The sequence below is a fragment of the Mustela erminea genome, chromosome 19 (genome assembly GCF_009829155.1).
Source record: "Mustela erminea isolate mMusErm1 chromosome 19, mMusErm1.Pri, whole genome shotgun sequence".
Taxonomy (NCBI): domain Eukaryota; kingdom Metazoa; phylum Chordata; class Mammalia; order Carnivora; family Mustelidae; genus Mustela; species Mustela erminea.
The window spans coordinates 47,280,027-47,340,974 of record NC_045632.1 but is presented as its reverse complement, the minus strand read 5'-3'; the positions used below and the strand labels follow the sequence as shown (position 1 = coordinate 47,340,974).

Genomic DNA, 60,948 nt, shown 5'->3' with positions numbered 1-60,948 from the left:
TATTAACATATAATGTATTATTAGCCCAGGGGTACAGGTCTGTGAATCGCCAGGTTTACACACTTCACAGCACTCCTTGATTTGTTCTTGATGTTCTCCTCCACCTCTAAGGAAATTAACAGTCTCCTCCAACAACCCCTCTACTATTACTGACCTTCCCTCTGATCTCAACAAGGCAATACTGGGATGGCCAGGACACTGGTGGGCTCTGAATCCTGGCTGCCTGTGTTTGATCCCCTGCTCTGCTACTTGTGTCCTTGGGTAGCCAAATTAATCTTTGCCTCAACTCTAACATGAAGCTAATGACAACTACTTCATACAATTGTTTAAGTATGTGCAGTGATTAGGAAAGTGCCTGGCATAGAATGTGTCAGAAGCAGATCACTGCTGTGACATCATTTATTGAAGGGTAGCTATGGCTAACGTGGCAATATGTGAAACTAAGTCCCAGAGCCTGTTACTCTCACCAGTTTTATTCTGAGTGACTTTTACATGACCTGCCCTCAAAATAATCCCCCCGGGGCACCTGGGTGGCTCAGTCAGTTGAGCATCTGCCTTCGGTTCAGGTCATGATCTCCGGGTCCTCAGCAGTCCACAGGGACTGCTGGAAATACAGCTAAAGACTTTCCCACACATTATACACATAAAAACATTTCTCAGGTTTATTATTCCTGAAGATTTTTGTTACAGTGGCTCTTTTGCAAGGGAAGAAAACCTACCCTAACCTTGCTTGAACAAAAAGACAACAAAACAAAAACAGAGTTAAACTGTACTGGTTACTGGAACTCAAAAGCCAAGCTGTATTTCTGGCTTCAGATATAGTTTAATGTAGTTGTTCAACCAGAAGCTTCGAGAGTGACTGCTCTTCAACTCTGATTTCTCTTTTGCTGCGTTGACGTTCTCCTCAGCCTCCACTAGAATCTAAGAGCTCCTCTCAGCTTTAAGACTAAGGGGGTAAAAGAAGAGTATTTCTTCCTAGTAACTCCTGCCAAGTCCTGCAACTGTGACTGGACCACGCTGGGTAAACTACTGACATCTGAACCACCAGCCACAGCCGAGGGGAAGGAACGTGCAGCTGGGCCGGGCCTGTGTCACACATCCTACTCTTGAGTGGAAGACAAAAAAGCCAAAGGCAAATTCAGTAATCTACTACCAGTAAAACGGAGTGAAAAACTCTGGGAGGCCAAAATGACAAATGTCCAGGACAGGTTTGTCTCCAGGGTGGACACGCTCATGATGACCTAGCTTGGAAGAAGTCCTAAAGGTTTTTCTGTACTTGACACACTCATAGGTTTTCTCTGCAGTATGGCTTCTTTGATGCTGAAGAAGATTTCTTTTGCCAGTGAAGACTTTTCCACACGCGTCACACAAATAGGAGGCCTGCTGAATATGGATCCTCAGATGCCTTTTTAATTGTTCCTGAGCACTAAAGGCTTTTCCACAATCTACACAGTCAAAGGGTTTCTCTTCACTGTGGACTCTCTGGTGCCGAGTTAATTTTGTATGAAAACTGAAGGCCTGCCCACAAATTTTACAAGAATAAGGCTTTTCTCCCGTGTGAATACGCTGATGTTGGCTAAGATGGGACGTCCTTCCAAAGCTCTTGCCGCACTCATTACATTCATAGGGTTTTTCTCCGGTGTGGATTTTCTGATGTCGAAGTAGTGGTGAATTACCAACAAAAGCTTTTCCACACTCATTACACTCATAAGGTCTCTCCCCAGTGTGGATTCTTTGATGTATAACAAACTCGGAACTGCTGGTAAAACTGTTTCCACACTCTCCACAGAGATAGGGCCGGTCCCCACTGTGGATTCTCTGATGCCTGATCAGATTGGCGTTATCATTAAAGGCTCGCCCACACTCTTCACATTGATAGGGTTTCTCTCCAGTGTGGATTCTCTGGTGCCGAATTAATGAAGAATTGCCATTAAAGGCTTTTCCACACTCATTACACTCAAAGGGTTTCTCCCCAGTGTGGATTCTCTGGTGTCGCACATAATACGAAAAATAACTGAAGCATTTCCCACACTCCTCACAGCTGAAGGGTTTCCTTGCACAGTGCATTCTTGGAACCTTTCCTTTAATATTTTTCACTGTGGGGATTTCCTGGTGCTTTTCCAGTTCACAGGCTTCTAGAAAGTTGGCTCCCTGAACAGCACTCTTCTGCAACCCATGTGACAATATCATATCTCTTTCTTCAGAAATTCCCTGTGTTGATGTGGACTCATTGCCAACGCTGGTCTCAGTATCTAATATAACATAAAACACAAATGCCACCTGAGAATTATGCTAGAAACAAAACAGTATTGCAAATTATAAAGCCTTTAGAAATTATTATTCCAACCCCCACACTGGACTGCTAGCAAGACCAGGCTACTAAAATCAAAGTGCCAAATATCACAGAGAGAACAGTCGAGGAGACATAGGGTATTGGTATACACAGCACACACCAGGTTGCTTCCTAAAGTTTTCCAGACTCCAGACTTTTTGAATAACTTCTCTCTGGTACATTCTATTATCTTCCCACCTTACCATATTCATAGACCTACAAAATAGCAAAAGCACAGGCCCTAAGAGCAAGTGGTGACACTGGGGCTGGCGAGACTCAGAGTCAGAATGTACAAAAGAACAGAGTCAGAATACAAAGGTGATGAAGGAAAAAGGTTCTTTTAAAAAATTCATACACTCAAATGGTCCCAAAGCCTGGAGACACTAAGCATTAAAGGCACTAGGCTGTGACAAGGCAGAGAGAGAAGAAAATCCCATTCAGAGGTTCTCAGCTGCAGGACATCCCCCCAAAGTTGTTCACTGCAGGTTCATAGAGGACAACGAACTCCCTAAAATTGCTGGAAATTCCTGTCTTGTTATCAGACTCTCACAAAAGTCTGAATCTCAAACATGCAGAAACTTTATTTGGAAAGGAAGAATACAGCAAGATACAGCAAGACTGCAGAGCAGTTCTTCTCATTTTAGAAAAAGAAGACAGCCACCTGTAAAATGGCATTCGTATTCCAAGACTGGATGCCATTTTACCTCAGTTAAAGTCAATCTAATTTTTTTTTTTTTAAGATTAGTTATTTGTCAGAGATCGAACGAGAGTGCACAAGCAGGGAGAACAGCAGGCAGGGGGAGAAGCAGGCTCCCTGCTGAGCAACTAGCCCAATGCCAGGGTCAGTCTCAGGACCCTGGGATCATGACCCAAGCCAAAGGCAGATGCTCAACCAACCGAGCCTCCCAGGTGTCCCCAAGTCAATCTGTTTTATATAAAATGCTGGACTAATTTTGTTTTAACATTAATTTGGGTTACCTGGGACTCTTCTGCTCATTAATCAAGTTCATCCTTCAAGTGTGAGTTAAACTAGTAAGAGCCCTTGGAGACAGGCAGTGGGAGAGGAGACATTGGAGACTGAAGTGAACAGGGCAATGAGCAGTATGGAAGAGAGTGATCACAACTGAGACCTGGCGGTCTGCTCTTTACACCCTGCCTCATTCTTGCTACTAGGATACTCACTTTTAAAACCAGGACTTGGGCAATCAATGACCAAAATACTGTTTCTTTTCCTGCTGCCCCATAATCTGCCATCATCTAGATCAGGATCCCCACAGCAGTTCTTCCAAGCCACCACCTTCCTAGCCATTACCACCACCTTCCTGCTGAAAGAACAAAGCTGCCCAGATGCAGTGCCCTCAAGGTCTTTCCCTTCCATTTCTACCCCACTCATTCCAAGCCATCTGCTGCCCTCTTACCTCTCATGCTTCCCAATCGCCTCCTGCCATCTCCTCCCTTCCCCAGCTTCACTGTGCTACCGGCTCTCTCATCCCTCCTCTTCATTACCAACCGTTTCCTTCTGCAGACCCTCAAATCCACTTGGGCTTAATGATCACCCCTTCACAGCCAACCTTTTCTTACAGCAGTGTTTTTCAAACTGCCTTCAGATCAGGTCATGATCTCAGGATCCGGATCGAGCCACACATCGGGTTCTCTGCTCAGTGGGAAGCCTGCTTCCACCTCTCTCTCTGCCGCCTCTCTGCCTACTTGTGATCTGTCTGTCAAATAAATAAATAAAATAAAATAAAGGATAAAGCCCTCAGATCCACCACACACCCTGCATTCTAGATTTTTAATACAAGGCTGAGTGGCTAAGACACAGCAACTACCTTCATCCACACCACTGGCTGAGTAAAGGGGGTCAGGGTATACTGTAGACTAGGCCAACCTCAGATTCTAGAAAGCTTACTTGGGCTTTTGAGTCCTAAGCTTCATGCTCTTCTACTGCTTACTAGAAAAGACAAATACTTATAAGTGCTCCAGAAATACCCATTTTAAAATATGCTCTCCAGGTGACTGTCCCTGAACATTAAACTGCAAAATTCTTCCGAACAATCTACTGGATCCTCTACTCCTTTTCTTAGGCCACTCCTTTTTTCCACATGGGATCCATTGTTGTAAGTCAAATTTGGAACATAAAACCTGCCACTGAAGCAGCTTACTTGAGCTGGTAACTTCTCAACTTCTCCTTCTGCTGTGCTCCCACAGCCCACTACCTATATACAAACAACAGCTTTTAACACACTTTTTTAAAAGTTCTTTACATCTATCCCCATAGCATGTATCCTCCAGAGCTTTTTAAACAAAGCTTGGCACATGGTAAGTACTGGAAACCACCTGTGAACAAATCCATCTTGTCCAAAGAAGGGGGAACCACTTAGATAGGAAAAGCTGAAACTCAGAAAGGAGTAATGGATTCAAAAACTACATGAATCCTAAGGGGAACCTGTTATCTTGTTAAGAGTTAAAATTAATGGGAAAAGTTTCGTATTTTACTTATAAGAGAAATCGACCATTTATTTAAATTCTACCCAGCATGGTTTGTTTGAAAATACAGTGCTCTATAAAGTTCCATAGTTGCCAGTTCTAAACCTTCCTCCTTACCTTTACAGATGTCTTTGGTCCCCTCTGCAGATGGGTTCTCCTGTGCCTCCAAGCCCCAAGGCAAATTCTCTCCCTCCAGAAGTGAGATCAGGGCAGGTTTGGGCACTGGGTATCCTGAAAAGGGGGAGAAAACGGCACCTTTCAGCTTCGTGTCCAATGCGTCAAAAGAAGGAAAACCCCAAGGGCCTCGGTAAGATAAGATCCACAGAACAAGGCTCAGGACTGGAGAAAGCCAAGATTTGATCAAGAAACCAAGCACGTGTGATCCTTTCCTACTTCAAGAATAGATAAGTCAGTGAGATCCTACACACACAGGGAGGGGGTCACACCCTTCCCTAGACAAGCTAAGAAATTAGCTCTGGCTATGAAAACTATGTCCTCCTTACTGTGCAGAGCCCCTTAGAAGATGGGATGTACTCTTACCAAGGGACAACAATTCCATAAATTGCGACCAAACTGACCCAAGATCTCTCCCTACCCAGCAACCTTTGAAGTGGGTCATTTGGTTTCAGCCCTGGAGCCAGAGTGGAGGATACCAGAGACAACCACTCCCTCTCCACAACGCACACCCAGCCTATTAGGAGAGAACAAGGAAGGAAACAGGAAGGGACAGCTCTGAGTTCCAGAAGAAAAGCAGGCTTACCCAGGGATGTCAAGTTCCCATAATTCTCCAGCATCACGCTTCTGTATAGGGCCTTCTGTGTGGGAGAAAGACCAGCCCATTCTGTCCGGGTGAAGTATACAGCCACATCCTTAAAGGTCACCAACTCCTAAAACAAGAAGTTCCTGCTGCCCCAGAGCCAATTTTCTGACTCAGGGACAAGAGTACAGGGCATAGGCGACACTATGAATGAGGGGTCCTAATAGGGACAGCTAATGAGAAAAAGGGAAGAAACTGGATGTTGGACCATTAAATCACTATTTCTACAACCCAAAATCCAAAACTTCTTTCATTAACAGAAGGGCTTCCATTAGGACATGAAATATAATATTTCATAACATGATAACATTCAAAAACCTTGGATAATCTCCCATTAATTAAACTTTCCAAAGCAAATTCTTTGATTTTATAAATACTTCTAATGTTTTGTTGTTACACCTATGAATGGCCATTAGCTTCAATCGATCTAGACTCCCACTCACAGGTAGCATGTCAGGACCTACCTGTTCCCCCTTCATTGCCTCAGTGCCCAGGTAATCAATCCATCTGTACCCGACAAATGTTCATTCTTTTTTTTAATTTTTTTTTTTTAAGATTTTATTTATTTATTTGAGAGAGAGACAGTGAGAGAGAGCACGAGAGGGGAGAAGCTCAGAGGGAGAAGCACGCTCCCATGGAGCTGGAAGCCCAATGCGGGACTCAATCCTGGGACTCTGGGATCATGACCTGACACAAAGGCAGTTGCTTAACCAACTGAGTCACCTAGGCGCCCACAAGTGCTCATTCTGCCCCAGATCTCAAGTCCACCTTAACAAGAAGAGCATCATGGTCTGCTCTGATGAGCCTGTCTCATCCAATCCCGATCTGTGTTTGAAGAGCTACACTGCCTGTACTCAAGAACATCTAGCAGAGATCTTAGTGCCGCCTGGAGCAGTCTATTCTGATGGACTTCCTGATGGGTCTTCCTGGGAGAATCTGCTTTTGGAATCAAATTGCTGCTGGACAGCACTTTTAGCTGCTTTTCTTTATACCTCCAAGACAATCTACAGTTGCTTCTACCAACCAAGTCTCAAGATTTTCCAACAGCCCCTCCTTTCCCTTCTCTGATGGCCCCAGCTCTACCTCCCCAGAAAGTGCCAGCATCTGGTTTAGACCCTCTACCTATTCCTTAGACTTTACTATCAACCTGGTTACCTGAACATGCAATGAATATCCTCCAACTTCCTAATGCCTCAACTGATTCTGCAGATCCCCTTCTTCTACTAGTTCCTGCACTCCCTGGTGACCTAATATGCCTGACCCATCAACTACACCAAATTTATCTTCCAACCAAAACTGGCTTTTCTAACTCATATAAACTAATCGGCACAAAGAGCGACAATATTGTTTCCCTCAGTTAACAGTACCAATTTCGGCCTGGACACCTACACTACAACCTGAAATTTACCCGAGACTAACTCACTCCAGTCACTCCCCATTTCTCATATGCAGCAGGTAATCAGATCCTGCCAGTTTCATTGCCCAAATATTTCCAGAATCTGACTCTTCTTCACCATCATACAATCAGTACCCTAGCTCAACAGCTGGGGACACTTAAACAGCTCCAATTCCAGGCTGTCCTGCATTGAATCCATCCTCAGCCAGCATATACAATGATCTATTTTAAAAATGACAACATGACCCACTAAACTCAATGACTTAATGAGTCAGCACTAACTACAACAGTGGTTCTTAAAGTGTGGTTCCCCAGAGCATAAGCAGCAGCAGGAGGAAGACCAGGAGAAGGAAGAGGACTGGGGAGGTGGGGGAGAGAAGGAGGGGAAAGAAGGGGAAAGGAGGAGGAGGAGGAGCAGGAGCAGAATCTGAAAACCTTTTGGAAAGCAAACTGGTAGGTCCCACCTGAAAGCAATTTCTGCTTTAAGGAGTCCTCCAGATGATTCTGGAGCACATTAAAGTTTGAGAACCCTGGACTAGAGGAAAAAACCAAAGCTCAGGACACTGAGCTTCATCAGGTGATAAGTAGTGAGAGGAAGGCATGAGACTGTACACAGAGCAACTAGCTGGAATGATCTGCCAACAAAAATCCCAGAAAAGGAATGATAAACCATGAATGATGGCAATATAAAATATGGGACAAGTGAAAGAGATAGCAGGCAGAAGGAGTTGGGACTTGGTGCCTCTCTAGAAGTGGTATCAAAGGAGAATGAGTCAACTATCGCTTAACAATCGGGAAACTGAGTGGTCAGGACTGTGTGATATGGTGGTACCAGTGACTCACTAGCACTTACAGAAGATCAGAAGAGGGTGGAAGCTATCGGGAAGATACTGCATCGATTAAAGTGAGGGAGAGGGACCTACAAGATGTCAGAAATCCAGGATTGGGACTTGGGATATGACTCATGGATGTTAAGTTACTGGATAAGTAAGTCCCAAGAAGAGGAAATGATAATCAACACCTAGCAACCCTCCAGTTAAAAAGTGAACTACAACTCAAGAAATCAATTTCCCAGTTCCACAAATGTAAAGTACTTAATGCTCACTTTACAAATGAAAGTCCATCAGAATACAGAGTTCAACCATTTGGCTCAAGACACAGAGTCCTGATGGGTGTCCCATCCTAGCGCAGAAGATTTCCCCCATCACAGCCTGCTGGTGCCTCACCTTAGCCAGCAATATTGACATTAAGGATGATATATTTTCCCTGGTTATGAAGCCAAACTTCTTTAAGAGGACAAAGGCTAGGAGCCCCTTTTTCTTGTCTTCTTCCTGCTTGCCCTCTGCCCCCACCTCCCAAGAACTTTGAAACTTCACTGATCTCAATCACTTCCACCAAACACTGGATACTTATACGACCAACCTGAGTCCCTCATTCTCAGAGATCTCTCCATGGGGGTCCCTACTGAACCTGGGCGCTCTCCAGTTCAGCAGAGAGCTAGAGAACAGGAGACCACTGATTCCCCGGACACTTCCTCAGCCAGTGTTTGCCGAGCTTCTGGCTGCTTAGCCCCTCACCATCAACATCCAGTCCTACAGGAGAGAAAGAAAAGATGCCTTCTTGCTGCTTTGGTTCTAAGAGTCTTGCCAGAATTATCCCTCTCTTGACCCATTTCTTTCAGATTAGATCTCTGAAGGCTAACTTGAAGGAGTCACAGCTCACCTGGTGCCAGGCATTCAGGGGCATGGCTGCCATCACCTTGGCTCCCTCTCGGTGAAGGGCAGGGGCTGTGCGGAAGAAGCAAAGAGAACCATGAGTGAGCTTGGCCCAGTCAAAGGCTCTCCTTTAAACCAACAAACCTGGGGCCAATAACAACAGCAGCCATCATTTATCCAATGCCCATTGGAGAAGTGGCATGTATTTCTTCCTTCACCCCACTCCATAAAATGAAGTGTGACTTCGGAAGAAACAGATTCTGAAAGGGTAAGTAACTCGCCCTCAGGCACCGGAGCTGGTACCACCATCGAGCCATTCTGCCTGTCCTGGGTAAGATGTAAGCACAGGGGAACAGGAGTACACAACGAGCAAAACAAGCAAAGACCAAAGAGCAAAACCTAAGAAGAGGAAACCCAGGCTTTTATTTAAAAAAAAAAAAAAAAAAACTGATCCTGGGTGGCTCAGTCTGTTAAGCATCCAACTCTTGATTTCAGCTCAGGTCAGGATCTAGGGATCATGGATCTACTCCCATGTTGAGTACCCCCCGACGCCTCCGCACAGAGTCTGCTTGTCCCTCTCCCTCTGATCCTTCCCCCTGGTCGCACTCTTGTGCTCTGTCAAACAAGTAAATAAATAAAAATTTTTAAAAACTCAAAACTTTGACAGAGAAACCTAAAAAGGAAAAAAATGTTATTGGATGTAAAATTCATTCAGTCTCCCCTTTAATGCTCTGAATTTTCTTTTTCCCAAATGAGAAAACAAGGCTATGAGAATATTTCTTTACCAAGGTCACAAGGTGGTAGATGAACCTGGATTCCAACCAGATGTGCCATATTCCAAAGGTCATGTTTTCAGTTAACTACACTAGATCACTTCCAGTAATAATCCCAAAAGGATCCTTTAGAGCCTGATACAGTGATTCTGAGGTTAATATGGAATAGTCACCAAGAAAATCGAGAGAAAAGAATCGCAGAGTAAGTCTTTCTTTTTGTTCACCACTCCATTCTAGGACCCAGTGGTGACTGATTAGCAAAGGACCGTGAAAGGCCACCTCACCAAGCCAAAATGCTAGGTTATTACTTTAACCATATCATCCCCTACAGACACTTTGTATTTTTTTTTTTTAAGATTTTACTTATTCATTTGACAGAGAGAGACACTGCAGAACCACCAGCAGGGGGAGTGGGAGAGTGAGAAGTAGGCTTCCTGCTGAGCAAGGAGCCTGATGCAGGGCTAGTTCCCAGGGTCCTGGGATCAGGACCTGAGCCAAAAAAGGCAGATGCTTAACAACTGAGCTACCCAAGTGCCCCGACACTTCGTATTCTTACTAAGCAGTCATACTGTGCTCCAACGCCACCATCTTCCCTAACCTCACTGCGTGCTGTCATTTCTGCTGGCCTCATCTTGTGCCACCCCCTCCTTTGTTCAGCCACTCTGGCCTTCCTTCAGTTCCCTCTACTGGGCTAATTCGGGGCCTTTGTACCCGCTATTGCCTCTGTATGAACTACTCTTATCCAACCTTAGGAACTTTGTAACTGATAGGGTCCGCCTACAATACTCTCCAGCAGCCTGACCCTAGCTCACCTAGATAATACTAGATCATCCTTCAGCTTGTCCTCTACAAACCAGGTTAGCTTCCCATGTTAGAATCTCCGCTCATAGCGTGTTCCCTTTACTGTATACCACCTCTCCCAGTTTGAGATTATACATCTGCATTAATTTGTGCTTTATTCACTCAACAAACATTTATCGTATACTTCATTCACTCCAGGCCAAGTGTGAGATACAGTAGAGAGAGGAAAAATGGGTGTGACCTTCTGTCATGGAGCTTTGTCCAGACTAAAGGAAGAACACATACAAATCAAAGATTCTCATAAATAACAAAGATCGCAACTGTGATTAGTGCCAGGGAAACCTATCCTAGATGGGAAGACTTAGGGATAGGAATTAACTAAGTTAAAAACGCATGTTCTGGGAGCACATGGGTGGCTCAGTGGGTTAAAGCCTCTGCCTTCAGCTCAGGCCATGATCCCAAAGTCCTGGGATGGAGTCCCGCATCAGGCTCTCTGCTCAGCGGGGAGCCTGCTTCCTCCTCTTTCTCTCTCTCTCTCTCTACTTGTTATCTCTGTCAAATAAATAAAATCTAAAAAAAACAAAAACAAACAAACAAAAAAAACGCATGTTCTGGTGGTGAAAAGCCAAGAAGGCTGTAGCATGGCCAAAGAAGAGTGTGCTGCCAAACGAGGGTGTACCGTTGTAGAAGATGGGAGCCATGCAGGGACCTGTGCACACGTTAAGGAGTTGGTCTTGAGCCGGAAAGCAACAGGCCACAGCTACTGGGCTGCAAGCAGGTGGCGTCAATCGATCACGTTTGATGACTATGTGACTTTCCCACTAAACTGAAAGCTCCCGGAGGGTGGGGCCCACGCTTGGCTCCTTTCCAGCCGCATCCCCGGAACTTGGAGCCGCAGCTGTTCGGTAGGTCGTGGTGGAGCCAAAGGGCAGGGCTCCGCAGCCGTGACGCGCACACAGAGCGCCTACTTTCCGTCCACCGCTCCTCGTCCCAAAGCGGCAGCTGTGGGCTGGGGCGAGCGAAGCCACCCACGGGAAGGCAGCACTGGCCGGCAGGCAGCCAGCCTCCGCCTCCCTCCACCACGGTTTCCGGGACGCTGCAGGCAGCCTCCTCCAAGGGCGAAGGGTGTGCCCCTAGCAGAGACGCCCGGCGACGAAGCCCACCACTCACCTCAGAAAAGGCGCAGTGTGCAGCGTGACCGGAAGCGCGTCACCGCCGGGCCCTGTCGCTGAGACTCACGAGCTCCTCTCTAGGACGCCGGAGCGCGCCGCTCGGTTGTCCCCAGGCTTCGGGCCCCGGGGGGGCGGGGGCTTCTTAACCAGCGGTCCTCGGAGACCTTGAATGGCAGAGAAAGTTGACTATTGTTTTCGCTGATCTCTAACTGAAATTTAGCATTTCCTTCAATTATGTATTGGCAACAAACCTCATTACTATCAGCAGTAAACTGTGACTTTGCCACCAATAGAAATCACGGATATTTTCATATCATACCACAGTTAATGCAGGTATCTCAAAATATAAGCTATTCTCATCCCTAATTTGAAATTGTCATCGTTGTTATTAGGGCTCACCTTTAGATTTTGACATTTCTTTTCACCACAGTGGTAAAGGCACACATATACTAATGTATCCCAGATTTTAATTTTAATTTTAATTTTTTTAAAGATTATTTATTTATTTATTTGACAGACAGAGATCACAAGTAGGCAGAGAAGCAGGCAGAGAGAGAGGAGGAAGTAGGCTCCCTGCTCAGGGATGAGGGGCTCGATCCCAGGACCCTGAGATTATGACCTGAGCTGAAGGCAGAGGCTTTAACCCACTGAGCCACCCAGGCACTCCCAGATTTTTTTTTTAAACCATTTAACTATTTTTTAAAGTTTCTTTTTATTTTATTTTATTTTTTTTAAGATTTTATTTATTTATTTGACAGTAGATGGAGAGGCAGGCAGAGAGAGAGAGAGAGGGAAGCAGGCTCCTTGCTGAGCAGAGAGCCCGATGCGGGACTCGATCCCAGGACCCTGAGATCATGACCTGAGCCGAAGGCAGCGGCTTAAACCACTGAGCCTCCCAGGCGCCCTAAAGTTTCTTTTTAAAGGATTTTATTTACTTATTTGACAGAGAGAGATCACAAGTAGGCAAAGAGGCAGGCAGAGAGAGGAAGGAAGCAGGCTCCCTGCTGAGCAGAGAGCCCTATGTGGGGCTCGATCCCAGGACCCTGGGATCATGACCTGAGCGGAAGGCAGAGGCTTTAACTCACTGAGCCATATTTTAATATAACTAGTTTTAGAGTGGTCCACAGATGTCATCACAACGCCAAAGAGATAGTTAGGCAAAACAAAACAAAACAAACAAACAAAAAACCCTGTCCTCAGGGGTAAAGATCCAGTCACATTAAGAAAGACCAGGATTGAGAAGGGATACTATTTTAGAACTATTTAGGAAGTGAAAACAGTGGAGATTTTTTTTTAAAAAAAAGATCAAATAACAGATATGAGGAAAGGGAGCAATCTATTCTAGCCACAAAGTTTGGGTAACGTGGTAGATGAAGGTGTCATTAACTAAGACTCAGTTAATTCAGGAATTCAGGAAGAGGAGCTGGACTCAGGCAGGAAGATTACAGAAATTGGTTCTAGAAATACTGAATACACACACACACACACACACACACACACACACACACACTTTATTAAAATGTAATTCATATCCCACACTAATGTATACAACTTAGTAGTTTTAGGTATATTAAAATAATTGCACAACCATCACCACAATCAGTTTTAGAACAGTTTCATCATTCCCAAAAAGAAACCCTGTAACCATCAGCACTAGCATTCACTTTCCATCTTCCCTGTGATAGGCAGAGTAATGGTCCCCTCAAACATGTCTGGAACTTGTATGTTAGGTTACGTAACAAAGAAACAGTAAGGTTGCAGAGGGAATTAAATTGCTTATCAGCTGATTTGAAAATAAGATTATCCTGGATTATCTAGATGGGCCCAGTATACTCATAAGAGTCCTTAAAAGTGGAGAGATCACTGGAAGAGGTCACTGGAACCACAGAGGTGACAGATTGAGAGAAACCTGTCCCAACATTGCTGGCTTTGAAGCTAGAGGAAAAGAGCCACAAACCAAGAAAAGTGGCCTCTAGAAACTAGAAAAGGCAAGAAAATAGTCCTTCCTTAGCCAACACTTCCTTAGCCAAACACATTTTGGACTTCTGACTTCTAGAACTATAAGATAAATTAATAAACACATAGAGTAAGTGTGTGTTAAGTCACTGTTCATGGTAATTTGTTACAGCAGCAAACAGAAAATTAATACAACCCCCATGTGAAGATTTCCTCCATTCCCAAACAACTACTGATCTACTTTCAGATCTACAGACTTGCCTATTCTGGGCATTTACTCATATAATGTCCATTAAATCTGGACATGAAACAAAGTTTTTATCGTTGGTAATTTTATTAGTCTTTAGAATAATGGAAACCTATGTGTTTACTGAGTGGCAAGACTTGGGAAGAGCTTGATTAATTTGCTTGGGGAAGAAGGTTGCTATACTTTTAATCTGCACAAACTCAACAACAACAACAACAAAAGACTACCCCAATGAGGAGAAATGTCTCAATTATCTCTGGTCAATGACTACTCCAAGCAGAGAGATGGTGTGATTTGAGTTGTACTCTGAAGTGCTTTGGACAAACTACATATTGTGTCATCTTTCAACCCTGGCTGTGAGCATTAGCAGATTTGTCCTACCAAGACTTGAACTTAGGTGCCCTATTTCTCCATGACATTGTATTGATTTTTATGCAAGTCTTTTTTTTTCCTTCAAACTATTTAGTAAATATAGCAAGATTATTGTCACAGGTGAATGGCAGGTGAACAATTACTGTCACAGGTGACTTATGGGGGAGAATTAGAACTTAAGCAGTGTTACTTATTTCCTGCATAGTCACATTTCATGAATCAGAGTGCATACTATTCTTGATATTTAGAGAGAAATTCAGCAGGATTTTGCAATCTGGGTTTCCCTGTCCAAGACTCTAATCCAATGTCCTTAGGATCATTAGAATGGGGAAAAGCTAGCCACCTGAAATTCTTTTTGCTTAAATGATGAGTAATTTCCACTCCCAGCTGCCCACATGGTATTCCAATTGAGTCTTCAGGGTTAATAAATAGCTAACTGGTACTGTTCTATTGTACCACTTACAAGAAAATGTATACTCATACCCAGGTCTATTGTGGTATCTACCATCAAACATAATTATCTTAAAGCCTTGGCCACTCCCCAGATTCCAATAGAGGCCACTTCCTGTCCTGGTCACTTCATGGCCTCAATAACCGGCTCTCCCTCTAACTCCTATGTTATCTAACTTAAATTTAGACTAAGAGCACTGTAAGTCGGGGGACCCAGAATATAGCACAACATCACGACACATTTGCTGTTATTCCTGACTTTAAAGTGGTGGGGGAAATATCAACTTCTCTCCCAGCTCTATGAAAAGCCTGGCCACAAAAGGATTGAAGTTATAGTGGAACTTAAGTTTCACACACAAAACTTGGCTGCCCCAAAAGGCACTGTTAAAACTCAATGTTTTGTTGCAGTGGCTACAAAGACATAGGATTTGGTATGGATTGTTTCCTTGCAGCTGAAAATATACCGAATGGTGACAGAAAGAATGCCTTCCTTCCAAGATTGGGTACAAGGCAGGTATGTCTGCTCTTACCACTACTATTCAACACTGTACTGGGAGCCCTAACAAGTACAAGGCAGGCCAGAAAAGAAAGGGCATACATATTGGAAAGGAAGAAATAAAACTGTTACTATTTGCAAGAGGACATAACTGTCTACCCAGAAAATCCCAGGGCACCAGGGTGGCTCAGTTGGTTAAGAGTCTGCCTTCAGGGGTTTTAGAGGGGAAGGGGGTGGGGGGATGGGTGAGACTCGTGGTGGGTATTGAGGGCACCTACTGCATGGAGTCCTGGGTGTGGTACATAAACAATGAATCTTGGAACACTGAAAAAATAAAAATAAAAATAAACTTAAAAAAGAGTCTGCCTTCGGCTTAGGTCATGATCCCAGGGTCCTGGGGTCGAGTCCCATGTCGGGATCACTGCCAGTGTGGAGTCTGTTTCTCCCTCTCCCTCCACCTGCAGCTCCCCCTGCTTGTGTTCTCTCTCTCTCTCTGTCAAAGAAAAGAAAAGAAAAGAAAAGAAAAGAAAAGAAAGAAAAGGAAATCCCAAAGAATCTACAAAATTTCCTAGAGCTAACAAGTGAGTTTAGCAAGGTCACAGAATTAAAGTCAAGGTACAAAAAAGAAAAAAAATTAATTGCTGGAAACTGAAATTTCTAATAGTAATCTTTTCTATGATACAAATACAATTTTAATAAATTTTCAAAAACAGTACCATTTACAATAGCACAAAATAATCACAAAATATTTAGGTATAAATCTAAAAATATACCCAAGATATGCATGCTGAAAACTACAAAATGATGACAAATGAAAGAATACCTAATACACAGAGAGATGTAGTATTCATTGACTGAAAAATATTGTTAAGATGTCAATTCTCCCCAATTCATCTATACATTAAAAGCAATCCTATCAAAATCCCAGCAAAACCTTTTGCAGAAGTGAATAAAATGACTCAATTATATGTCAATCATACAATAAAGCTAACAACAACAACAACAACAACAAGCAGTGGAAACAGGAGGGCAATACTGGGTAATAGTGCAAGGGCTCTTAAGTCAAGTCGACTGCCTGGGTTTGAGTCTCTGCTCTTACACTTATTTGCTGTATCTCTGGGCAACCTACTTAACCTCTTTGTTCTTCAATTTCCTAACTGAAACAAGGTAACAGTATCTACTTCAAAGGATGCTGGGAGGATCCTAGTTAATGGGAATTACCTAGCATAGGAAAGCACACACAATGTACTGGTTATTAGTGTTTATTAAAGAACAGCTATAACAATAAAAGACTAATATTCTGTTGGGGAGGCAACAATTGAAATAAACTTTAACTCAAGTGACTTCAACCATTTCCTTGCTTGAATCACTTTGGAAATCTCCGCACAATTTTAAGTTCATTACTAAAAGATGACCTCCCAATGTCCTCCCCACTGGGTAAATTGCTGTCAAATAAGGAGTTGATAAAGTTGCATTCTCAAGTCAAGACTGCAGACAGCAAGGTAATATGGAATTGAGAACTGTCCTGACAAGCAGGCAATAGTACAGGGAGGCACGGGACAAAACAAGGTACAGACTGACATGCATGCAAAGAAGAGGATTTGTTCCTAATTTTACAAAAATATACCTTTATGATCTCTCTAGATTAGGGGACAAAAATTCGATTTTCATGACTGGAGTCAGGCAGAGTGTTACAAATAGTATCCAGTGGGGAGAGATCAGTGGGTAAGTTAAACATCCTGCAATGTACAGGATAGCATCAACAAAAAATCATCAGGTCCCAAATGCTGACAGTATCAAGTTTGAGGAATCCTGCTGTAGACGGATAACCAAGACCATTTCCTTGGTTATTAGAGTCCCCTAACCAAATCAAAGGTCAGGGTAGCCATGTTATTCCAGGTATTACAAGGATGAATGTCAAGATTTTGCATGCAAATGTGTAAGTAATAAAAACTCTTCATACAGATTTTGCTAACCAACAGATTTAGGAATGCTAAGAAACATATATTGAAAATATTTTAAAAAATAGGATAGTCTGGGTAAAAGGCAGGGCTAATGATTTGAAATGTCAGTAAGAAATTATAAATGACCAACATTGGTTCAAGAAGAAAAAGTGAAATGGGATCAATGCCATAGAAGGAACTGATAAAGTAATCAAAGATCTCTTGTCCTCTATGCTACCCCCAACTAAAGCGACTGGCCCAGCCCCATTATTAGGTGGACTTTTCTCCAAATTTCCAGGGAACAGATAATTGCTAGGCTTTTGAAACTGTTCTAATGTACAGAAAAAGAAGAGCCTCCTAGCTACTTCTAGCAATCTCATATAAGTCAGTTCCCAATCTTGACAAAGATGGAAAAAAATTACAGGGCACTCATACATATGAATATAGATGACAAGATCCTAAATATACTAACAAATACTATCCAGCAAGATATAAAGAAATGTGTACTACCATAGCCAACTAGGATTATGAGAATATAAATATGACTAAATATTAGGAAAACACTAGTATAATTAACTATAGATAGGTCAAAAAGGAAACATCTGGTAAGATCTAAAATAAGATTAAAAATTCAGCATCCACTTCTGTCAGAAACTGAGTAGGAAGTAAACAAGTCTTTCCATTTAATACATACATCTTCCCTACAGAATATTCATTGATAGAATTTAGTTTTTTGTTTGTTTTGTTTTGTTTTTTAAAGATTTTATTTTATCATTCCCACTGAGCAGGGAGCCTGATGTGGGGCTCGATCCGAGGACCCTGAGATCATGAGCCAAAGGCAGATGCTTAACAGATTGAGCCAGCTAGGTGCCCCAAGATTTAGTTTTTGAGTAACTTGAAGGAACACCTGGCCGGCTTATTCAGTAGAACATATGACTTCTTAGCTCATGAGTTCGAGTCCTATGTTGGGCAGGGATCCTACTTAAAACAAAGAAAAGCACTTATAGTAACTTGAAATTTTCATTTCAGTGCTTAAATTGCTGTAACTTCCATTCATTTGGGATACCTGAATGTTAACATGCCTTAACTGAGAGTTAATGGCTTTCCCACATTCATACTAGAGTGCCTCTGCACAAACCATCAAAATCACAGCTACAGTGTTGCCAACATACCATATGTATGAAAGGTTTCTGCATACCATGGACTTAGTGACACCAAATTAAGTTTATGTTAACTCTGAAGGCTTTGAAACATGTGACACATTGAAATGGATCAGTATCACCAAGGAAAGAAAACCCAACTCAAAATTACCTAAGCAAAAACCTGAAATTTGTTGATTCATGTCACTGAAACACCCAGAGGTAGATCTGGTTCTCTGCATTTCTCTCTTATATGCAGGGCTAGCCTCTTCTCACCCTTCATGATGGATCAAGGCTAACACTTGAGTCCAGTAGAATGAAATGTTGCTTCCTGGTAGGTTCAGCACCTGATTAGATGGGCCTCATCACCTGAACCCAACACTGTGGCAGGAGAAGGAACAGTAGAGATGGGTTAGACTAGGCCACACGTTGAGCCCCTGCAGTGGGGTAGCAAGCCCCACCTACATACCACATCAACTGCTGAGTGAGAGCTGAGTGGCTTTCCAAAAAAAAAGCAGAAGGGTAATTACCATGAAAAGGGGGTAAAAAATGCTGGGAGACCAAAGGAACCAAGGTCAGGACAGGTCTCTCTCTAGGGTGAGCATACATGATGATGTAGCAGAGGAAGTTCCAACGGTTTTCCCACATTTGAGACACTCATATGGTTTCTCTCCACTGTGGATCCTCTGATGCCTACTTAGTGTTGACTTAACAGTGAAAGCTTTTCCATACTCATTAATTCATAAAGTTTCTCCCCAGTGTGGATACTCTAGTGTAAAACCAACTCAGAACTACTGAGGAAGCCATTTCCACACCCCTGGCAGACACTGGGCCTGTCTCCGCTGTGGATTCTCTGAGGCCTGATCAGATCTGTACTATTATTAAAGGCTCGCCCACATTCCTCACACTGATAGGGTTTTTCTCCAATATGGATTCTCTGGTTCCGAATTAATGAAGAATTGCCATTAAAGGATTTCCCACCCTCATTACACTCAAAGGGTTTCTTCCCAGTGTGGATTCTCTGGTGTCTAACGTAGTAAGAAAAAAAGGTGAAGCATCTCCCACACTCCTCACATATGAAGTGTTTTCTTGAAGAGACGATACTCTCATCCTTTCTTCTAGTATGTTTCACCGTGGGGATTTCCTGGTATTTCTCTGGTTAACATGTCTCTGGAAAGTCACTTTCTAGAGAAACACTCTGTGGCAGCCCATGTGATATCATCACACCTCTTTCTTCAGAAATTCCCTGAACTGATGTGGACTCACTGTCAATGTTGGTCTTGGCAACATTCCAGACATGAGAAATGGAAGACATATGCCACCTGAGAATTATTCTGGAAACAACAGAGCACTAAAATTATAGAGCCTTTGGAGATTATTATCCCAACCTCCATGTAGCCTGCCAGAAATAGAAACCTATTAAACTGAAAGAGCCAAATATCACAGAGGCAGAAAATAGTAGCTGTGGAAGAGGAGATGAGATTTTGAGTTTGTCCCTGTATGTCCCCAATAACTTGTGACTTCATAGTAAGTAAATGCTTGAAAATGCTCACAGAGGAAGAAACACAGAATCTAAGAGCAAGAAGCAACACCTGGTGAGCTACAAGGGTTGAGCATATGCCATCTAACTGTTAGAAATGGCTGAGTATATGCTGTTGTGGGACTTGTGGGACCGCTCAACCACTTAGAAAGGGGAGAACACGGTTTGCTTTAAGGCCCAGGAGACCGCACAGTGCCCTCCTTTGTATACTGAACAAAAATGTCCCCAGCATTACCAAATGTCCCCTGGGGGAACAAAAGTGGCTGGCCCTAGTGAGAACCACGGATCTGGAGGACTCTCACATATACAGGGTGATCACAAAGTCTGGAAGCAGATGTATTTTTTAATAGATTAAAATGTCTTTGACACCATTATGTATGCCTGCCTAGCTTTCCAGACTTTGACACCCTGTATAATCCCAGCCTTGACCTTGTCCCAACATCACAGTTGCATTCTCAAGAGCCTGCTATACCCAGGGAGCTGTATGTTCCAGAGAAACTCACATTTCATGGCATAATTCTACTGTGCTTGTCACCATAACAAGACTCATTTATGTTTACTGGTAAGCTTTACCAGTGCTACCCTGACACCTCTACAATCCTTTCTATCCCTGCATCACCCTGTCCCTACCCTTATGCAGGCCTCTGAAGTTACTAACTGCAATACAGTAACAATGTAACAGGATTTTATACCTTAATTTCCCCCACAGTCCAATCAAACTATATATGATGTCCAGCTAATATTTTTAAAACATAGCAATCATGGGCTTATGTCATATGCTGCTAGTGGCAAGGTCACTGAGGCAGGGGTCCCTATTCCTGCTCCATGTTGTTTTGCCAGCTCTCTCATTTCCTATTTCCATGTAATAAGTTCCCTAGGACAGAAGTCTTCAGAAGTCTATGGTTATCTTCCATAACCTCTATGTTCTAGGCTTTTCTAGACACACCTACAATATTTATGCATGGTTGGCTAAATAAGAGGGTTTAAGGATATGCTCTGTAGTAGAGCAGGGCTGTTTAAAAGAAATATAATGTGAGCCATAAACAAAAGCTACATATGTAATTTTGTTTTTATGGGAGCCACATTAAAAAAGTAAAAAGAAAATGGTAAAACTAATTTTAATAATGTATTTTATTTAACCCAATAAATCTAAAACATTATTTCAACATGAAGTCAACATAAAAATTATCAATGAGATCATTTACACTTTTTTTTTTTACTAAGTCTTCAAAATCTGGTATTTTATACTTAAAGGACATTTCAATTTGAATTAGCCCCCCCTTCAAGTGCTTAAGAGTTTAGTAAGCACACAGGACCAGTGGCCACCATGTCAACTGCACAGAAGTAGACAAAAGGAAGTCCTGCTTAGGCTTTCTCCTAAGCCTATGTTCCTGAACACTTACTTAAAAAGACAGAACAATGAATGCTCACAGGTTGGCCCCAGAAATGTCCATTTTAAACAGATTTTTATTTATTTATTTGACAGAGAGATCACAGGTAGGCAGAGAGGCAGGCAGAGAGAGAGAGACAGAGAGAGAGGAGGAAGCAGGCTCCCAGCGGAGCAGAGAGCCCGATGCGGGACTCGATCCCAGGACCCGGAGATCATGACCCGAGCCGAAGGCAGAGGCTTAACCCACTGAGCCACCCAGGCACCCAAAATGTCCATTTTAAAATACACTCCCCAGGTAATTCTCCTGCACATCAAATTATGAAGCTCTTCACAATTATATGGTGACATACGTGATCAAAGTGTAGTGATATCTCACTGTGGTTTTAAACGGCATTTCCCTGATGGCTAATGATGTCAAGCATGCTTTCATTTGTGTTCCCTTTGGTGAAATGTCTGTTCATACCTTTCGCACATTTCCTAACTGGGTTGTTTATTTGTTTTTGTTGCTGAGATTTCAGAGTTGTTTATATATTCCAGACACTAATCCTTTTCCAGATATTATATTATGCCAGGAATTATACTGGATCTTATATTCCTTTCCTCCAGCCAGATTATCTTCCCCCACCCCATCTGCAATGTGTTCTTATCTGCTGCATGCAAATCATGTGGCCTGCCATTGAAGAAGTGTCACCTGATACTCGAGGTGGGAATTCATCTAACCCTTCCTGCCTGTCCCATAGCCTGCTGCGTATATACCAACAATATACCAACAGTACTTAAAAGTACTTAATTCTTTTTTAGCTTTCTAACTCTGTCTCCGTAACTGGTATCCTCCAGAGCTTCTCAAACAAGGAAGTGCTATTTTAGCACACAGCAAGTGCTCAAAAACTGGCAAAACACGCATCTAACAAAGGACTATGGTTGATGTTCTAAACCTGCCTCACCTACCTTTAGAGACATCACTGGTACCCTCTGCAGGGGGATCGTCCTGTGGCTCCAGACCCCAAGGAAATCCCCTCCTTCCAGAAGTGAGATCAGGGCAAGTCTGCAAACTGGGTATCCTGAAAAGGAAGCAGAAAATGGCACTGGAAAAGAGTCTCATGTTAGTGTTCTTGAGATACCACATAAAGCTGTGTATGCAGTCAGAGGAGGAAACCCCAAAGCAGCTCAGTAAGGATAAGGCCCACAGAAGTGGGCTGGAAAATGGGGAACCCAAGATTTTTGATCAAAAGGAAACTGAGTATTTGTGACCTCTTTATGAAAGATCACTTAAAGTTTGTCAGTGAAATCCTGTGAGACACATGCAAGCAAAGAAAAGCAATGAGGGAAGTCTTCTTTAGACCACTGGGAGAGTTGAAGGCACTACCTTCAACAGAAGATACTTCTTTCCCCTGGTGCCCTGCACAGAACTCCTATGGTGGGAAGTGTTCTCACCAGAGAATGGCCAATCCACATTAGACCCAAACTAACCTCAGACTTCTCCCTCTATCCCTGCCTGACATCTTCTGAGGCTGAGGGTGTAGCAGTTTTTGCCCCTGTAAATATGTAAAAGGTTATGAGATTCACACCACAATCCACCCTACCCTCATCCTAGGCATCTGAGTCCCAAAGGCGAAGTAGCCTTACCCAGGAAAGTCAAGTTCCCATAATTTGTCAGCATCACCTCCCTGTACAGGTCTCTCTGTGCAGGAGAAAGGCCAGCCCATTCTGTCTGGGTGAAGTAGACAGCCGCATCCTTGAAACTCACCGCCTCCTAAAACAAGAGGTTCCTACTGCCCCAGAGCCAATCATCTGGCTCAGAGCCAGAGTGTGGAGCACAGGGGACATTGTGAGGTTCTGAGGGACAGTCCCATGATGGATAGAAAATGAAAAGTAAAAGGACATGGCGCTGAGTGCTAACGAATGACCACAATTACAATTAGCAACTCTGAGACTCCCTTCACTGTCAGAGAAGCTTCTATTACGCATGAGACTTACTATTATAAGAGGCAATGTCACAATATAGAAAACTGGAAGCGAGAAAATCTTTCCCAAATTCACCTCCCTGAAGTAAACCCTCTTCATTTTTGCACATGCCCTTCTGATCTTTCAGACACTCTATGAACAGATGATTGGCCTCCAACTATACTTCTCATGGGTGACATCCCAGGGATGTCTCTGCTGCCGTCCCCACTTTCCTGATCAGAGTCCAGCCTACCCAACCTGCTCCCTGCACTTACACTGAGCCCTGCTATATGTCCACATCTACCTGCCTACCCCAATCCCTACAGCCACCTACTGAGAATAGTCATGGTTTGTCCAAAGGGGCCCCACCCTCTGAAGCCCTCACCTGATACAGAACCCTGTTGTGCCATCTACCCTTCCACCCTCACAAAAGGGGGCTATGCTGCCTCTGCCTGAGCCCCTCCCTCAGAAAAAAACTCTGGTATTGGGAGAGCCTCTTTAACTCTAGGCAGTCCTCCTAGGACAAAATGCTTCCTGATTCTAACTGCTGCTGGGTGGCTCCTTGGCTGTTTCTACACCTCTCGGATAAGCTGTTCTCTGCCAATCAAACAGCCTGCCAGCCCAAACTCTTCTTTCCCAGACAGCACAATGATGTGGTCCTTCTTGTCTCCTTGGTGCCTTCCCCATGTGAACATGATCCTCACTCCAAGGTCTCATGTGGTCCTGGCATCAGTCACATGCCTGCCTCAGATGTCAATGACCCACCCATGCCAGTTATAATTCTCACATGTCCAATTCTGAACCCTCACTCTCCCTTAAAGTGCTTCTAATCCTGCTCAGTACAAGGAGAAACAAATGGTAAGTGCTCAGTCTGATGCTGGTCATTATTTTGGTTCCCAGTCTCAGCCAGTAGCAACACTTTCAACCTGGTTCCCCTGGATGGGAACCTGAGAATCATTCTCAACTATCTCCCTAGTCACTGCGTAGTTCTGGCAAGCAATCAGTAATCAAATCCTGCCAATTCTCTCTCATAAATATTTCTTGAATCTGACTCCTATGCAACATCATGAGTCACCACATAACTCAACTGTCCTTTGGACCATGGCGACTTGCGATCCCTGACTCCAGGCTTATCCTCCAAGTCTACCTTTGTCCAGCACATAGAAAGAGCTTTATAAAATGCGAATCTGACCTCAACTCTGTGAGCTAATGCACTTAGATGGATCACCATACAGCAACAAACTCAAATTCAAGAACCTGAGCCTGAGTTTTAAAGGCAATAAATGTTAGAGGACAGGATGGCCCAAGATTGAAGACAAATGAAATTACTGAGAGGCTCTGCTGACAATATCCAGGAAAGGGATGATAAAATTAGGAAAGCCAGGGGCTCCTGGGTGGCTCAGTCAGTTAAATGTCAGACTTCAGCTCAGGTCATGATCAGGGTCCTGGGACTGAGCCCTGTGTCAGGTTCCTCCCTCAGCAGGCAATCTATTTGTCCCTCTCCCTCTCTTTCTGCCCCTCCCCCCACTCATGCTTTCTCTACCTCTCTAAAAAATAAATAAATAAAATCTTCAAAAAAAATCAGGAAAGCCAAAGAAGGGACAAATGGGTGCTGAGATAGGAACAAAAGAACCTGGATTGAATGAATAAGGTGACAAAGGAGAGTGAAGAGTCAATGATAAAAATCTGAAAACAGTGACCACGGATAGTGGCATGGGGAAACTAGCAATTATCAGGAAGTGCAGGAGAAGTGGGAGGTACAATGGGTACAATAAACCGATGCATTGAGATCAGGCTTCCAGGCAAAGCCATACTAATGGAAAGGAACCCAGATAATGGATGATCTGGGAATGGTACTAGGGATAGGATCATGGATGACGAGATGCGACATGAAGAAGCCTGAAGAAGACTGAGCCCATCAAGCAGCACTCAACAACCCAGCAAACTGCAGAGCTGAAAGGAACCTGGCAGAATCTTTCTCCTAACCCGGAACGAGCAGCACTGTTGCCATCTGACAGATGAGGTCAGCGGAGGCACAAAGAGGTTAGGTGACTAGCTCAAAGTCACAGTGCCCCTGAGGACTGATGGGGATCTCCTCTGAAATTAAATTTCCTGTCACCTAGTACCACATTTCATATTGCAGCATGCTGCTGGCCTCAACCAGAAGTACTGACTCTCAAGACAGACATTCATGTGCCCTTCCTGGAACCAATTCTTTCCTCACTGATCCCAAGCCTCTAACTTTGCTCTCTTTTTGGAGGACAAATGCTATAGGCTCCCTTTTTCTTTTGTTTCTCCTACCATCCCTCTGATCCCACCTCCCAAGAATCCTGCCACCTTGTTGATCTTGAATACTCCTACTGAACACTGGATACCTCCACCACCAGTCTAAGTCTCTTATCCCATGGAGCCCTGTGTCAGGGCTGAACGTGGGAGCTCTCCAGCTCAGTAGGGATCCTCAAAGGCTGTACTTCTGATTCCTCACTCTCTCTAGCCGTCTCCAGCCACTGTTTCCTGGACGCTGGGGTCTCTGGCTGCTCAATCTGTCACTGTCCAGTCACGCTGTGGGGATGAAGCGGGGTCTTCCTGCTGCTTTGGCTCTAACTCTTTTGCCCACATCATTCCTCTTATTTCCCATTTCCTCAAATAAGATTTCTTGATGGATCTGAGGGAGTCACAGCTCAGCTGGTGCCAGGCATTCAGGGGCATGGCTGCCATCACCTTGGCTCCCTCTCAATGAAGGGCAGGGGCTGAGGGAAGAAGCAAAGAGAACCAAGAGTGAGCCTGGCTCAGTCAGTGACCTTCCTTTAAATGTGCAAACCTGCACTAGCTGCTAATAACAACTGACATTCTCTCTAGGCCTGCAGTGTGCCAGTTTCAGAACTCAATACTTTATATTCATTATAATACTAGTGGATATGTAAAACCATTGTTTTCATTTTACCAAAACAAGGAAAGGAGACTTAGAAAGTTTAAGTAATTATTTTAGGCCACAAGAGCTGTATTCATAACCACTATGTAGTGCTATCTCTCCTCGCTAAAAACAATACAGCAGGGCAAAAATATAAATAAACAAAAGCAAAACAAAGCAAACATTTAAAAAAAGAACCCAGGGAATCCATGTGAGAAACTGGCAACAGAAGTTGCTTCTGGTGCAGGAAGACTGGGAAATTGGAATCCAGGACAGAAAACAGACTTTCTTTTCACTCCATACCTTGTGAACTGTTCAAATTTTTAGCATGTACCTTAACACATTTTTAAATATAACGGCTTGTTTAAAAATCTTAAAAAAAAAAAAAAAAGAACCCAGGAGTAAACTTAGTAGGAAATGTAACAAATTTATGTAAAGAAAATTACATAAAATATTATTGACAAACATAAATGAAAAGGTAAAACATGTTCCTGGATTGAAACAACCAATGTTAAACTTCTTGTAAATGCTGACTTTCCTTCAAATTAATCTACATATTTAGTAATAACTTCCTTTTGCAAAGAGCTTGTGCATGCTCAGCACCACACTACAATGCTTTATACCCATCTTCTCATCTACTTCTCACAACATTCCTTTAAAAGAGATTTAGGGTGGTGTCTGGGTGGCTTAGTTGTTAAGAGTCTGCCTTCAGCTCAGGTCATGATCCCTGGGTTCTGGGATCAAGCCGGGCATCAGGCTCCCTGCTTGGCGGGAAGCCTGCTTCTCCCTCTCCCACTCCCCCTGCTTGTGCTTCCTCTCTCACTGTCTCTCTCTTTCTGTCAAATAAATAAAACCTTCAAAAAATAAATAAAAATAAAAGAGATTTAGGGGCCTAGAGAGATTTGGGTTCCCACCCCCCTCCAAACAGATGGATTAACAAAAGCTACGAGATTAACTTCACCATGTTCACACAAAGAACAGAGAATCAAAACCTGGATTTTAGGCCAAACTTGGATTTCAAGTTTGTCAGATTCCAAGAGCCATACTTGTAAGCAGCTAACCAATATTACTTTCAAGCAAATTATGAACAGAATTTATTTAGAAATCTGATAAAGTGATTCCAAAGTTGATAGAGAACAGTCAAAGTAGTCACTAAAATATAAATAAAAACGAAAAATAGGAAAGAAAAAACTTGCAATACCAGATGCGAAATGTATAACGAAAAAGGTACACTTGTACAAGAACAAACTGCTAGAACAATAAAACAGAATCTAAGATCCAGGAAACACTAAAGCATAAAAGCAAATCAGAAAGATGGCATTACAAATCAGTGGGGAAAAGGGACAGATTATTCAATGAACAACATTGGAAAAACTGGTTAACTACTGAAGAAAAAATGTGTAATTAAATTACCTCCTATCATACACTGAAATAAATTACATATGCACTAAAATTCTGAGTGTGAAAAACAAAATCAAAGAAACACTGAAAGAAAATAAAGGTAAGTCTATATCCCTGGGTGCAGAGACATCTAGCACAAGCAGTTCCAGCACAGTGGTAGGATCACAGGCCAAATGACAAAGAAACAAAAAGAAAACTCTTAAAATGACAAATTAAATTACTTTAAAACTTCTGGTTTAAATGACTAAGGAAAACTCAAAAGCAAACTAGGAACTACTTCTACAAAATATGTAAAAAATATAAACAGCCCAGATCCTTACAAAACCAGTAAGAAAATGTCAAACATCCTAAAAAATATTGATAGGCAATTCACCTATATGTGGCCAGCAAACGTGCCAAAAGCTGTTTACCGTTTACTGTATAAAGATGGCAAATTAAAACAATAAAATGTAATTTTCTATCTATCCAATTGGGAACTTTAAAAAAAAAAGGATAATGCTTTATACTGAAGAAAATACAGAAAAGCAGTATCTGCTGGTAGGAATGTAAATTGTTCCATTTTTTCCTCAAAACAAATAGCTACTTAAAAATATTCCTATCTATACTAGTAAGTATAAAATGCCAATTCAGTTGTGTGTGATTTGCTCAAATTTAGAAAATTGTTAGTAGTGGTTACCTCCAGAGAATGGACCTGTGGGTCCAAATAGAGAGGGAGATTTCTTTTTTACTATAAAATCTTAAGTAATCCTTTTTCTTTACCACACACATGTAGTACTGTTTAAATTTGCTTAGGTAGTTAATTTTTTAAAATTCCAACTTGAGGAACTTTTCTGAGATGTGTTCAAAGACATTGTCTACTCATAAGCATTCATCACAGTTACTTCTAATATGAAAAAGATGCAAACTTAAATATCCAAATATCTGCTACAAATCAGAAAAAGAGTAGCCATTAAAAACCATGCTGTAGGATATTTCACAACATAGGAAAATATTCAAATGCTGTGAGAAAATTTCATTACTTCGACCTTGAATTGCATAAAAATCATGTGTGTGCTTACAAATATCCACAAAACCACTCGATGGATATAAATTTGAAAACAGTATCTCTGAATGGTAGTCTTACTGATGATTTTTTTCCTTCATGCCACTTTATTTCCCCAGTCTGCTTACTAGAAATACACTACTTTTCAAATAAAAAGAAATGTCATAGTGCAACTATTAAATGGCTTATTGGGTCCCAAATCCGTCCTAGCACCTATTTCCTCCTGCCTCAAACAGCCTTTCCCAACTTGCCCACCTTTTTAAACCTGTTAATCCTCTTCAGAGCTTCAGAACTCATTCTGAAAGTCCTATCCTGGAAGATCCAAATTAAGTGAGATCTGGTGAGCACATATCCTTTTCTTATATCAAGTATCTACCTATCTATTTAGATATATATAACCTTACGCTGCAATTACAAATACATCGGCCCTTTCAGTCAGTATTTATCGAGGTATACTGTGTGCACGGCAATGTGGTTGCCACTAGGGATTCAAACAACTTCTTCTCGTGTAACTTACACTAAAACTTAAGTATGAGGTTACATTTGTTATGTGCTAGGTATAGGGCGGTTTGAAAACCCATGATGAGGTCAACAGTGCCAGTGCAAGCAGGGGATTGCTCCAGTCGAGGGAAGACTTGAGAAGTGGAATTAACTAGGCCCAAAGGTGCATGTTTTACAAGTACCAGGCCAAGAAGCCTGTAGCTGGGGCCGAGGGAGTGTGGGGCAAGACCGAGGAGAAAGAAGCTGCGAGACACCAGGCGAAGCGGGGCCCGTGAACACTCAGCGCGTTTTTGTCCAAAGTCAATGGGGATATTACGAGCAGGGGCAGAGGCATGATCAGAATTAGTAGCCACTTCCCCGTTAGCCTCAAAGTCCCCGCGGCTGTCTTCCTTAGTGCCGCATCCCCGGAACCGGAACGACACTGCACTTAACATGCGCTCAGTCGGGGGAGCGGCCTAAACTGCGGCACGTCGGTCACCCACGGGGGCCACACCTTCCACCGGCGGCCCACAGCCTCGGCCCCCATTTCCTGAAGTGGCCGCCCCGGCGAGTCAAGGAGCGCGGGGGGAAGGGGCGGACAGCCCGCAAACCGCCCCGCTCTTCTCCATAGCGAAGCCGTCGCCGGACTCCCTCCTGGGTCAGCCTCCCGGGGACGACCTCCCAGAGGCCTCGGGAATCACGGAACTGCCAGCCTCAGGCTCCACAAGGAAGCCTCTCATTCCGCACTCACCTCAGGAGGTGAATGGCTGCCGGCGACTGCGGGTGGACGCAGGAGGCGCGCCGGAAGTGCGTCACCGCGGGCTCCTCTCCCGGACTCGCCCTTCCTCGACTTTGGGACGCTGGAGCTTCTTGGGATTCCTCCGGGGACACCTACCCAGGCCTACTCCAGCGAGGAGGAGGCGACCTGCTCTTTGAAGGGCTTGCGGTGGCACAGACTTTAAACCTTCGCAAGAGATGGAGGAAGCCAAAGGCCATCCTGGATGAGCGCTAGTGATGAGGGACGGGAGGCTGGCTGAGGACAAAGCAAAAGCTGGCACCTTGCACCCCCTTTTCCACCCACTCCCCTTGCTAAGGTGTGTGACATTCCTCAGGCACCTCTGGCAGCCCTAAAAGAAAAACAAATAGTTAACTTGGCAGAGTTCACAGTCCTGCAAGACAGGAGTCTCCCTTGGTTTACCAATGTCCTAGAGATTTAAAACAAAGAAGCTCTCTAATAATAGCACAATTTCCAGAGGCAAATAACTCAGTTCCTCAAGCCCTAAATAAAGTTAAATTTCTTCTAAACCCAAATCTCACTAACAAGGACACTTGATTGGAGAAATGTGAAACTTTATCTCTAGATCTCCAAGATAGTGTTGAGAATCATTCCCAAGCATATGGCCCACTGATAGACATCTAAAGGGTCTCACAAGAAGATTTTTATGACTAGTAATGAGTAACCTTTCTCCCAACAATAGCTAGCCCCTCGAGGTCCTGGAGACCTTGCTTTCAAAATTCCTTAGAGACTAACATCACCCTCTTTGTCCTCACCTACCCAACTCCTGTGTATATAACCAGCCACTCCTCACATGCCCCGTGCAGCATCTCCGTCTGCCCACGGGTCCTGTCCCCGTGCTCTAATAAACCACCTTTTTGCACCAAAGACGTCTTAAGAATTCTTTCTTAGCCGTCGGCTCCAAACCTCACCCCTCCGAACCTCACCTAGGTTCAAGAACTTCATCACTAGTATTGGGGGATTCTCTTATTTGCTGTACTCGAGCTGGTTCTGCTCTTTGGACCAGGTCTGATTTCGTCGTAGATCTATGAGTTGTAATTGCAGCATGAAAAATGCATTTAAGATAGGCAAGAGAGCAGTCAGAAGGCTAATAAAACGTCCCTATCAGCAACGATGAAGAGCTGGATGGTCGCAGTACTATTTAGAACTCTACTATTAGCATCTCTCACAGGCTGTTCTATAACGGGAAGCAGCTGTAACTGTAGATACACACAAGCATATTTATCTGTACACATTTATTCAGTCTTCTGGATGGTACCTCTCTAGAAATTAATCTTTAAGTGTTCTTACTTTCCCTTTACACGTGATCAGCACCCAAACTGCTCCAAAATCGCCAATGTTTATTCTGTCTCAATGCCCTTGGCTTGACAAAAAAATGAAATGTTGGACATGTGCCTTCTTCACCTCAAGATCTATTATTCCACTGAGGGAACTGATCCTAGAAAAATAAGACATCAGAGATCTCACGGGGATGTAGGAAGCTTCTTGGCCATTTTAGCATTATGACCCTGGCTTTTATCTCTTCTCATTTCCTCAGCTCAGTCACTGAGGGCCTCAACCTCACTTGGGAATCTGCAAACGCTTCCAGTCCCGTATTTCCATACATTTCCTTATCATAAAATCGAAAAACTGTAGGCACCATGGCCCTGTTCCTATAACCTAAAAAAACTCTTGCACACATGCACAGGGAGTTATTCTGCATAAATAAAAAATTATAAGCCCCCAAAGTTTGATTCAGTCATGGTTAAAACTTTGTTGATACTGCAAGTAACAGGTAACAATGGTATTTAATGAGAAACCTTTAAAGGGATGAATATTCTTATACATGCTTTTGAGAAATCAATGCCTACATTTCTTTAAAGAAGTATTTTAAAACATTACATACCAGTTACCTAAAAGCATTAAAAAGAGGAGCCTAAGCCAAATGGGACACCAGTGTAGTATGAGTCCAATCAGTGCACACTCTATGTGGTAGTTACCATGGAGTGTTTCATTCAGCATCTTTACCAGCCTTCTTCTGGGGTGCCTTTCTGTACTGCAAGATGGAAAGCTAAATACCAAATGTCCCATATCTGGGCTTCTGAATGGGCTCCACTGGTAGATGTATTCATGCAAAACTAACGTAGAATTTGAGTCTCTGTCTAAGGCCTCCATTAATAAAGAGAAAGCATTATCACCGAGTACCACAGTTTTATATTTGCCTCCTAGGTAACTTACTCTAAACAGAAAGATTATGATTACTGCAAACTTTTTTATATTTTTTGTGGGAAATTGCTCTTGCGTGCTCTACTTGCTATAAAAAAGCCCACACTTGTTAGTATATGTTTGTTGTACGAAATTGAGGTTATTCACTTAATATGTAATGAGCATATTACCTCTACTGATTTCTTACTATTTGTGAGTTATTCCCTTCATTCTGTAACCCCTATTATATAAGTAGTATGTACTTACCAACTATTAAACATGAAGAACACCTTTCCTTTTGCTTTCTTCTTACAGACCTCTTTGAGTTTGCTTCTTTTTTTAAATAAAGATTTTATTTATTTATTTATTTATTTATTTATTTATTTGACAGATCACAAGTAGGCAGAGAGGCAGGCAGAGAGGGCGTTGGGGAAGCAGGCTCCCTGCTGAGCAGAGAGCCCAATGCGGGGCTCAATCGCAGGACTCTGGGATCATGACCTGATGAAGGCGAAGGCTTAACCCACTGAGCCACCCAGGTGCCCCGAGTTTGTTTCTTTAACACATTTGAGGATATTCACTATGGCACTCCTTGAAATAGTAAAAGTAGGTAAGTAGGCTGTAGAAAATTCTATTCATTAGTTAAAACGAACTAGAGCTACAAGCTTCAACATGTAAATCTCATAATAATAATGCTTAGTTTTAAAACTCAGGGTTTCTTCACAGTGCAGCTTAATGCCAAGTTAGCTGTGTACTCCTATTGAAGGTTTTCCCAGATTCCTTACATTGAGATAGCTTCAAAACTCTTCTGTGGACTTCTCTAGTGTTAAGTTGGGAGTTACACCCAAAGGTTTTCTTACACACTATATATTTGAAGAGTATCACCCCCATGCCCATTCTTCAGTGCTGAATCAGTTTTGAATTAAAGCTGATACCTTTCCCACATATCCTACATTCATAGGACTTCTCCCTAGTGAAAATGGTTTGAAACTGATAAAATGTCTACACATTGACTAAAATAACCTCTCCAGTGGAGATTCTAATCCTGTCCATTCCTGCTGCAAAACAATTTTTATTCCCCTTCCCTTTCCCCACCGTGGATATTTCCTATTGCCTCTTCAGTTCGTAATCTTCTAGAAACATAGTTCCTTGGGGGGTGCCTGGGTGGCTCAGTTGTTAAGCATCTGCCTTCAGCTCTGGTCATGATCCCAGGGTCCTGTGATCGAGCCCTGCACTGGGCTCCCCACCCAGTAGGAAGCCTCCTTCTCCCTCTCTCACTCCCCTTGCTTGTGCTCCCTTGCTTGCTGTGTCTCTCTCTGTCAAATAAATAAAATCTTTTTTTAAAAAAGAAAGGTAGTTCCTTGGAAAATGTTTCTTTGGAGTTTACTAGAGAGCATAATCTCTTCCTTTGCTGTATCATTTGTTGTTATGAATTTATTTGCGGTCTTGGTTACATCATCTGTACTTAGAAGTGGAAAACAATATTACACTTAAGAATTGCTCCTGAGGGGCACCTGAGTGGCTCAGTTGTATGAGCGTATGACTCTTGATTTTGGTTCAGGTCATGATCTCAGGGTTGTAGGACCAGCCCTGTGTCAGGCCTCTTGTCAAGCTCTGCACTGGGCATGGGTCCTGCTTGAAATTCTCTCTCTTCCTCTCCATCTGCCTCTTCCCACTCTAAAAAAAATTAAAATAGAAAAAGAAATTTTAATTGCTCCTGAAAAAGAAACAGGATCACAAAATTATAGAACTATTGGATATCATTGTTCAATCACCTCAACTAACCAATGACAAGCTGAGGCTATTATAAAGGAAATATGCAGTATCTCAAAAAAGGGAAATGGTCAAGGTAGAAAAATAAACCAGGCCTTGTTGCCAGTTACATGTTCTTCCCATCACCAGCATTACACTTTCCCTCACCCTACATTTGGACCCAGCAATTATGTCAGAGAAAAATTATTTCACATGTAGGCAATGAAATATGTCCAACGATGTTCACTGCATCAGTTTTTCAAAAGAAAAAACTCCAAACAACCTTAGTGTCCATTATTAAGGCAATGGCTAAATCAACTGAACTTTAGCTCACAAAATGAAACACTATACTAAACATAAGTAGAAATGAATGAACTTGAACTATGTGTTTAAATCTAAATTACAAGGGTGCCTGGGTAGCTCAGTCAGTTAAGTGGCTGCCTTTGTCTTAGGTTATGATCTCAGGATCCTGGCATCGGGCCCCAAGTTGGGCTCCCTGTGCTGCACTGGGCATGGAGCCTGCTTCAGATTCTCTCTCTCCCTCTGCTCCTCCTCCCCCTGACCATGCTCTCTCTCTCAAATAAATAAATGAAATCTTTTCAAAAAAATCTCAATCACATCATGTTGAATTTAAAAAATAAGCTGCAAAAAGATATACCATTTATGTAATTCAAAATGTGCAAAGTAATATGATGATGTTTATGGAAATAACCATATATAACAAGTTTAAAAACATCTATGGGTGCAATTAACACCATATCCAGATGGTAAACTGCCTCTGGAGCCACAGAGAGGGAAATGCAGTTTAATATAGAGGACTTCAATTATATCTGTACTGCCTTAGTTCTTAGAAACATCTGAAACAGCCATCACAAAACGTTAACATATGATAAAGCCAAGAAGAGGTACATAGAGGTTTATTATATGCTATTTTTCTACACCTAAAATATTTCTAAGAATATTTTAAAATCTCAATGGTACCACTAGTAGAATAAAAACAGAAGAAATCTTCCAAAATACCTAAGGATGATAAGAGTAAAGAAAGCCAAGTCTACATAGCAAAAGGGACTAAATAGGACAGCAATAATCATCAAAAATTAAAAGCATTTAAGATGACAGATGTCAGACCAAATTTTATCACATTAAATGTAAACAGGTTAAAATATCCCTAAAAGCATCAATACGCCAAATGGATGAGACATACTCTACCTACATCTAGATTGTAGTAACTGTACTGCTACTGTAGAAAGTAACTGGGTTATTTTCCATAAGTACAAGGGTAAGTAAGCCTGTGAATAGGGTTATTGCCTTTACCTAGATAGCCTTGCAAATGGAAAAATCTTATATTTCTAATATGTGGAGCGCCCTTCCTCTTTTCACTCAGGACAAACCCCAGGTATCCATGAAGTACACTATCCTAAACAGAAATTCCTAAATTACTAACTAACTACTCATGCAACAAATTAAATGTAAGTGAGCTCTCTTATCCCTTATTACTCTCTTATAGTTCATGTACAATATATTCTTTCTTCATATTTCTTGCCAAAGTCCAGGAATCATTAAAAACTGGGAACAATAACTTCTGTATATTACATGTGATTTCTTGTACCTAACTGGTAGTTTTGGATGGCCCCAAAAGAGCCTTGGTTAAAGCTTCAGCTTTTGGTGACGGAACCCAGGAGGCTGTTCAGTTTCCCAGGACCAAGAAGTCTCCCCATTTTAAATGTGTGTCTAGCCCCTTAGGAGGTGGGCTCCTTGTCTCTCCCTTTCTCCCACCTGGGCAGTGCCACCTGCACACACTTCCCTCATGCTCCCCATCCCTGGATCGCTCTCTTTCCAGCTCTAGCAGTGGAGCTTGCACCTGTCAGACCTCCAAGGAGATGGAAGCACCGGTCCAAGGCAGAGATAACACAGGAACCCTGTATGTTGCCATCCTTCACAGGAAGCACTGAGGCTGGCACACACACACACACACACCCGTTCCTCCCGCCCCTGCCCCGCTTCGGTGTGTCCCTTAGAGCTTGGCTCAAAGCAGTACCAAGCACGAGAGATGTAGAATGAATCATAAACAAGAGAAGATCAAGGTTCAGGGAGTTTTGGTAAAGCCACAGCAATCATATTCCAGCATCAAACGGGGGTGAAAAAATGAGCAATCTTGAAACGCTGGAAAAGCCTGACCCGTCCTAAATATTAAATAGCATGCCAGACCTCCATTTGCACAGCACAATGGTGACATCTAGTGTTGGCTGTTTACATATCAGCTAGCTCGGCAATTTACTTGAAATTTCGAGAAATAGGTTTCTTGGTGCCTCCCTTTCTCTCAGGATTCTTGCAGGGCTAAGAAATTTGTTATTATTATTATTTTTTTTTAGTTTGTAACTTGCCTTTTAATTTGTTTAACAATTGCTCTTATTTTTCACATTATTGAAATAAAATAACAAACTGGATGGTGGTTTTTTGTTTTTTGTTTTTTGTTTTTGAGAGAAAGAGCACATGGGAGCAGAGAAGGGGCTCATAGATAGAGATAGAGAGAGAATATTAAGCAGGTTCCACAATGGAGCCTGACGTGATCTCACAACCCTGAGATCATGACCTGAGCTGAAATCAAGAGTCAGATTCTTAACTGAATGAGCCACCCAGGTGCCCCTGGATGTTTTTTAAACTGAAATATATTTAACATATAACATCGTGTAAATTTAAGGTGTACAACGTGTTAATTTTGTACAATTTACATATAGTAATATGTTTGCCATTATAGCAACAACCACCACCTCTATCGTGTTACATAATTATAATTTATTTTTAGTGGCTGGAATAATTAAGTTCTAGTCCTTGGAAATTTGATGACTATAATACAATATTGTTGTTTATATTCACTATATTGTGCATTAGATCTCTAGGACTTATTTACTACTGGTTGCAAGTTTGTACCCCTGAACAATATCTTAGCTTATCCTCTTTAAAGAATTTCTTTAGATGTCTTGTCTTGTTTTGAAGTCTGACCTCTTCAAGGACAAGGACTGGTCATTACTCACCCTTGAGTCCCAGCACATTGTGACTCATGGTAGTTCAGTGTCCATGGAATGCATGAATGACCCATTTCGGTGGCCATGAGTTCCAGTAAGTCATGTCCTCCCACTCCCACAATGTTCCTAATCCCCACGCAAACTGGATATTTTTAGAGTGTACGATTTGGTGAGTTTTGACCAGTAGAGAACAAAATAGACAAAAATCCCTGTTCTCATAGAGCTTACATTCTTAGTGGCCAAAATTATATCACATAGCTACTCCCAACAGCAGAGAATCTAGAAGGTAATTTTTCCCCCCTTCTGGCTTCCATGGCAGAAAGAGGATGGAAAGAGTGTTGTGTGAGCCAATCTACACTTCCTGCCACATGGGGCTGAACAGCATACTCACAATGTGTAAATATTATGTACATCACTTAGGTTTAAAACATATTTCAAAAGCTTTTGACATGCCTATTCCTTAAGCCAGCCCTATTTATTAGTAGTACTGTTATTAAATTAGATGTCTTTTTATTTGTTGACATGTAAATAGATCCCCTAGCACAAGACCATGGCCCACATAGGACCTTCAATCAATGGTAGATATTATCTTGGCACTAGTAAGTATACCCTGTGGGTCCTTGAGTGTTGCTTAAACCTTTCATTAGTTCAGTCTCTCTTTTTTTTTTAAATGTCTTCAAAACATAGGAGGGCTCATTTAGCAGGGAGCAGAGAAAGAAGATTTGGTACTATAAATTGTAGTTTCAGTCGGCACAGATCCGCCAGCCACCCCACTGAGAAGGAAAGTATTTTTTTATTTTTAGTTCTGCACCTCTAGATGGGAGGAGGGTCACTCAGACAAACTCGCAAAGCCTTGAGGTGAGAGCACGATGCTGCTGGAAAACAGAGTACTAGACAAGGCCTTCAGAAACACAACAGCTTATGTCTACAGCCGTGGACCATAACACTTTTGCTTGCACACCCCTGAAAATAATTCTGTAAAAACTAGGTAGTCATGGCCAACAAGCACATGAATAGATATTCAGCATCATTAGGGAAATGCAAATCAAAAACCACAGTGAGATACCACTCTATACCTACCAGGCGAGTCACAATTTTTTTTAATGAAAATAACAAGAGTTCTCAAAGAGGCAGAGAAATTGGAACCCATGGTTGCTGGAAATGTAGGTACAGTGGTTGTGGAAAAGTCTGGCAGTTCCTCAAAAAGTGAAACAGAATTTTCAATAATTTTGTTCCTAAGTAGAGACCCAAAAGAGTTGGAAATAAATATTCAAACAAATACTGGTACATGCATGTTCATAGCAACACGATCCTATTAGCGAAAAGGTGGAAACAAGACAAATGTTTATCATCTGATGAATGAATAATCACAATGGGGTATATACAGACAATGAAATATTTTTCAACCATAAAAGGGAAGGAAGTGCTGGTACATGCTACCACTTGGATACACCTCAAAAACATTATGCTAAGTAAAAGGAACCAGACACAGAAAGTCCAATATCGCATGATTCCATTTATAGGAAACATCAGAATAGGTAAATCCATAGAGACAGAAAACAGATTAGAGGTTGCCAGGAAATAGGCGGGGAGAGATGGAAGTTATTGCCTAAGGAGTGCAGGGTTTCCTTTTGAGATGATGCAAATGTCTCGAAATAGAGGGGGTGGTTGCACAATATTATAAACATAGTAAATGCCACGAATTGTAGGCTTTAATGTGGTTAATGGTTAATTTTATGTTATGTGAACTTAACTCAATAAAAAATTCCCAAACAAAAGTCTCCCTACATATTTTTGGTTAATATTTAACATTTTTGAACAGAAGTATAAAGAATTGCAAAGGATGTAACTTCTGGTAGATCATATGATACTGATGCCCTGCTGGGGGTGTAGAGGGCAGCTCTACAGTATCTCATAAATAACACTTCAAAATAAAACGGTTACGTCATTCTTCTAAATACATCCATATGATCTTAATGCTCTAATTTGATACCCCATCGCCTATTTTTTTAAGTTAATTTTTACCCCCAACATGGGCCTCAAACTCACGACCTGAGATCAGGGGTCGCGGGCTCTACTGACGGAGTCAGCCAGGCACCCCAAACCCATCACCTATTTTTAAAAGCATATGCACAACCTCTTGTGTAACTCTAAGTTATATCACTCCTTTTTCTTCTTAAAATTATATTTACATTGCATTTCCCCTTAGATTTTTATCTTAATAATGTAATTTTTGGTTTTTTTCTAATTTTATTTATTTATTGATTTATTGATTGATTTGGAGAAGAGAGTGGGGGAGGAGCAGAGGGAGAAGGAGCGAGAGAATCCCAAGAAGGCTCCCCACAGAGTGTGGAATCCCACAAGGGGCTCGATCTCATGACCCAGAGATCATGACCTGAGCTGAGAGCAAGTTTTGGAAGCTTAACTGACTGCACGACGCAGGTACCCCTTTTGGTATAATTTTTGAAGTTTTTTTTCCTGATCCCAAAGTCTCCAAATATTAAAAACTTCTTCTGGATTGGGTTGTTATAGTTGGTATTAGTATATAATTGATCAAAACAACATAAATATTACTCTGATAAATAATATAAATAATTGGGGCACCTGGGTGGCTCAACTGGTTAAGCATCCAACTCTTGATTTAGGCTCAGATCATGATCTCAGGGTTGTGAGATCAAGCCCCAGGTCAGACTCTGCACTGGGCATGAAGCTTGCTTGGGATTCTCTCTCTCCCTCTCCCTCCCCACTCTCTAAAAAGATATAACAATATAAGCAACTATTAAACATAAAAAGAAAAAAATTCTTGAAAATACAGGTCTCTTAAAAGTCTGGATGGGGCTCTTCTTTTTTTCCTGTTTGCTCATGAATTCATGGATAAATATCACCTCTTGCTAAAACAAAAGAGTTCAGGGTGCCTGGGTGGCTCAGTCATTAAGCATCTGCCTTTGGCTCAGGTCATGATCCAAGGTCCTGGGATAGAGCCCCAGATCGGTCTCCCTGCTCAGTAGGGAGCCTGCTTCTCCCTCTCCCACTCCCCCTGCTTGTGTTCCCTCTCTCTCTGTGTCTCTGTCAAATAACTATATAAAATCTTTAAAAAAGTGAAATGAAATGAAAGAGTTCTGAATAAACAATCATTGCTTGTTTTTGTCTCTCCACATTTAAGCACTGTCCATATAAACAGGCATACAGGAATGGAGAGTTTTGTTATACCAACATCAGTCACTCAGTCCTTTCAAGGTATATGCCAAAAATCACACAGTGATATATCATCAAAAAATTAGTTTTACTGATCTATTAGCTGAGAGCTAGAGTAGGTACTCCTTCAATGAGTTTTTTTTTAGATTTGTTTTTATCTTTTAATTTTAATTATTAAAAAGTTCAAGTCTGTACAAATGTAGAAAAATAATAAAATTAATCTCCACATGACTCCCATCCAGCTTTGACAATTTCACCAACCCACAGCCAACCTTTTTCATTTCAGTCCTTTCCTGCTATCTGTCCTCCACTCCCACTCCTTCACCACCGTTGGATCATTTTGAAGCAAATCCCAAGAATCATCTTGGGATGAGAATAGAAAGAATACCTCTATAAATATCTCTTAAAAATAAAGACACTGTTGAAACAAAGCAGTATACCTAAGAAATGTAAATCATCCAATATCCAGCCATTGTCTATATGTCCCTAGGTTATATCATACATGCTTTTGTTTTGATTTGGTTTGGATTTTAGAGTTGGTTTTTCAACTCAAGAGTCTAACAATGCCCACAAATTACATCTGGCTCTATTCATATTTCTCTTGGTTTGGTTTTGTTTTAAGTAGGCTCCACACCTAGCATGGAACCTAACATGGGGCTTAAACTCACAACCATGATATCAAGCCCTGAGCTGAGATCAAGAGTCAAGGGTCAGATGCTTAGCTGACTGAGCCACCCAGATGCTCCTCTGAAGTCTTTTTTTTTTTTCCAATCTTAATTTTTTAAAAATATTTCATTTATTTATTTATTTATTTATTTGAAGAGAGAGAGAGAGTGCGCACGAGCACAAGCAGGGGGAGGGGGAGAAGCAGACTTCGCCAAGCCCCTACACGGGGCATCATCCCAGGACCCTGAGACCATGGCCTGAGCCGAAGGCAGAGGCTTAACCCACTGAGCCACCCAGGTGTCCTAAGTCTTTTTTTTTTTTTTTTTTTTTCAAACCAATAGATTCTTTCTCCTTGTTTTTCTTTCCCCTTGCAATTGATTTGTTGAAGAACTGGGTCATTTGTCCTGTGGATATGTTTTCCATGTTCTGGATTTTGTTGATTACATCTCTTTGGTCTCTGTATTTCCTGAAAATTGGTATTTAGATCTTGAGCCTTGATTAGATACAGATTTGATACTTTGGCAAGAGTTCTTCATAGCTGGTGTGTTTGTACTTTTTATTTCATTGGAGGTACCTAAAGTCTGGGTTTCTTTTGTGTGTGTGTGTGTGTGTGTGTGTGTGTGTGTGTGTGTGTGTGTGAGATAGGCTGTATCAGTGGGTTCAGTGTTATTAGCTGTATCCACCCATTACCAAGGTCTCCATCATTTTTTCACCTGATGGTTTAGCAGCCATTAATGATCACTGCCTAGATCCAGCATTTCATTACGTGTTCTTCCTTCAGTTTTTTAAAAAAGATTTTATTTATTTATTTGATGCAGAGAGAGAGACACACAGCAACAGAAGGAATAGAAGCAGGGGGTGTGGGAGAGGGAGAAGCAGGCTTCCCTCTGACAAGCGAGTCTGATGCAGGACTCCATCCCAGAATCCTGGGATCATGATCTGAGCTGAAGGCAGTTGCTTAACAACTGAGCCACCCAGGCACCCCTCTTCCTTCAGTTTTGATGAAAATAAATAATTGGGAAACAGAAAATAATTTGTTTCCTAATTAGAGTCATTCACTTTCTTAATTTCTGGGAAGTAGTATACTCAAATAGCTTTGAGAATTATTAACTATCAGGGGCGCCTGGGTGGCTCAGTGGGTTAAACCTCGGCTTCAGCTTGGGTCATGATCTCAGGGTTCTGGGATCGAGCCCCACATCAGGCTCCCTGAGCAGGGAGCCTGCTTCCCCCCATCTCTGCCTGCCTCTCTGCCTGCTTGTGATCTTTCTCTCTCTGTCAAACAAATAAATAAAATCTTTAAAAAAAATTATCATCAGATTATATAATTGTTAATATTAAGAATTATACAGTTATGCCTGTTACTCCTTTTTTTTTAAGATTTACTTATTTCTTAGAGAGAGAGTGCATGTGGGGGATAGGGGAGAGGTAGAGGGAGAGAATCTTCAAGCAGACTCCCCCATGATCACAGAAACTGAGGTAAGCTCCATCCCATGACCCATGAGATCACGACAAGAGTCAGACACTCAAAAAAAAAAAAAAAAGAGTCAGACACTCAACCAACTAAGCCACCCAGGTGTCCCTGCCTGTTACTCTTTCATGTAAGAGACATCTTGTTTAATCTGGTATGTTCAGAAAATGTTGGGAAAAAACCAAAATATTAATTCTAATGCACATAGCCAATTCAATATTTTTTCTTTTTAAAAAATATTTTATTTATTTATTTGACAGAGATCACAAGTAGGCAGAGAGGCAGGCAGAGAGAGAGAGGGAAACAGGCTCCCTGCCAAGCAGAGAGCCCCACGCGGGGCTCGATCCCAGGACCCTGAGATCATGACCTGAGCCGAAGGCAGAGGCTTAACCCACTGAGCCACCCAGGTACCCCTCAATATTTTTTCAATAAAAGTAGTTTCCTCATCCCACATTTTAAATATATATTTTTTAAAAGTCTTAGAGATAAGTCTCATTCCATTTATGAAAAACATGCATCATACTACCTAATTGTCAACTCTGATCCTCATTTTCAAACCAATAAACTACATCAGAGTTAATTTCTGCCTAACTTTTAAAAGTCAAGTAAATGTGTTAATAGGCATTTTTGAGGAATATTATAACAACTACTGAGAAATAAGTTATGGAACACATCTGGTACAACACATTACTAAAAGCAGGTAAGATTCAAATAATGCAGCTGTTATATAATTAATTTATTCACATTTAGAATAATTTATAAAAACAAGGTAATTATGCTATATGTTTCAATATAAATTCAACTAGCACTGTAAGTCATTTACAAAGCAAGAAATACAGGAAGATATAATATTTCTTTGATGTGTGCATGTGCATATATAAATACCAGGTGTTCAGTTTTTGAAAATAAAACAATGTACAAAAATCAGAATTTAACTTTACTACTTTTGCTTGACATCATGATTGAACTTTCCAATGTAAGAGAAAGGCATATTGCGCTAATTAGCCCAACACTGCATCATTAAACATTTTATAAGTGAAATAAGATGAGGATTGACTGCAATTGGAATAAATATTTCAGGATATGCTTTGATAAAAGTACCTTATTAAATACTGTATCAATTAATGCACAGAAAATCTGAAAGAAATCACATGGAACTTTTGCTGGCAAATTGATGCAGTGTATCTTGAATAATATGATAGTCCCAGATGAAGTTTCCTTGAAGGGAATCAGCATTATTAACTTGTACCCATTTAGAGGTAACTTTTCTTTCCACAAAAGATGTCCTGGGGTGAGTACTGAAAGAAACATACTGAATGGAACAGCTTATCTTAAATATGGAGGGGTGGGTAGGCATTCTGATGATTGGATGTTTCCTTTGATTTTGTGGGGTTGTTGCTAGGAGCAAAGGTTTTTCAACAATGAACTAGAGATGGAAGAAGTGAAGTCAGCTGCACCCCGCGGCATCGGTACACAGTATCTGAATTCAGACTATCATAACACAGGCCGATTCCTCCCAATAAAAAAATGTACAAGACAATGGAAGACAAAAGGGAGTCAGGACTTTTTCCCCTTTGATTAATTATTAAAGGATCCTTTTCAGAAACCTATATTTCAAAGTGTCTCTTTGTTTGGTGCCCCAGAGGTTTTGACTCCCCCAGGGCAGTTCAGGGCAGGTCAGGAGCACACATTCTTTTTATCAAGCAAAAGGGCATATTGTGAAATTGGTTTTGGAAAGGAGAACCCGAGGGTGGGGTTTTGCAAAGGAGAACCAGAGCGAGCAAGCAGCCCTGCTCCCACACAAAGCTGAGGATCTGGAAATAGATGATGCTATTCCCACTTTGAAGACCACTGACCCAGACTGACCTCCAGCTTCAAGGATATTTCTTTGGGCTGGAGAAAGGCAGATAGAGCAGGCTCCAACACTGACTTGCTTTGGAATTTAGCCATCTTGTTCTAATCCGGCAAACTGAGCCAATGTCTAGTTTTTGGTTTCCTTCCATAGTGTTCTGAGAATTAAGTATGAGAAATAGTTACTACTACTACTTAGGTTTCGAATAGTACTTCTAAATTTCCAAAAGGCTTTGAGGTCTGGACCTTATGTTTTCCTTACAACTGTCCCTCAAAGGCAAGTCTTCCTTCTGTGGGACAGACGTGGGTCATGGAGATCCGGGGCAAGACTTGGCCAAAGATCTCACAGCAGATAGATATCTTGGTTGGGAATAGCACCTTCTTTCTCCACATGGATCCACAGAGCATGAAGAAATCACCAATTACATCAAATACCAGCAATTACCATCAAATACCAAATGAATTAACCACTAATTACATCAAATACTTTAACAGAAAGTATAAAGTATATCCAGTATGTATACTATATATACAATATATACTCTATCTAAGTTTATGGATTTTTATAAAATATCATTTTCATGAAATAACAGAGGCCCATGAATATTCTCAGTCTGTTCCATCAAACTGTGACTCGGTTGACTGAAAAGCAGAAAAACAAAACAAAACAAAACAAAACACCATAAAGCTCCCCAAAGCAGTTTCCATCCCAAAAGGCACATTCATTTTTCACTGTCCAGTGATCTGTGATCCACTTTGTACTTCTGTAAGCACCCTGCAAGATGAGCATTCCCAGGGTAGAATGATAACTTAATGGTAATTTAACAAGGAAGTTATTTCAGGATAAATTATTAATTTTTTGCTTCATTTGAAACAAAGTTTTAGTTTATTTTTTGGCTAGTAATTCAAAAGGTATTACAAAAGAATGAGTTTCCCTTCCACCTCTTTACCTTCCCAGACATAATCAATGAGAAAGAATTTAAATCGTGAAATCTGTTGTAACCCCGTATATCCCTCGGGCAACATGAAATAAGATATTTGGGGCTAATCTGTTGTTCAGGAAGTGTTTGGATATTTTAAGACCTTCATTTATGGAAGACTAAGTGTAGAAAGTTGGCAGCAGGGCAGGGCTGGATGGATAGTAGGCGGGATGAAGACGACCTTGGAGCAGCACTTGGAGGACACAACGAAGAATCGAGCCATTGTTGGAGTCCTGGGCACAGGTGTGCAAGGACTTAATCTGGGCTGCTGTGGGATGCCATCAGATGAGCATGCTGGGGTGATATCTGTTCTAGTCCAGCAAGCAGCTAAGCTAACCTCAGATTTCACCAATATTCCTGTGGTGTGTCTGGAATCCGATAATGGGAACACGGTTCCCCTCTCTTCCTCGGCTCTGCCTGCACAGGTGGCAGCCATCTATTACTGGGCAGCATGGCTGCCCTCAGACCTCTGGTGAAGCCCAAGATCATTAAAAAGAGGACCAATAAGCCCATCTGGCACCAGTCAGACCAATAGGTCAAAATTAAGCGCAACAGGCGGAAGCCCAGAGGCATTGACAACAGGGTGCACTGAAGATTCAAGGGCCAGATCTTGATGCCCAACATTAGTTACCGGAGAAACAAACAAACAAACAAACAAACAAAAAACGTTAACTGCATTAACTACACTCTGCAAGGAAATCCCTTGCGGAGTTCCTAGTCCACAATGTCAAGGAGCTCCTGACGGGCAACAAATCTTATTGTGTAGCAACTGCTCACAATGTCTCCTCCAAGAACCACAAAGCCATTGTGGAAAGAGCAGCCCAGCCAGCAGTCAGAGTTACCAATCCCAATGCCAGGCTGTGCCGCGAAGAAAATGAATAGTCAGCTTGTGTACACGTCATATTTGCATTAATAAAACCATAAAACTACAAAAAAAAAAAAAGATAATGAAGGGGCGCCTGGGTTGCGCAGTGGATTAAGCCTCTGCCTTTGGCTCAGGTCATGATCTCAGGTCTTGGGATGGAGCCATGTGTTGGGCTCTCTGCTCGGCAGGGAGCCTGCTTCCTCCTCTCTCTCTGCCTGCCTCTCTGCCTACTTGTGACCTCTGTCAAATAAATAAATAAAAATTAAAGAAAAAAGATAATGGAACATGATGATCCAGAAATATGATGGCATCATAGTGGCATTGCACAAAATGACCCCCTTGATAAGTTCACCCACAGCCTGTCATGGGGGCTCAATGTTAATTACCTTGTAGAACTATTAAAGTTCCAGTAGTGAGGCCATTTCTTTAGTGTGTATTGGGCACTTTCCTATTAATTTCAGAGTAAGTTGCCTTTGGACACTCAATGGACTGACTTATCAAAATATTAGTAAGAAAGGATCATGTTTTGAAGCAGCAGTTCCATGTCACTTTGTAACAGAATTTTTATATGTTCAATAAACCTGGTTGGAAGATAAAATAAAAGTTGGCAGCAGGGTCTAGTCAAGGGTCAAGGAAAACAGTGACACACATCATATAAGCATAAAAGAGGATGAGGGACAAAGATTAAAATAATGAGTCTTGGAGAACTGAATCATAACTGGGAGTTATGGGTGAGTCCAAAAGAGGAACAGGAGTTTCCAGAAGTCCACAGAGCAACTAAGAGCAGAATAAATCCAGGTGCCCAAGACCAGTGAAACAAAGTGGAACCTAGACACAGACAGAATTCAACCCCAAGATGGCCCCTCTTCCCTGAGCTGCCCCAGAGACTGCCTCGTGACCTGGAGCCCCTGCCCCTGCCTTCCAAAAGTTATGTATGACCTAAACTGCTTCATGAGTAGAGAATCCTGAAATTTTAGAGCTGCTAAGAAACTTAAATATTACCTAGTACATCTAATACTCAAGCAAGTTGATCCCTGGGCCCCATAATACTCTTAAAGATGTTGAGGACCCCAAAGAGTTTTTGTTTAAATGTGGGCCACATCTACTGATATTGACCATCTTAGAAATTAACACCAATAAAATTTTTAAGTATTTGTTAATTTATTTTAAAATAACAATAGTAATCACATTACATGCTAACATAAACAATATGTTTTATGAAAAACAACCATATTTTACAAAACATTAAAAAATGAAGTGAAAACATTGGCATTCTTTTACATTTTTGGAAATCTCTTTAGTGTCTGGCTTAACAGATGACAGCAGGATTCTTATCCCTACTTTTGCATTTTTGGTGTTTGATAGCACATGGCATATAGACTTGAGAAAATCACTGTAGGCACACAAGAGTGGTTTTCTTTTTTTTTTTTTTTTTTTTTAAAGATTTTATTTATTTATTTGACAGAGAGAAATCACAAGTAGATGGAGAGGCAGGCAGAGAGAGAGAGAGAGGGAACAGGCTCCCTGCTGAGCAGAGCGCCCAATGCGGGACTCGATCCCAAGACCATGAGATCATGACCTGAGCCAAAGGCAGCGGCTTAACCCACTGAGCCACCCAGGCGCCCCACAAGAGTGGTTTTCAACGTACAGACCCCTTGACGGGCTTTGGGAACCCCAGTGGCTCCTAGACTATGCTCTGAGAACTACTGATCTGGTATAATTTGGGACCACAGTTTCCTGTCATGCCATTTATTAGCAATGTGATCTCTGCCCTGTGACTTAATCTCTTCATGCCTCGCCTTCCTTAACTGTAAAGTGCAACTAAAAACAAGAGTTCTCTTTTATGACTACTTGCACTCCTATGGATGTTGCAGCCTCACAGTCATTTAGGTAAATAAATGAGGTGATGGATACCTGTAAATGTATAACACAAGGCTTGGCTCAAAAAAAATTACTCTCCCTACTCTCATTGTTAGTGGTTGTCATTAACTACATTCCAAGCAATGTGCCAGGCACCAATGGTCACATCAAAGTGAGTAGGAAGACGGCCTGAGTTGCTTAAGAAGAGGGGAGGTAAGATAAATACACATCTATATAGAACAAAACAGATTATGTCAGGAATGATACAAAAAAAGGGAGAGGCCACATTCACTCATTCATTCATTCACCAAATATTAATCAATTGCTCCCCACACGCCGGAAGCGATAGCCAGGAGGGGGCTAATGTAAAGGAACCAAGTGAGGGAGAGGGCAGGTGGCAGAGGCCATGAAGAGACAGGGGTGCCCCATGTACACATTGTGTGGGCCTTCACAGGCCAATGTGTTTGGGGATATAAGGAAATATTTCATGAGAAAGTGGCATTTGAGTTAGAACTTGGGAAGAGGTGGGATTTGGAAATAGAGTTGATACACATTTCTTAATTCACTCGTTCAACAAACATTTGATTTTGTTGCTGAGTCTGCTCCATGTTACATGAATAAGAGTCCCTACTTTTGTTTTTAAGTTCTTTTTTTAAAGATTTTATTTTTTTATTTGAGAGACAGAGAGATCATGAGCTGGGGAAGAAGGGCAGAGAGAGAGAGGGAAGCAGATTCCCTGCTTAGCAGGGAGCCCAGCACGGGGCTCAATCCCAGGACCCCAGGAACAGGACCTGAGCTGAAAGCAGATGTTTAACTGCTTAACTGACTGAGCCACTCAGGTGCCTCAGGATCCCTACTTTCAAAGAGGAAAATTTTGCATTTGTTTTTATTATACAAGGAACACACGTTCACTTGAAAAATCAGAACATACAGGTCAGCAAAAATGAGAAAATAAAAACCACCCACAATACCTTTATCCAGAGAGAATCCCTCTAGAGCCAGGATGAGAGTGTGGCCAATGGCACAAAATTTAAAGGGGGCGGGAAATGCTAAACAATTCAGTCATCAAGATAAATAATATTTTATTTATTTTATTTTTTAAAGATTTTATTTATTTATTTGACACAAAGAGATCACAAGTAGGCAGAGAGGCAGGCAGAGAGAGAGAAGCAGAGCCACGGCAGAGGAAGCAGAGAGCCGGATGTGGGGCTCGATCTCAAGGCCCCAGATCATAACCTGAGCGGGAGGCAGAGGCTCAACCCACTGAGCCACCCAAATAATATTTTATTTCATTAGCCAGACAAATAATATTTTAATGTAATAGCTTTTAAAAAACAAAATTAGGGCAAAACACCCAGGATGGCACAATGCCTAAATTTTAATACAGGCAGGATCCCACCCTGCATTTGCCTTCCTCAGTCTCCTCTCCCCACCCTCATTCTGGTGCTGGCTGGGCTCGGTCATTCCCTGCATGTCCCGCGTCCCCCATATCCATTCTCCGCCCTCCTCTGCCCTCCTTGGGGCCCTGGGCAGCTGATCCCTGAGGGTGGCATCAATGGGCTTCTTCGCCTTCTGGCTTCCAGCTGGCTTCAGACAATGGGAAGCACCGGAGGCAGCCAGTGTTTCCTTCCCACCCCCTTCCTTCTCATCACAGAGGTTCAGGCAGTGGCTGCTTCTGCCGCTGAAACAGCTCCGTCCAGAGGCCCCTTTCACAGAGCTCCCTTTCCTCCTTCAGGCCTGTAGGTGCTAAGGGCTTCCTGCTTTCGTCAGACTCACGTTCTCTTGATTCCCTTAATGCTGCTTATATTTCTTTCTTTTTTAAAAAAATTATTTTATTTATTTATTTGACAGAGAGATCACAAGTAGGCAGAGAGAGGGGGAAAGCAGGCTCCCCGCTGAGCAGGGAGCCCGATGCGGGGCTTGATCCCAGGACCCTGAGACCATGACCTGAGCTGAAGGCAGAGGCTTAACCCACTGAGCCACCCATGTGCCCACTGCTTACATTTCTGTAAGCTGAAATTCCCTACTAAATTGCAACTTTGTGTACCTTCTACTTCTTATGGGAAACTTGGCTGTTAACAACGCTGTTAACATTTCAGGTCTCAGATGTTTGCATTTTTTAAAAAAAGAAATGTTTGTTAATTTCAAGACTCCAGAAAGATTATAATTGCTTTATGTAATTATATTATGTGTTTAGGAAAACTGTTGCTATAGAAGCTTGAAACATCCTTCTTGTGGAGACTTGCTAGAGAAAAATACAAGGAAAAATCACCATTCGTGTTTTCTCTCTCTTTTCTACTTCCTCTCCACAGGGGACTGGTCAACCCTGCTTCCTACTCTTCTCCTAGGCCAAACTCTCCATCTCCAACAATTTATAGTCTGGGGCCTGGGGTGACTCTCATATAAATTGTTCCCTCAATGAAATGCAGGGATTGGGGTGCGGGGGCATGGTTGAACAATGACCTGACTGTGCCACTAGGGAAAGTACTTGGAAAAAGACATTAAAGGTAAGAGCAGTGGGGTCACCTGGGCTGTGCTTTGTTACACATTTGAGGAGTTCAAAGGGGTTATCAGCACACTTTTGCCCCGCTGTCCACCCTCAGCCTCTCCTAACTGGTCCCCCACCCAGCCCTTGAAACTTGCCTGCTCCTTCCCTGGTTCTTTTGGCACCTTGAGAACCGAGCTATGTGTGAAGCTTTGTGCCTTGGCTTCCCTAAGACCCACGTGCCAGATTCAGCCCTAAGCCAGTGGTACCAGAGGCTGTAACTGTAGGAAGCTGGAAGGAGCTGGAAGAGCCGGCCTGCCAATATAGACTTCTTTCTCGCCCCCTAAATAAACCATGCTCATTTTCATTCAGTCCTCACTGTCTACTGACTACACTTCATGCCTATATGATTTCAGATTTGAAAAACTGGAGGGAAGGTACATCAAGTAAAAGAAAACACACAAGAGGGCCCAGACAATGCCTCCTCTTGCCTGCTCTCCTGGGAAGCAGTGGGTGGAGGAGGATGTGGTGGGGAAGACGGATCTCCTCCAGAGGAAGAAAACAAAGTTCTTGGATGGAGAAAATGTGAGAAAACCAGGACAAAGCAAGTAGAGTAAGCATCCACACAGAAGACTCAGTGAGCCGGAAAAAGGAACCACACCTGGCGGGGCCCCTGGGAGGGGTCAAGATGTCGTGGGAAGAGCTCAGCACACAACTTTGGGAGTCCATGGGGGAACCCCTGAGGGGCAGCACTGACATCTCCTTGATGGCTGTAGGAAGGCTGGGAAACTTCCACTCCCAAACATTCTAAAGACGAAAAACATGAATCTAGGTGGAGATGGTTTGGGGTGTTGCCCCTTAATCTTCTGCTTAGATTGTTAGGAGAGTTTAGAATTTTCCTTTTTGATTCTCTCCCTTTGGATTTGCAACATTGACAGAGTTCCTACTGTGATTCCCAGCCTGGTGGTGGGGACACAAAAGGGAGGAACACCAAGGCTCCTATAGTCCAACAGGAGAGTCAGACATGTAAAGGAATATGCGTAATTACAGAAGTTCGTACAACCCAGAGAATGATCATTTCTATCAGGGAGGTGGGGGGGTGAGAGGAGACAGAATTGGGCATGGGGATAAGGAATGGCTGCACAGAAAAGGCATCTCTGAACAGGGTTTAAAAAGCTGAATGGGAGTTTTTAAGGTGAAATTGGGAGTGAGGTGGAGAAGAGAACATTCTTTAAAAAAAAAAAATGTATAAAGGAATGGAGTATGAAAAGACATGCTTCTATCACTAACATGACAGAAGATTTGGGTAAGATATGTACCTTCCTGACTCTAAGTTCCACTTGAATAAAAAGAAATAGTGACACCCACGTAGCAAATATAATTGGTAGATTAAGAAAGATTTTCAAGAACACAATGACACCCTCACACCCAAAAGGTAAATACCACCAAAACTCAAGTGAGATGTGTCTTTGGAAAAGGTGCCTAGAAAGTTTTATCCCGATATTGATTCTGGTTTTGGCTACATGGAGTCCCATTTGATCGTACTTCTGACTTCTACCCCTGGCTGTAACAGTTTTTTATAGAGCTGGACAAGCATAGACAGGGGAGTATATTAAAATCAGAATAGAAGAAAATGAGACAGCCCAAGAGCCAGAGGGGGAAAGACAGTAGCTCAAGGACTCCTAACGCACAACAAGCTAAATGACTCTCAGGAAGAGAATAGCATATCTTATGATTTCAAAATAATTCCTTGGTCATTTACATCCAGCATAAATCATAAATTTAATATGACTATTAAATATGTTCCTGTGAAAACCATCACACACAATACTGCTAGAATCTAGCAGTTAAGATTCACCCAATCTTTTATTATGTCACTCCTTTGCTCCAGAGCTGTTGAAGGAGCTCTCTTGAGTAAAAGATAATGTCAAAATGTCCCTAACCTTTTATTCAAGGACTTCCACTACTGGAATCCATTCTACCCTGCCACTTCCAACCTTTTATTTAAAAATGTACATGTTTAAAGCCCCTGCCTTCGGCTCAGGTCGAGATCTCGGGGTCCTGGGATCGAGCCCCGTATCGGGCTCTCTGCTCAGCGGGGAGCCTGCTTCCTCCCTTATCTCTCTCTGCCTGCCTCTCTGCCTACTTGTGATCTGTCGAATAAATAAATAAAATCTTTTTAAAAAAATGTACATGTGGGGCGCCTGGGTGGCTCAGTGGGTTAAAGCCTCTGCCTTTGGCTCAGGTCATGATCTCGGGGGCCTGGGATCAAGCCCCGCGTCGGGCTCTCTGCTTAGTGGGGAGCCTGCTTCCTCCTCTCTCTCTGCCTGCCTCTCTGTCTACTTGTGATCTGTCAAATAAATAAATAAAATCTCTTAAAAAAAATGTACATGTAACTGACATCTAACATTATATTTGTTACTCCCGGTCTTGTTTACTAGTTCTCTACAGAATCTTTCTTCTTTGGTAAAATTACTCTCTAAGTTCCCAAAACATGCCATACCAGGTGATTGCTGACCTTTCACAAATATGATCTTTGGCTTCAATAAAAAATACAAGAAACAAGCGTTGGTGAGGAAGCGAAGGAAAAGAAACCCTCAAGGACTGTTGGTGGAAATTCAAACTGGCACAGCCACTGTGGAAAAGAGTACGGAGGTTCCTAAAAAAATTAAAACAGGGGCACCTGGTGGCTCAGTCAGTTAAGCATCTGCCTTCAGCTCAGGTCATGATCTCAGGGTCCAGAGATCAAGCCTTCATCAGGGTCCCTGCTCAGTGGGAGCCTGCTTCTCCCTCTCCCTCTGCTGTTAGCCCTGCTTGTGCTCTCTCACACTTTCTCTCTGTCAAATAAATAAATAAATATTTTGTAAAAATAAAGTATATTCATGGGATTTAGATTATCTCTAAACTTCCTACACAATATAATAAACTATGAAACTGAGTTCCCGGTGTTTAACCGGGACCATCTGTGGTAGAAAAGCACTTTAATCTGGGATGAGAACTTATTTTTTATTGTAGTTTCACATACCTTGTTGAGTCGGGTTTTCTGTGGGTGAGTTCATTCGATCACACTGTTTAGTTATGGGGAATTTGGCACCTGTGTGCAGCAAGTTCCTTTTTAAAGCTTAAACAAAGGTTCATTCATTCATTCCTTTCACAAGGTTCACTGAGCACTTTCTATGTGCCAGACACTATGCTAAGTGCTAGTTATACACCAATAAAATGTGACCCATCCTAAAGGAGTTCCCCAACATTGGTTGGGGAAACAGGGCTAACTAAGGCTTGGGGCAGAGCTATGCTCAAGGGATTCCGCAGCGATGATCCAATGCCACCGTCATGCTGAGTGACAACCAACCACACAATTTCGGTGATATAACCAATGGTGGGGAACTCCTTTAGAAGGGGTCACATTTTATTGGTGTATAACTAACACCTAGCACAGTGCCTGGCACATAGAAAGTGCTCAGTGAACCTGTAAAAGGAATGACCTCAACATCGTCAGTGCCAAGCATCAACAAGTGGCCCCTGGACTACCAAGAGTATTCAGTTTGGCCACTTTGAGACCATAGACCAAGTCAATAACCCAATGATGGTCCTCCTGGAAACCATCATGTTACCATGATTCCCTTTATCCAGCTTCATGCCAGTCACACAAGGAGCCCAGGATCCTAGGTTCCTTATCTCTCACATTTCATCCCAAATGGCCCTGTATATCTCGTTCTCTGACCCGCATTTCCCAGCTCCCCCACATCCTGAAACCCTTAGCAATTCATTGTCAGAATCAGCAAACCCCCTGTTTTTTTCAAAGTCTTTGAATTTTTTCTTTACCTTTTTGCTCTGGAAACTGGGGTCTCCTCTGAGGACACTGCTTCCTCTGCAGCCCTCTCAAGTGGTGGCTGTTTGTCTCCCATATCCTACGGTGGAATAATCACTGTCCTCTGTTATCGCTAATATTCCCCACTGCTGCTTCCAGAACATTCTACTTCCCTCCTTCTTAATCCTGCCCATTTTTGACTCTGAGGTTAACCAGACTATGTTATTCTTACTGCAGCCATGTGGCCGCTCTTCCTTTGTAACCCACCTCTGACACAATCTCAACATCCTTACAGATGACCCTTCCAAAATGCTTATTTCTAAAATCCTTGACCTCCTCCCCTTGAAAAGCCTGTCTTCCTCCTTAGCTCGGTTATTCCCTTCATGTTCTTGTTTCGCCTCTCATCCCACTTAGATTCTGTGACTCTTTATCATAATCACTCTTTTGAATACGCCCTTGGCTCCCTTTCTCCTCTCTCATTTCATTACACTCTGACGGAACATAAGCCTTAATTAAATCTAACTCTCCATCTATGTCTACACAAGTGCAACAGCTGACCATAGCTTGAAAATTCACACACGTATGCCAACTGCTCTCACTTTAAGTTTATGACCATGTACCTGAAGAGGCCTTCAATGTCACTCATCAATCTTACTTACATTACCCTAGTGTAATTACTAACACTGTAGTTACTAACCCTTCCTCATTAATGGCCATTCCATACCTTCTTCTCTCTCTCCAAACTTCCTACAACTTCTCTCCTATCCTCAGACTCAGATGACAACCCTGTCAACTAGTTCACCAAGAAAATAAAAAGAGTAAGAAGAGAATCTTCACAAATTCCAGAACATCATCTCCCCACCTACCTGCCTCTGGGCTCATTCAGTCAACCTTCCATCCTATTAATAAGGATGACCCATATGTGCTCCTAACTTGGGCCAACTCTCTACTCGTGTACACCTTATTCCATCACTCTAACCACTCTCCTCTCTGTCCAGGACCATTTCCACCAATTAGTAAACAAGGTGTTATTCCTCCCATCTTAAAACAAAACAAAATAAAAAACTATCTCTTGACCTCACTTCCTTCTACTATCCCATTTCTCATCCCCTTTAGACACTGACAGTTGGCTATCTTCCCTACCTCCAATTTCTTTCCTTCCCACAGATTTTCATGCATATGATTCCTTGAATGTCTTCTAGTCAAGGTCATTAATAACATCGATCTTGCTACATCCAATGGTCAATATCCAGTCTCTAACTTGTTTAATATTTCTGAAGTTTTAACATAACTAATTACTCCTTTCTCCTTGATACACCTTTTTCTCTTGGCTTCCAGGATCCTACACCCCCTTGTTTTCCTCTTAACTTGCTAGTGATTCCTTCTTCTGGTTTCCTTTGTCTTCCTTCCATCTTCTCAATCTTTCACAGTGTTCTCAACCAGCCTCATGGTTCTACGTACTATTTCTATCTTGATGATTTGCAAATGTGTGTCTCAGGCTGGACCTCTCCTTTGAACTCCAGACTGTGTATTTACCTGCCTACGTGTATTTACCTGCCTACTCCAACATTCCTACTGGGATGTACAACAGGCATTGAAATTAACATATCTCAAATCTAACACCTGATTTCCACCCCAAACCTAATTCTTCCCATTTTTGAAAAATGGCAACTATATCCTTGGGTCAGCCCTGACTCATCTTACTCTTATCCCTACATCTGATCCATCAGTGAATTATTTGAGTCTCTCTTTAAAAAATGTTTTAATAGATATTGTAGAATTTACTACTTTCACTGCTACTACCCTGATCCAAGCCATTAGTCTCTTGCCTAGCCCCCTCGCTGATCTCCTAGCTTCTGTCCTTAACTCTATTATGGTTTATTCCCCTCACTGTATCCCAAATGATCCTTTTAGAATATGTCATTCCAAATTCATACCCTCCAGTAGCTTCCCATTTCACCCAAAGTAGGAGTCAAACTCCCACTAATAAAAGACAAACACTCAACTTCCTTGTTTACTCCCCTATTACTCCTTCTGACTAGTCACACCACTTTCCTTGAGATTCCTAGCTTAGTACCTCTGCACTTACATGTTCCCTTTGCTTGGGATGGACCTTCCTCAAATATTCTCTTGTTTTTTCCCCCACATCCTTTTCAAGTCCTTGGCAAAATGTACTTCCCCTGACCCCTCAGTTTAAAATTGGAACAACCCCCACCCAGATCACAATCTCTATCTTGGCTTTCCTTATTTTTCTTCATAGCACCTACACAATCTGATATACCACACATTTTATTTATCTATTTGTCCCCCATCCAGCAAGCTCCACAAAAGCAGGGAATTTTTTCTTTCATTCACTGCAGTTTTCAGGGCCTTGAAGCAAAGCCTGGTATGTGATAGGCAACCAATAAATACTTCTGGAATTTACTGCATGAAGAAGATTATAATGGAGGGTAGAGAGACACCTGCTTTTAAAAGTGCTTAGTGGCAAGCCAAAAAAAAAATTTTTTTTCACCTTGTCTATAATGAGCTCCACTGCAGCATTTCATCAGAAAAGTGACTGGGATTGGATCTATACAATGAAAGATCACTCTAGCTGTCGGGTGAAGCAAAGACTTGAGGGGGTAGGATTGGAGGTTGAGGGAAGAGTTGAGGGGTTGTTGGCAGAAATTCAAGCAGGAAAAATTAAGAGCCTGAGAAAGACAGTGTCTGTGAACAAAAAGAAAAGGAAGCAAATTTGGGTTCTATAGGGGTGACCAACGTGATACATGGGGTTGGAGCCCATCAGAAGACACCTCTCTGCTCTCCTCGGATTTCATCCCCCAGGACTCCTTGACTAGGCCATCATGGATCATCTCTATCAATCTCTGGCTATCTTTTGAAAGCCTGGAGATAGAATTCTCATCTCAGATCATATCTTGATCTAATCCCTGGTAAGGTCTCTCTTGTCCAATAATGTCCAGCTCCTGAACCACCAAAAACATACTGACTGAGCTTTAGGAGGGACTCCTGACTCTTTATTCGCCATTTTCACACCCTCTTTGTCCTATTAAGAGGCCTCAAGAAAGTAAGAACAAACAAGAAACTTAATACCATGTTTACCTTTTCCTTCATCCTGACCTGCCCTAATCCAACTTGTTCTCCCACTATTGAAACAAATACTTTTAACACAGAGATAAGGGCCAGGGGATCCCCAGTCAGGTGTCTGCCCCCAAGGCCCAGCTCAGGGAAGCAGATTCTACAGCAGGCAATTGTCCATTTGATAATAGGATTTATAGCAACCAAAATTCCCTTCCTGGCACACTTCAGGTGCTGACTCTCTAGGATGTCCAGGTCCAACCTTTGCAGCCTGCAGATGTTTAACCAAAGTAGAAAGCTGTAGTCCTCTAGAATCCATTCTCCAAACCCAGCCTGTACCCTTGTCAAGCCTGACGCCAGGCTTTGGTAAGTTACACAGGGCTGGTGACCAATGTAGAGAGGGTAATGTCACTCAGGTTTCAAGTCTTGACATTCACACTGCAAGCTGTTTCATATTGACTAAAGATAATTCTGGAGCCCCCATGTGAAAAGGATCCCAAGGAAAGCCTGACTATTCTTCTTCTTTTTTTTTTTTTAAGAGGGTGGGGAGGGGGAGAGGGAGAAAGAGAATCTTTTTTTTTTTTTTTAAGATTTTATTTATTTATTTGACAGAGACAGAGATAGCCAGAGAGGCCACACAAGCAAGGGAAGTGTGAAAGGGAGAAGCAGGCTTCCCGCCAAGCAGGGAGCCCAATGCAGAGCTGCATCAGGACCCTGGGAGCATGACCTGAATCGAAGGCAGACATTTAATGGCAGAGCCACCCAGGCGCCCCAAGAAAGAGAATCTTAAGCAGATCCCATGCCCAGCACAGAGCCTGACACGGAGCTCAATGTCACAACCCTGAGATCATGACCTGAGCCAAAATCAAGAGTGGGACATTTAACCAACTGAGTCACCCAGGTACTCCTAACTGTTCTTTTAATGTCAGTGAACAGGAAAGACATGTAGCCAAGTGTAGCAGTGAAGAAACTCCAATCCTTGTACACAGGAAGCAATGGTTTCAGTAAAGGTAGGCGTGGGTATATAACCAGCAGAAAGATTCTTTTTGACCCCTGAAAAAATCAGACTCTGGGGCACCTGGGTGGCTCAGAGGGTTAAGCCTCTGCCTTCGGCTCAGGTCATGATCTCAGGGTCCTGGGATTGAGTCCCACGTCGGGCTCTCTGCTCAGCAGGGAGCCTGCTTCCTCCTCTCTCTATCTGCCTGCCTCTCTACCTACTTGTGATCTCTCTCTGTCAAATAAATAAATAAAATCTTAAAAAAAAAAATCAGACTCTGGCCCAGTGGCTGACTCCTTACCATGAGGGATGGTCTCCAGACTCTAAAGATGGCAAAAGTCCAAGGGGGAGGGATGGAGCACAAAGCTCTGCTGTACAGTGGTCCCTGAGAGTCAACCCTCTTGAAATCATGCTTTGAGAAGCACTTAAAGTACATACAGCCCTTTGTCAGGATTCTTCAGTAGAGACCCCTTGCAACTGGATATGATTTTGCGTTTGTATGATGGTCAAGTGTACATTTTCATAGAGAGATGGTCTTTATCTTTCATCAAATTTTCTGAGACTCAAAAAGAGACTGGATCTACACAACCTTAACCCAGCTCTCTAGTCTGATACATTAGCCACATTTCAAGTGTCCAATAGCTTCATGTCTTAGTGGCTGTTGTATTAGACAATGCAGATGTGTAATAGTTTTTCATCACAGAAAAGTGCTGTGGATGGTGCGGACTTAAAGGAATGGTGTTTTCCCTGTGACTGTTCCACAAGAAGGCCTGGATGTCAAACACTGGCGTTCAAATTTCTTCCTGGTGCTGTGGAATACTAGGGAGTCTTAGAAGCCGCATATCTGAATGTGCCGACTGCCAACCAGAGGCTAGTGACCAAAGGAGGCTTTTCTTTAGCTGCTAGGCACTCTACCAGCACAAATTCCTCTCAAAGAAAAGACAGTAGGTGACATGAATGATTTAGGGATTTTGGTATATCTGAGTGATCACTATATTTGGGAAGGCTTCAGAAAAGCATGGAAAGAAAGTAGAAAGGGCTGGGTTAAATTACTGGTGTTCATCAATGACTGACAAAGACCCAGTTTCTCTCTTTTTTCTTTTTATACGAAGCTAGTAGAATCCCCCATAAGGTCTGCAAGGCCCAAGGATTCCATGGTGATACACGGAACTGGATGAGTTCTTTCTTCTTTATGAATGTTAAATTTCTATTCCTATAACTGTAGGAAGAGTTCTCCCTGAATGAACCATCAACTACTCTTAGGAGGACAGCAAAAGGGACTAGACTCACTAGTCCTGTCCATGATCACAAAGAGAGGCAGCACTGCCGATGAGTGGAGGTTGGGTCCGTACTTTTCCACTATAAGCCATATAATTGTGAATATACTGTGTAGCTTCTACACGCCTCTATTCTGTCATCTGGAAAATACGGAAATTACCTCTTAAGGCAACAGCAAAGAGGACAATGCAATGACCCCACTAAGCACACAGTACAGTGCTTGGCTTGTCCCCAGCTCCGAACAAGCAGGAGCTATCCTATCGTTTTCTTCTTTTATAGTCTTTGTGCCTCCTAATTCCTTCCTGGGAATGCCCTCTGTTTGGGATACCCTAGGTTTTTTATTACTGTGAATACCTATTTCCTTATGACTGTTTTCAGCCCAAACTTCTGAAAGTTCTTCTGAACTAATCTATGAGTCACAAAATAAAGAGGCTAAGATCTGTGGTATTACCTGTAAGGAAAGAGGCGGGGCAGCTACTCGTACTGAGAATTATGCTAAGTGTTTCATTAATCATTAAGGTCGCATATTTACCACAGTGTTCTATGTCACAGGGAAACTGGGAACAATCTCGGTGTCTGACGAGCAAGCACTAGAATGTTGGCATACCACAAATCCTTTCAAAGTAATGTTTTCCATAAATATTTATTAACATGGGTAAATGTTTATTACATAGTATGAGGTGAAAAAAATCAAAGCCAAACACCCCCCATGTCTTAGCATCCCCTAGAGACACTTGAATAAATGTGTGCCCAGAGATAGGTCAAGAATATTCAACCACAGCTCCAAACTACAAACACTTCAGTTGTCAGTTAATAAGATTGTGGACAAATTGTGGTATATTCATGATATGTTTCAAGGATAACCAGAACAAATTAAAAAGCCTCTATAACTATATGTAGCATCATGATGAGTTTTACAAGGATAATATGAAACCAAAAAAAGCAAAAATCAAAAAAGCACATATGCTATGATTCTACTTACATAAAGCTCAAATTGGGGAAATTTTTTTTTAATTTTTTATTTTTTATAAACATATATTTTTATCCCCAGGGGTACAGGTCTGTGAATCACCAGGTTTACACACTTCACAGCACTCACCAAAGCACACACCCTCCCCAATGTCCATAATCCCACCCCCTTCTCCCAACCCCCCTCCCCCCCAGCAACCCTCAGTTTGTTTTGTGAGATTGAGAGTCACTTATGGTTTGTCTCCCTCCCAATTCCATCTTGTTTCATTGATTCTTCTTCTACCCACTTAAGCCCCCATGTTGCATCACCACTTCCTCATATCAGGGAGATCATATGATAGTTGTCTTTCTCTGCTTGACTTATTTCGCTAAGCATGATACGCTCTAGTTCCATCCATGTTGTCGCAAATGGCAAGATTTCATTTCTTTTGATGGCTGCACAGTATTCCATTGTGTATATATACCACATCTTCTTGATCCATTCATCTGCTGGGTTCTTTCCATAGTTTGGCTATTGTGGACATTGCTGCTATAAACATTCAGGTGCACGTGCCCCTTTGGATCACTACCTTTGTATCTTTAGGGTAAATACCCAGTAGTGCAATTGCTGGGTCATAGGGCAGTTCTATTTTCAACATTTTGAGGAACCTCCAGGCTGTTTTCCAGAGTGGCTGCACCGGCTTGCATTCCCACCAACAGTGTAGGAGGGTTCCCCTTTCTCCGCATCCTCGCCAGCATCTGTCATTTCCTGACTTGTTGATTTTAGCCATTCTGACTGGTGTGAGGTGATATCTTATTGTGGTTTTGATTTGTATTTCCCTGATGCCGAGTGATATGGAGCACTTTTTCATGTGTCTGTTGGCCATCTGGATGTCTTCTTTGCAGAAAT

At 42.2% G+C, this 60,948-nt stretch overlaps 1 protein-coding gene and 2 pseudogenes across 8 annotated transcripts; 1 reads left to right on the top strand and 2 right to left on the bottom strand.

The window, feature by feature from the left end:
- Positions 1–926: 926 nt before the first annotated feature.
- Positions 927–22,047, bottom strand: LOC116579274 (zinc finger protein 19-like). Of its 8 annotated transcripts, none has more exons than XM_032324416.1 (6): positions 21,975–22,047; positions 11,001–11,657; positions 8,755–8,819; positions 5,580–5,706; positions 4,937–5,050; positions 927–2,252 (listed from the first exon to the last, which is right to left on the bottom strand). In XM_032324416.1, the coding sequence occupies exons 2-6, from the start codon at positions 11,020–11,022 to the stop codon at positions 1,150–1,152; spliced, it is 1,431 nt and encodes a 476-aa protein (XP_032180307.1). In that variant the 5' UTR covers positions 11,023–11,657; positions 21,975–22,047; the 3' UTR covers positions 927–1,149. The 8 variants fall into 8 exon arrangements, with proteins under 8 accessions (XP_032180307.1, XP_032180308.1, XP_032180310.1 ...); XM_032324417.1 differs by having other exon boundaries at positions 5,580–5,703; positions 21,975–22,046; XM_032324419.1 differs by having other exon boundaries at positions 11,492–11,657; positions 21,975–22,046.
- LOC116578865 lies at positions 18,672–29,351 on the bottom strand (annotated as a pseudogene).
- A 15,789-nt stretch (positions 29,352–45,140) lies between these two features.
- LOC116580197 lies at positions 45,141–45,643 on the top strand (annotated as a pseudogene).
- The last annotated feature ends 15,305 nt before the right edge of the window (positions 45,644–60,948 follow it).

What these genes read in the sequence shown, in the direction of transcription:
- LOC116579274 (XM_032324416.1), bottom strand. Translation starts at nt 11,022, where the DNA reads ATGGCTCCCATCTTCTACAACG. An exon ending in CCCTGAATGCCTGGCACCAG is followed by an intron (nt 5,707 to 8,754) that starts GTGAGCTGTGAC and finishes TTCTTGTTTTAG; the next exon opens with GAGTTGGTGACCTTTAAGGA. An exon ending in TGGGAACTTGACATCCCTGG is followed by an intron (nt 5,051 to 5,579) that starts GTAAGCCTGCTT and finishes CCCCCTTTTCAG; the next exon opens with GATACCCAGTGCCCAAACCT.